General features: G+C 39.3%; 3 protein-coding genes across 3 annotated transcripts; 1 reads left to right on the plus strand and 2 right to left on the minus strand.

Moving 5' to 3' along the window:
• Positions 1 to 28,722: 28,722 nt before the first annotated feature.
• On the minus strand, positions 28,723 to 32,511 carry LOC113036536 (uncharacterized). Its single transcript, XM_026192944.1, has 9 exons — positions 32,388 to 32,511; positions 31,081 to 31,410; positions 30,807 to 30,905; positions 30,633 to 30,704; positions 29,984 to 30,082; positions 29,680 to 29,865; positions 29,535 to 29,582; positions 29,377 to 29,439; positions 28,723 to 29,266 (listed from the first exon to the last, which is right to left on the minus strand). Exons 1-9 carry the CDS (start codon positions 32,458 to 32,460, stop codon positions 29,226 to 29,228), a joined length of 1,011 nt encoding a protein of 336 aa, XP_026048729.1. The 5' UTR covers positions 32,461 to 32,511; the 3' UTR covers positions 28,723 to 29,225.
• Positions 32,512 to 34,291: 1,780 nt separating this feature from the next.
• On the plus strand, positions 34,292 to 49,394 carry LOC113036389 (nuclear mitotic apparatus protein 1-like). The gene is given in 25 exon segments (XM_026192721.1): positions 34,292 to 34,500; positions 34,761 to 34,843; positions 34,955 to 35,040; positions 35,346 to 35,419; positions 36,053 to 36,141; positions 36,229 to 36,303; positions 36,423 to 36,516; positions 36,633 to 36,792; positions 36,977 to 37,116; positions 37,297 to 37,408; positions 37,934 to 38,051; positions 38,401 to 38,541; positions 38,823 to 38,936; positions 39,958 to 41,307; positions 41,310 to 44,357; positions 44,554 to 44,763; positions 44,897 to 45,087; positions 45,720 to 45,857; positions 46,236 to 46,335; positions 46,764 to 46,962; positions 47,482 to 47,618; positions 48,061 to 48,354; positions 48,496 to 48,597; positions 48,682 to 48,999; positions 49,191 to 49,394. Coding segments are annotated over 24 exon segments (7,353 nt in total). The 5' UTR covers positions 34,292 to 34,500; positions 34,761 to 34,804; the 3' UTR covers positions 49,215 to 49,394.
• A 6,788-nt stretch (positions 49,395 to 56,182) lies between these two features.
• On the minus strand, positions 56,183 to 60,721 carry LOC113036902 (uncharacterized). Its single transcript, XM_026193490.1, has 10 exons — positions 60,657 to 60,721; positions 58,093 to 58,419; positions 57,814 to 57,918; positions 57,692 to 57,742; positions 57,224 to 57,322; positions 56,916 to 57,107; positions 56,780 to 56,827; positions 56,629 to 56,691; positions 56,512 to 56,541; positions 56,183 to 56,433 (listed from the first exon to the last, which is right to left on the minus strand). The coding sequence occupies exons 1-10, from the start codon at positions 60,715 to 60,717 to the stop codon at positions 56,375 to 56,377; spliced, it is 1,035 nt and encodes a 344-aa protein (XP_026049275.1). The 5' UTR covers positions 60,718 to 60,721; the 3' UTR covers positions 56,183 to 56,374.
• Between the last annotated feature and the right edge of the window lie 2,970 nt (positions 60,722 to 63,691).

Below are 63,691 nucleotides of genomic sequence, written 5' to 3' on the forward strand. Positions count from 1 at the left end.
AGGAGGGAGAGTTGGAGGTTTGGACGGAGAAATCCGGGGTCTTGGGTGGTCTGACGGGCAGACATGAATTCCAGTGGTCTAAGTGAGTGGGCATAAGCCGGCTTATCCAAAAGGTAAGGCACTACCTGTTGAATTATTTCCAAAGTGTGCCAAATTGGAAATGATAAAATTTAAGTCTACTCACTGAAGTTACTGGTGGATGTCTGTTTTGATTTTGATGAGAATCTCATGACAGTACTGAGGATTTAAAGCAGTTGGACTGCTGGAAATGATTTTAGTAGGTTAGGGAATTTGGTTATTTTTTGGTTATAAGGTTGGACCTGCTTCAGTCTTACACTTTGTTGGGTGTTTTATTGTTGTTTCAAAGTATTATAAATTATTCTAGAACGCCAGTTGGACTGGTAGGAAGCGCAGTGCTCAGAGGTAACGCTTGCCAATGTCAAGGACGCTTAGACATTGTCCTCGAAGAGGGATAGTCAGTTGGTCACTGTGGAGCTTGGGGCACTCCAGAATAACTAGGAGTTAGAATCTCCTTACCGTTTGGAACGGTATCTGCGCTTTTTTGGGCAGCAAAGGTTGGACCTTGGGTGTTGGACACTTTTAAATTGAGTTAGGGACTTTAGAGATGAGGCCAGAAACTGTTGGACAGATACTGGTTAATTGATTACAAAAAAGTTGGACTTTTATCGGTTAGACCGTTAACTTAAATTTTTCGAAATTCGGTAGGTGTTAAAAGGCATAAAATCTGTGCAGTTGTAAATATAAGACGTCTTTGTAATAAGAGATCTCTGTGTGAAAGGAGTCTGAGGCAATGCTGCTGCTATTTTTAGACGGTGTGTGTGAGTGAAAATGCAAATGAGTAAGCAGTGAACTGTTTAAGCCACAGTTGGTTTTACAAATACTGCTGCAAACAGTGTTGAGTGTGTGTTTAAAATGCCATTTATGTTTAGTAAAGGACTATAAATAAAGTTTTGAGTTGCCGTAGGGGATGCATAGTAACTGACTGAGTTTGGATGTAGATATATAAATATATTGAGTGCACTGTATATACTTAAGACTAACACATCACTTTCAGTAGTAACTTTTCTCCAGCATTAGTTGCTGGTGGGTTTTATTTTTTCAATTTCTTGTGTGTGCGGTGAGAATTAATGGAGGTTTCAATTTTTTGTTTGTTTGTTTTTTACTTGCTTTTTTGATTATGACAAGCATGTCTAAAATACTCTTAGGAAATTGTGTTTTGAGTTATATTCTTCAACTCTAGTCACAGTTTAAGTGTGAATGCGGTGACTAGAAGGTTTTGAATGATGAATGAAGGTGTGAGAGGTATTTCTCTGGTGATGTAAAGTAGGAGGTTTTAAAGTTTGAAAGTGTTTTTAATTTAAGAGATGCATGAGTGATGTTATGAGAGTTTGAGTTTCTTTTTCTTTCAGTTTAAAACACATAAGTACATACACTTGGTACACCTGTTTACTCTTTGACTTTATTAAAACAGATGGTGTATTTGAGTTTGAATTTCAGTAATTGTATGTTGATATGGTAATTTAGTTTTATGTTAGGTGAAGGAGATGTCCATCTCTGCGTCTTGCAGGATCGAAAGTGAAAGTTGAAGGTTGTGATGTGAATGCTGTGAGTACTCGATTTGAATGATTCTGTGTGAGGTGTACAAAATACTAAATAATAATAACACTATGAAAGTTGATAGTAGAGTGAGTGCAAGGTGATGTGTGAACAGAGGAAGTCTGAGAGAGAAGTGTGTGCGTAGGCAAAATGCAGAGTGTGTGCGTGAAATAAGGGAGTATTGTTTTTTACATCAAGGTTTAGTAGAACTAAAGTAGAACGTTACAAACAAACAGATAAATAAAGTAAAATGAAGAGAGAAAATAACTGACAATTACATTAATGAATAGAAAACACACATACACAAAGTGCCATATGTGAAATTATTCTAGGAAGGAGTCAGAATTGAGATAGCTTATTATAGAGATAGTTTAACATAAGATGCAATGAAGGAAGCAGCTTACATTCCTTTAATTCCCAGAGCCAGTGTGTTCCCTCCCCTGCCCACTTGGGCCCCGTATCAGGCGAGTATGGAAGGCTGGATAGCCCATGACGGGTAAGATCCCACCTCGAAACCCTGGGACAACCTAAGGCAGGCACAGTCACGAATACTCTCGGACCTGACGGGTAAGACCGCTGGGCTAGGGTGGAGGTGGAAAGTGGCAAGTGGAGCCCTACCTTCTGGCTGAGGACAAGGAATGCTGCTATTTAAGGTAGGAAATCAGAATTTGGGTTAGTAAAGTTGGGGAGGAGAAAATTGACTGTTTAAAGGCAAAATTATGAAGGAGTCTGACACACTGTAAAAGCACCATATGCAAATTCACACACACAAACAGGAAATGCATTAAACTTATAAAGACAAGACAAGCTCATGGAGTTTAATGCATAGACACTGATTAAACCTGGCTAAGAACACAAACATAGGCAATGAAGAACAGCTTGCTATTTTGTATGAATGATACAAGGGTGTGAATGCTTAATAAAATACATTTGAGTTTGTAATTGAGGAATAGAATAAGCCATATGACAAAGGGAGTTATGAAAACGAAAAAGGGATTAAAGTAGTTTTAAAAAAAAGAGTGACTTAGGAGTGCTCTCGTACTGAGTGATCAACACTAGTGATCACTGTTGGAAGAAATAAAATGATTTAATGAGTTGGGAATGTTTAAACATATGTTTCTGTTGTTACAGCTTCTTGAGAGATGATTCAGTATGCAAATTAGCTGGAGTGTGTGGTGACGAAAGAACTTCCTGAGTGTGTGTGTGACTGTGACTTTCAGGAAGAGGAAGCATAGCAGAGACGAGAAGTGCAGATTGGGGTAGGAAATTTATAGTTTAGTGATTATATGATGTCGTAAGGGGTCTTATGCTGAATTTAAGAGTATAAGGGGGTGATTTTTGTGTGCAAATTGAGTGGGTTTAATGGGACTTTTGGTGTATTGAGGAGGTGAAATTATGTGGTGGCAAGATTTGTGTGTTTAAGGTTGTTGTGGTGATGGGTTGATTCTGTCAGGTAGGTTGTTGTTGGTGTTTTTGTTTTAAATAGAGGGAGTTTTAGGAAACATGGACATGTCTAAAATTGGGCCCATTATTTTGTAACAGTGCACTTAAAGAAAACCTGTCAGGTGATTTTGTTTTGTTTTTATGAGCTAACAATCAGCTCTATTTTTTTTTTTTTTTTCATTTCTGTTTTAAGCAGGCCTGCAACAGTGAATAACGGCGCTGAAAGTTCTCGGGAAGAGCAAATATAAGGCGGCTTTCCAGATTACAATTGGCTGAGGAGAGCTACCTGGGGACAATTCAGGTCGTAAGTCCCTGTAAAAAGGATTTTATGCGAGTCAATCCAGTCCAAAAGCATAAAGAAATATTTTCCTATGGAAAATAAAAAATGACGGAGCTCATTTTGCTGAGGGTGGAGTATCTGATCATGCGGGAGGCTCCACTATCAGCAAATACATGGTGTGACTGCATGTGAGTGAATGTGTGACTGGATGAAGGTGAGGATGAATAAATGTGGATAAACAATTTGCTTTTACCAGAAAAATTTTTGTTTTGTTGACTGGGGTTAGATTATGGGATTATAGTATATTGTTGGGAGAATGCCAAATGCTAAAGGGGAAATATTTTTTGATGTAACTCAGTTATCATTGTTTGAAGAAGCACATGACTGATAACTGTTCTGTTTTAAGTTTATTTTTATGACATAGATTGGATCATGAGTGGGGAAACTGAGCATTTTTAAGTTTTGTATAGTATCTTGACACATGAAATGTATCAAGATAAAGGGGGGTTTAGGGTTTAATAATTTAATTGTTTAATAATTTAGGATCATTTTAGGACCTTTTGGGTTTTTGATCATTTGGATATGGTAAAACTGAAACTGTTATTTTTAAGTTAAGGTTAAAGGATTAAAAGTGAACTTGTCACGGTTTGCGAGGCAAGCCGTGTGGAGTTGTAGAAAAGGACCCAAAAGGCGGCAGCTCTGGTGCAGGTGAATATTTATTTACAACGGTGGGCACAAAACAGCACTGGTGGAAAAACAAGAAACCGGAAAACTGGGTAAGCTAATAACACAAACCAGAAACGAGGATGCAGGGAGGTCCGGGGAAATACACACAGAGAACACAGGGAGATTACACACAGGTGGGGAACACAGGTGACACTGATAAACATAACGAGACAGGGCAGGAGTGAACACAACATTACGCATACTGACGAGAGACTGTCAAAGTAAAACAGGAAGTACACAGAGGTTCAGACAGGAGGAGAAAAAGTACGGGGAGAACACAGACATAACAGGCTGGGGGAAACATGGAATAAACACAAAGAGAGACGAGAGCTCATAAATACACAGAGGGGCAAAAGGGGGTAAGAGTCACAAAGGAAAAACACTTAGGGAACACCACAATAGGACACCTCAGAAAACCTGGCCTAAATAAGGAGCGAAAATACAAGGAACCAAGAATACTGGGCCAACATGGCCCAGGACCATGACAGAACTGAATCCTGTTTAGAAGGTACAATGCCGGTTTTTCAAAGCTGTGAATAAATCTTAGAGGGAAAATTAGTGAGGGTTGAAGGGGTAGAACAGCTTTGATTTCTTTTTGATTTCTAGAAGTAGTGGTTATAATGTAGGCTTACACATACAGATATTACATAGGAGGTATTTTTAGGATAAAGGGGGAGCTTATAAATAGAAATGATTTTTATACATATTGCATTTTGTGCTTTTAAAGGAGTTGTGGCTCAAATTTGTCTCTGGAGGGTCACGAGCCTTTGGCTAGCGCTATGATTAGCCAATCTACTGTGAGGATAATATGAGTTCATGAAGGATTGCACACGCTTACAGACACAGAGTTAAGAAACACACATGACAGTATTGATTCCAGGCAAAAGGCCTTAAATTCATTTAGCTTTTAACTGAACTTAAAGAAGGACCAAAGAGGAAGGAAAGCATATATTTTGGTTAAGTCTGATAAACTAGAATTAGGAGGTATTGTTACATTAAAGGGAGCAAAATGAAATAAAAAGGCTATACCTAAAACAGGTGATAACATAGGAAATGTGAGGTTTTAAAATGAAGTTAGTGTTAACACATAGGAGTTGTTTCAAGGCAGCATTTAGCTATGATGAAATGTATACAGGAGTAATTGCTTATATGCTTGAACTTAATTGATTAAAGTGGTTGTTTTCTTTTGGAGTAGATTAACTTGCAGCAGCGACAACTTGTGCACAGGATGTTGATGATCAGATAAGGGAAAATAGAGCGAGCAACCGGACGTGAAACCAGCGCTTAAAAGAATTTTAAAGTGATGAGTAACGTTGAAGAGTATACATAAATACAAGTCAATAAGTTAAGAAGATAATTAGGATCAGGCTTTTGATTAAAGAGTCCCAGATAGGATAAGTTAGGGAGATGCAGGAAAGGTGTTTTGTTTCCTTTGCAGAAGATCTCGGCGACCACAGGAGGGGCGAGGATCCTGGAGATCTCGAGGTTCGAGACCACCAGAGAAGGGTCTGCGTGAGGACACAATGTATTGTGACCTCTGGTGTTCCAGAGGTCAAAAGGGGGAGTGTCGAGGAGGGAAATTATTTTACTGCTATTGTTAAATAATTGTCATTGCATTAATAATATAATCTGCAGCATGGATATTGCATTCCAAGGTTTAAACAGTGTCTCTTTCAGAAAGACTGAGTTGCAGGCTGACAGGAAGTTGTATGCAGAAAGAAGCAGGAAGTTATTTTGAGCCGCAGGCTAAGACGAGGCTTTAACAATGTAACAGATAGCTTTATCATTTTATATTAAGGTTTTAGTAGAGGTTCTTGATTAAAACATTTATTTAGTAGAAGACATACACATAGTCTCAGTGAGCTTCTGGTCTGGTAAAAGGTCAGAAGTGCAACAGGTGAATTGAGAAAGAGCATTTGAGGACGAGACACAGACAGTAGGTGAAGAGGTGACACAAAGAGCATGTGAGGTCAACACACACACACACACACACGTTAAATTAGATTTATTTAGAGGAGAGGTTAGTTATGTTTGGCTGTAACTGCAAAATTGTCTTGGTAAAAGAGGAACCGTTTCTTGTTGTCTCGACAAGAAAGAGGAACAATTCATTTTAAGATAAGAACGGAAAGTACCAAGCCATGAAAATAGGAGATGATTTTCTGGGTGAAAAGTCATGATGATGTTGATCTGATCTATGTATAAAATGTGTCTGTGACGTATGAAGGGGCGTCAGTAAACAAACCCTGATGCTATAAAATATCTGTTCATGCTTTGATTAAATCGAAGACTACTTCCTGTCTGCGTACAGAGTTCTCTTCCCACGCGTGTATTCATTAAAATCATCGTTTGACTTCACCCGGCCGGATCGGTGTGGTTATTCTTCGATCACCTCTTGTACCCTTCCTCAATATTGAATCTTAACACTGGCAAGAAAGGGTATAAAAGAAGAAAAACTAATGACATGGCCTCCTTGTTCACCTGATCTGAACCCCATTGAGAACCTGTGGTCCATCATCAAATGGGAGATTTACAAGGAGGGAAAACAGTACACCTCTCTGTACAGTGTCTGGGAGGCTGTGGTTGCTGCTGCACGCAATGTTGATGGTGAACAGATCAAAACACTGACAGAATCCATGGATGGCAGGCTTTTGAGTGTCCTTGCAAAGAAAGGTGGCTATATTGGTCGCTGATTTGTTTTTGTTTTGTTTTTGAATGTCAGAAATGTATATTTGTGAATGTGGAGATGTTATATTGGTTTCACTGGTAAAAATAAATAATTGAAATGGGTATATATTTGTTTTTGTTAAGTTGTCTAATAATTATGCACAGTAATAGTCACCTGCACACACAGATATCCCCCTAAAATAGCTAAAACTAAAAACAAACTAAAAACTACTTCCAAAAACATTCAGCTTTGATATTAATGAGTTTTTTGGGTTCATTGAGAACATGGTTGTTGTTCAATAATAAAATTATTCCTCAAAAATACAACTTGCCTAATAATTCTGCACTCCCTGTATGCCTGTGCAAATTTACGCTGATTTGTTTTCTATTTCTTTTATAAACATAACGACGTTTGCTGATGACACCACCATCATAGGACTGATCGACAACAACGATGATTCAACCTACAGAGCGGAGGTTCAGCATCTGAAGCAATAGTGTGACAACAACAGTCAAGACCAAGGAAATGGTAATCGACTTCAGGAGAACAAGGCGATCTGAGCACTCTAGCCTCTACATTAATGGTGAGGAGGTAGAAAGCTTTAAGTTTCTCGGAGTCCACATCTCGGCCAACCTTACCTGGTCCACAAACATTTCCCACTAGGTAGGGAAAGCACAATAAAGGCTGTACTTTCTGAGGAAGTTTTGTCAGGCCCAATTACCCCAGAGACTGCTAGTAAACCTCTACCGCTCCACCATCGAGAGCCTTCTGACCTACTGCTGCACACTCTGGTTCAACCGCTGCACTGTAGAAGACAAGATGAAACTGCAGCAGGTGGTGAGGGCAGCAGAGCGAGCAATTAGCACTTCACTAACCCCCCTCAGAGACATTTGGCAGACTTCAGTGGAAAGCCAGTATCATCATCAAGGACCCCTTGCACCCTGGACACTCACTTTCCCCCCCCTTCTCTCAGGCAAAGGCTTCAGGTCCATCAGGTCAAAGACACCTTTGAGACTTTTTACTCTTCAAAAAACAGCAGTTTGAATCATCCACAGTGCAGGTTATAGGGATCATACAAACTCACTATTTTTGCAGTCTGAAGTATTGAAATTTGCTGATCTAGTGAAATTCCAAACAGCACAAATTCTATTCAAAGCAAAAAAGCAAAAAAAAAAAAAAAAAAAAAAAGGAACTGCCAGGTAATATTCAGAGTATGTTTTTTTTTTAAAGAAGTTATAATGTAAGGGGTTTTTGTAATTTCAAAATAGGGAAGGTACGTACTACAAGAAAAAGCTTTTGTGTTTCTGTGCATGGAGTGAAACTGGAACAATTTGAATATGGAATCGAAGCAATGTTGAAACAGTTCAAAGAGAGTTAAAAAGATATGATCTTCTTGAACCTATAAAGAAAGAGAAAATGTTGAAATTAAGTAAATGTCTCTATCTAGAAAATTTCATGATGTGATGTTATAGTATATATTATAACAAAAATCTGTTCGGTATTTTTATTACAGATTATATCAGTAAGGAAGCTGACTAAATATTGACTGATAACTTATGGCAAAGAGGTCAGATTATATATGTGTGTACTTCTTCCCACTTCCTTTCGACATGTAACTGAATCAGAAGCAATATTGAAATATATTAATATTATTCTGTATAGTATTTTTTTCTCTCTTGTTTTATTTGCTATGCACCTGTATATTGTTTAAATGATCGAAATAAATGAACAAACAAACGAACAGACTCAACAGAAGCTTCTACTCGCAGGCTGTCAAACATGCACCACCTCCACCCTGATTGGAGGATAACTGCACTGCCAACACTCATGGACATTACACTTTATTTATGAACTATAATCTTTAAACTGTATTTATTATAACCGTACTTATAGTATCCCCCCCCCCCCCCCCCACACACACACACACACTCAATGTGCAATCTCACTGATCATACTGCACCTGCTCCTCACATGGCATTTATGTGTAAGCATGTATGTGGAAATATATGCGTATATATATGTGCGTGTGTATTTATATATACATGATTTTTTTATTTTTAGATGTGAATAATTTATTTATTTGTAGAATTTATTCATTATTATTTCTTTGCTAGTTCTTTTTAGGCTTTTTTGCTCCTCTTTTACATTTTTTTAAGTTTTTGTTTGTTTCCCCCCCTCTGCTGAAGAACATGAGTGAAATTCCGTGGCACTTTACTGTTTTGTTCCTGTACACAGTCAAAGAACAGAGTTTATTTTACACTTCCCAAACAAAATCATTATCATTATGTTTCTGCCTGAGTCACACAGATTATTTAAAATACACATAAAAATATTGACAGTCACATCATTATATCCAGGAAGCTTACAATGTTGCTTTATAATCAACGTTGTAGGTAACTTTGACCCACTTTGCAATTCAACCACCCAGATTCTTTTACCATGAATGAGAATGTCAGACATGTCAGGTTCTCACCTATGCATTTCTTGCAGGTGTAGCCGCCAACACACAGCAGAAGGAGAGCAACCACACAAGTAACAATAGAAATCAGTGGCTGGAAGCCTTTGCTTGAACCTGCATGATGAATTGTGGTTTAATAAAATGTCTTCAACAGGCCCCGGCTGTTGCTTCATGTTGAATAAAGTTAAAAACAAAAACAAAAAACAAACAGACACCAACTTACTTAGGCCTGTTTCTGGCAATTGCACGTGTAGAAAGTGCCGCCCACAGCGGTAACATCCTAGGTCTGATATTTCAAGCTCATCAATTCTGATGGAGTAGTTCCCGTCTGAATGCTGGTTTGGAAAGACTTTGACTCGGCCATTTCTGGGATCCAGGAACTTAACATGCCCTTCAGATGAAAACTGGACCATCTCTGCCTGCCCTGTGGTTGCGTGGCTCCATGTCACCCAATTGGAGCCAGTTGGTTGAAGATGACACAGTAGGAGCACAGACGAGCCAAGTGAAACGCTCAAACTGAGCTTCTCACAGAAGTCTTCTGTATCCCCACAACATTTTTCATCTTAAAGAGAAAAATGAAATACAGTCAAGTTTTGGTCATTTCATATTAAAATGACCAAAAAGCCATGACTAGATCCTCTTTTTCATCCCCACAGCAGGTATTCACAACTCTTATGTTTTCAAATAAACTTTAAAAGAGTACATTTTTAAAATGTAATTTAATTATTATGACTGAATTCAACAGGTGAGCTAAAATAAAATGTTTCAATGATAAAGCTGATTTAGGTCATTTATATGACCTGCCTACATAACAACAAAAAAAAGCCCTGTGATACTATATTAAAAAAAATGCATTTTTTGTTCGTTAATTTTTTTTATTGAGGAAAAATGTTGAAATATGTATACAGTTTAAAATATTTTCTAATAATTTCTGCACACCTCAGAGCTCACACGAATAAAGACAGCCGTTGCACCGAATAAAGAATTTTTAATCACTTATTTACACAAATGACTTTAAGTTTAATTTCAGACTAATTGTAAATGCTGGTCTCGCTACATATTTATTCTTCCTATAAAGTTTAGACAATTTTGAAATTATATCAACTGGGAATACAAGATGAAGGTGAAGATCAGATTAAAAACCAGACAAAGCAGATGCGGTTCTCTTTTTTGCTATTGCTTTGAACTACAATTTGAACGGATTTTGTTTGTCTTCAGGAATTTTGACAACATATATTCAAATTCTAAATATATGTTAGACATGTTAGACAATGCTATGAAGCTCGTGAAAAATATAACCAAAAATATGCAATCAAAAGAATAATGTGCAATATATATTTTTTAAAAAGGTAATGTTGTTGTTGTTGCTGGTGTTGTAGTATGTTTTTTCCTTTTCATTTTTGAGCAAAACTGATTTTTGTGACATGAATGTTTATTAGCATGTATTCACACTTTTTAAAGGCTTTGAAAAAAGCACTTACTATTTGGAGACACACAGATGAAACACAGGGCAAAAACAAAACTCCACTCGGCAGCGTGCATCTTCATCAGCTTCTCTAACAATGTAAGCTGCTACCTGCAATGCTTTAGTAAACCCTTTAAGCTTCACAGAAGAAAACCACAAAACCAACAGTTTCATGCATTTAACAGAATGCTTTGCTCTATTAAGCTTCACACAACAGCTACCAAATGTCTAAGTAAGTTCAGGCAGTACTTTTTAAAAAAAAGTTTTTACAACACGTACAGAGAGAAAATAAAAAATAAAATAGCTTTTGATTGGTTCTATCATTGATGTTTGGACTGTGTTTGCCTGCCAAAACCCCATTTTAATCTTTGAATAAAGAAAAACCTGAAGCCAGTCCAAAGTGACAGACTAGAAAGTAGAGTGGGATCTCAAAATGCTGTGTAACAAAAGAGGTGTGTTGTTGTTGTTGTTGTTGTGTGTCCCATTAACTAGTGAGTACAGGTGATATATGGAAATAATTCTGATGCATGTTTTGTTCAACAGCGTGTCCTCATTCACTTTCCTCCTGAGCTCGAGGGTGTCAAAGTCACGGTCCTGGGTCGGGTCGACCCAGCATTTTGAGTTTCTTATGTCTTGGTTTATTTTTGCATTATGGATTGGTTATTCTCTGGTGATACTGTTTTGATTACAATTATATTCTGATTCTTTAGTTATCTGATGATGATGTTGATGACGATGATGATTATGTCTGGTTTAGGTTGCCTGTGCTTGGTCTTCTCTGCCCGTATGTCCCTCTGTTTGTCCATGACGTCATTATGCCTGTTTACGAGTCTGTCTCTGTCTGGCGTGTGCTTCCTGTCTTATTTTGTAGGTCTGTGTCCTTTGTCAGTGCGTTCAGCTTTGTGCTCTCCCTGTCTCGTCAGTGTAATCAACGTCAGCCGTGTCTCCCAGCTGTTTCCTCTTTGCTCCGTTCACCTCTTGTATTTAGTGTCTGTGTCTTCCCCTACTCGGTGTCGCGTCGTACCCTCAACTAGCTGTGTGTTCTGCTTCTATGTTCCTAGTGTTTGGTAGTGATGGGCAGATGAAGCCCCATGAAGCACTGAAGCTTTTCATCCAATTGGTTCACCCCAACGCGAAGCTTCATGAAGCTTCATTTGCTCTAGCAGGACACCTACTGGACGTAAAAATAATAGCTGGCATGAATTTGAAGAGTGTGGCATTTTGCACACAGCCTGTAAATGTCAACAACAAAAGGAGTGTGTAAAACATGTATATTGTAGTGATGGCAGTATACTGTGTATATTTATAGTGGCAGTATGGGAAATGATTATTTGGAAATGCTTAAAATGGAAATGATCATTTACTGTGAGGTGAGGTGTGGTTGGGGTGTGGACAGTGATTGTGCTTTTGTAACGTTGAGGTATGGACAGCTACACACTGAGGCTTTGAGCCTCAGTCCTGCCTGTTCACATTTTATTCTGTAAAAACTAAATTTTCACTGCTTTTATGACCTTTTTAGTGGGGAGAACATAGCTAGGATTTAATGATTTAACAAATCTTTTGAATCCTTTGTCCTCCACAATGCTAAATAGCTGGGAGTCCTCAATCACCATGCTGACCAGGTCTTCATCTATTTGAGATTGTTCTCCTGAGGAAAGACAATAAAGATAAAGCACAAATATAAATATCACATACGTAACTTATAACAGTTGTATAATATTGTTATATCATTTAGTAACATTACTGCATGCTATATTATCATGGCATTTGATGGCTCACCTGGTCTTGCTCCACAATCGGTGTCCCCCTTATTCTCATGCAAAGCTCTGTAGTGCCTAAGCATGGATGAGGTGTTGTTGTTATATCCCAGCTCCCTGGCACATAGAAAACACTTCACCTTGTACAAAAGTCAAGACAGCTCAACATAAATTGTATTGCACCATCAGTATTATGAAAATACATCTTCTGTAGAAATTTACATACCTTGTTGGGAGGAATAAGATCAAAATGTTCCCACACAGGGGAGGACATCCTCCTCTTCTTAGCTGGCTCCATTCTCTCCTGACTTTCCTCACTCTCATAAACCTCCAAACGGTCTCCAAACTCTCACTAACCGCAACTCTCCATCAAACACCCACATTTTTGAATGAAGTCTGAGGGGTTTATATCGCTGTCATATCTCGCGGCAAAGTTCGAACCACTTCATGAACCAGTCACGTGGTACAGCCGGGCAGCGAGGCTTCGGACGTCATCATTTTCAGCTCCTCCCATAAATGAAGCAAGCCTCGATACGCGCTTCGCGGAAACGCCCCCTCCATTACTCGACACACGCTCCGAAGCCTCGATACAGAACGTCCCATCACTAGTGTTTGGTCTCCTGCTCCAGTTTAGTGTTTCTTTCCAGTGTTTCAGTCCTTGGTTCCTCTGTTCTGACTTTTGGTTTTCTTTTGGTGAGTTTAGTTTGTACGAGGTTTTTCCCAGCAATAAAGCTGCGCGTGTCTGAGTTCTGCATTTTGGGTCCACCACTCCTGCTTGCCTGCCACACAGCGATTCATGACAGTCAAAGCTACACTGTAGGCTATATACAAATATGATTAAAGTTTAATAGATGTTGCAACTTCATTGATCATCATCCTGCAAATTTCTTCTTTGATTTATTTGATAGTACAAAACAGTTCAGTGAACATAATAATGATACAACCAGAACGTAAGGCACAATGATGGTACACAGACTGATTCAATTATTTCTTTTTGATTTTTCTTCATAAACACAGTTCACCAAGAAACTTTCAAGGACAAAACAACCACAAAAAATTAAATTAAGTTGGATCATTTACAAAACTAAAAAGTAACAAGGCAGAATTAACAATGATTTTTTTATTTTTAGATGTGAATAATTTATTTATTTGTAGAATTTATTCATTATTATTTCTTTGCTAGTTCTTTTTAGGCTTTTTTGCTCCTCTTTTACATTTTTTTAAGTTTTTGTTTGTTTGTTTCCCCTCTGCTGAAGATGAACATGACGAAGAGAAAAATTCTGTGGTCCATTACCTTTTAGTTCCTGTAGTGTACACAAACAAAGAACAGATTTTATTTTACACTTCCCAAGAAAAATCATTATCATTATGTTTCTGCCTGACACACAGATTATTTAAAATACACATAAAAATATTGACAGTCACATCATTATATCCAGGAAGCTTACAATATTGCTTTATAATCAATGTTGTAAGGTAACTTTGACCCACTTAGCAATTCAACCACCCAGATTCTTTTACCATCTCTACTGAATGAGAATGTCAGACATGTCAGGTTCTCACCTATGCATTTCTTGCAGGTGTAGCCGCCAACACACAGCAGAAGGAGAGCAACCACACTAACACAGATGTAAATCATCTGCATGTCCCTCCTTGTACCTGCACGTGATTCCACAACATATTAATAATAGGAAACAGTAGCTTATTCATTTGTCTTTTTGTGTATGTTGAGCCTGAGGTTTGTGACCATAAAAAGGAAGAAACTGCAGGGTGCTGCTCAACTTAACTTAAACAAATAAAAATCCACTTACCTACTTCAACCATCACCACTTGAAAACAGTGATGGATGTTATCCTGTATACAGGAGTAACATCCAAGGTCTGTTAACTCAAGATCATCAATTCTGATGGAGTAGTTTCCCTCCAAGCCCTGAAATGGAAAGGTTTTAACTCTGCCATTTCTGGGGTCCTGGTACTTAACATGTCCTAAAGGTGACAGGTTGACCACCTCCCCTTTGGGAATGTGGCTCCATGTCACCCAGTTGGAACTGGCTGGCCGAGCAGTGCACGGTAGGAACACAGATGAGCCAAGTGAAATGCTCAGTCTGCTCATGCTGCAAAATTCTCCTAAATCTTCACATGATTCTTCATCTGAAAGGGAAAATTAAATATGAGAATAAGTTCAGATTACCCGTTTCATATTCATATGAATAAAGAGCAAGCAGAAGAACCTATTTCCCCTCCTTACAGTAGATCTCCAGACTTTATTTCTTCAAGTAAGCATTAAAGGATGTGAATCTATTAAATATAAATCTTATTTCTCTGTATTGCTCAATATTAAAAAATAATCTTGAAAGATAGTACGGATATTTAAAAATGCAGAGAAAATATTTGTATTATTATTAGTTTGGTATGAGCAGTGATAAAAGTTTCTCCTGTATTTTCTTCAAGCTTCGTGACTAATCTGTAAGATTTCGGTTTGATTCTCCAGGATATCATGACTATAGTCACGATTTTGAGTTCGCTTTCTAAATGCTTCTTCATACTTCAGAGTGCAAACTTCCTCCTACAATAAACAAGATCACACAACATTGGACAAAAAAGTTTCTATTTATTTTGTCTGTTCACATTCTATTCACGTTTAGACATGTTTGAAAGCAAAACTGCGGAAGACGCAAGATAAACAGGTTGCAAAAATCCTGGAAATTCATCCGCTTCGAATGTTATCAGTGACAACATCTGAAGCGGGTGGAAAATTCTCACTGAGTTTATGTTATGTGCTTTATTTCAGTGAAAGCTATGGTCTGAGAGTTCTGCTCTGAGTTTTTTTTTAATCAAATGGTAGAGAATTTAATGCGTTATGAAATGTCTCATGAATGTTAGTTGATAGTTTAACGATGTAAATACATTAAGAGTAACTTTCATCAACAGATTTCTGAATTTAGTCAATCAAAAGAACTTTAAAAAGCGTGTTTTGATCAAAAACTTTTAGTGATTAGACCTTTTTTTTTTTTTTTTTTTTTTTTTTTTACACTTTTCACAGAAGCACTTACCATTTGAAGACACACAGACGACCCACAGGGCGAAAAGAAAGATCCACCTTCCAGCGTGCATCTTCATCTGCGTCTCGTTATATAAAATCATCCCGCTGGTGATGGTACGTCTTTAGATAACAAAGCTACGAAGTTTGGGTTTGGACCGCCTCCTTACTTCAGATTTCTTCTTAAGGCCCTTTCACGTGGGACGCGGCATGCGCAGCGCTGCGCTCCGAAACCCATTCTTTTTTAATGCTTGCGACCAAACGAAGCTTTGAACCGCGCTAAGTTCAACCACACAACGAACAAAAACATTCTGTGCGTACCCGAGGCTTAGAGTGGCATGGGAAACAGATGGGGTGGCAAAATCAGAGGCATTTCTTTACAAATCCAGGTGTTAAGTGTTATGTGATATCGTTAGCTTCATAGCATAATTGCCTAAGTCATTTGACTAAGTCAAATGACTTAGGCAATTATGCTATGAAGCTAACGATATGTATGGTTAAAATACAATAAATGCAGCAAGTAGGCTATACACGTTTCATATATGGAAAGTTTGTAACTTTCTTATTGACTTTAGCTCAAATAATTAAACACTTCAGTTAAAAAATGTGAATGTTGATTCTGTGTACTATATATGTAATAAACAAGCATGTAGCCCAATAAGTATAAAATTCAGAAGGCTACACAACATGAGGTGGATCTGTCAAAAAGTTTCTCTTCTTATGTCATTGTTCTGGGTCAGCTGACCCGGCATTTTGAGTTTATGCTGTTTTGTGATTTCTTTGTGTTAATGTTTTAGTTTTCTGTCATTTAGTATTGAGTTTAGTCCTAGTTTTGCTTCTATGTTTAATTATATTTCTGTTTCCATGTTTTTTTGCATATATGTCACTCCCTGTTTCCTATTTGAGTCTGTCATGTCGCATCATGTCCATGTCGTGTCTCCCATTTCTGTTCCCGTGTTCCCCACGTGATGTGTGTTCTCCCCAACCCATCATGCTGCTCGCTCTCCCTAATTTTTTATTTTTTGACACCTTAACCTTCATTACAAAGAGTATAACAATCAACACCTTGTGAAAAGCTCTTTTCAAAATTATAAGAGCGATATAGATACCCTTTGTCCCTTTGGTAAAATCGTCCCAGAGACTTGCTAGTTTTTGTTTTCATCCTGTACCTTTACACAGACTTTATGTAAATCTGTGTAGGAATTTTTTTTAAAGATGTGCCGATTGCCAAATTGGCCAGCAGGTGTCACTGTGAAGATGTGTTTTACACTGTTTCAAAATCTCTATACAACAGGTGTTGTGCCAGAAAGTGAATTCCAGTATTTAAACTGCTGTAAATGATTTGTTGGCCCATAATATGCGAAACATATGTCAAATGCATGAATGATAACGAGTCATCATGAGCCACAAACAACATTCCTGTGACAAGATGGAAGCTGCAATCAGTTTTTGCCAGAGTGACTTTTGTATAAACTTTATCTATCAAGTTAAAAAGTGTCCCTGACAAATGTGCATTTGAAACTCAAATGCACAGTAATAAAGAGATATTGCGCAAAATAGGAAAGTGGCTATTTGATGTCAAAAACCAGTACAAAGCCTATGATAATCATGATAGTGATAACAATGGATGTTATGATAATAAGGTTGCCAACTATAAATGCGGGTAATGATGATGTTGGACCAAATGACAGCATTTCCATAGTTGTTGTTAAAACATGTTTGTCAGCTTGTCGTTACAGTCTTGGGTTTTCATAAGCATGCCTTTGCCTATACAGCCAAATGTTGATCAAAGCAATTTTAATGAATGAAATGATTGCAAAGACAGGGCGAGGTCGTTACCCCCCCACCGGCCGTACGACTGCGCCATTGAATTGCTTCCTGGGGCTCCGTTACCTACGAGCCGCTTGTACAGCATCTCGCGGCCTGAGCGGGAAGCAATGGAGACTTACATCTCAGAATCCTTGGCTGCTGGCATAATACGCCCTTCCTCGTCCCCGGTAGGGGCTGGTTTTTTCTTTGTTGAGAAGAAGGACAAATCGCTACGTCCTTGCATTGATTACCGAGGGCTGAACAAAATTACAGTCAGGAATAAATATCCTCTCCCGCTTCTCTCATCTGCATTCGAACTCCTTCACGGGGCCACCATGTTCAGCAAACTGGACCTCCGAAATGCATATCACCTGGTCAGACTCCGAGACGGCGATGAGTGGAAAACCGCTTTTAACACACACCTCGGTCATTTCGAGTACCTGGTGATGCCTTTCGGGCTAACCAACGCCCCAGCCATCTTCCAAGCGTTGGTTAACGACGTGCTCCGTGATTTCCTAGATCAGTTCGTTTTCGTCTATCTGGACGACATCCTGATTTTCTCTAAGACTGAAACCGAACATGTAACCCATGTAAAACAGGTCCTGCAGCGGCTGCTGGAGAACAGACTCTTTGTAAAGGGGGAGAAATGTGAATTCCACGTTCAAACAGTGGCGTTCCTGGGTTACATAATTGACCAGGGTAACCTCAAACCGGATCCGGCCAAGATCAAAGCTGTTGTGGAATGGCCGGAACCAACTGATCGCCGTCAGCTTCAGCAGTTCCTCGGCTTTGCCAACTTTTATCGCCGGTTCATTAGGGACTTCAGTAAAATCGGTCTGCCTTTGACCCGCTTAACCTCTCCTAAGTTCTCTTTTCAGTGGGATCAGGCGGCCCAAAAGGCCTTCACACAGCTCAAGGACCGATTCACCACCGCACCCATCCTGGCTCAGCCTGACTTGCGACTCCAATTCATTGTGGAGGTGGATGCCTCCGACTCGGGGGTCGGCGCGGTGCTCTCACAACAGCGAGAGGGTAAGCTACGGCCCTGTGCCTTCTTCTCTCGCCGCCTCTCCCCAGCCGAACGCAACTATGATGTGGGAGACCGGGAGCTCTTGGCTATAAAACTGGCCTTGGAGGAATGGAGGCACTGGTTGGAGGGCACGGCTCAGCCATTCATTGTATGGACGGACCACAAAAACCTGGCTTACCTGCAAACAGCAAAACGTCTCAACGCTCGACAGGCCAGGTGGGCTCTTTTTTTCACCCGTTTCAACTTTTCAATCTCTTACAGACCGGGCTCGCGGAATGTGAAGCCGGATGCCCTATCATGGCAGTTCTCGGTGCCTGAGGAGAGGCAGGACCCTGAGCCCATCCTGCCAGCGACTTGTGCCGTTGGTACAATAACATGGGAAATCGAGTCGGCCATTCATGAGGCTCAGCGGGCTGAACCAGATCCAGGAGGAGGACCAGCGGGGCGGCTCTTTGTTCCATCGGCCACTCGGTCTCAGGTACTGCATTGGGCTCACACTGCCCGCTTCACATGTCACCCAGGAGTACACAGAATGATCACCTTCCTTCAGCGCTACTTCTGGTGGCCCACATTATCACGAGACGTTCGGGAGTACGTCTCTGCCTGTTCAACCTGCGCCTGCAACAAGCTGGGACATCAACCTCCGGCCGGCTTGCTGCTACCTTTACCCACACCGTCTCGGCCGTGGTCCCATATCGCGGTGGATTTTGTTACCGGCCTCCCACAGTCAGCAGGTAACACCACTATAATGACTATTGTTGACCGCTTTCAAAGGCTGCGCATTTTGTTGCACTCCCCAAGCTCCCGACGGCCCTGGAGACGGCTCGGCATCTCACGCATCATGTGTTCCGCCTCCATGGCATCCCGGAGGACGTGATCTCGGATCGTGGGCCGCAATTCACCTCTCGTGTGTGGAAGGAGTTCTGCTCGGCGCTAGGAGCCAAGGTCAGTCTCTCCTCTGGTTACCACCCACAGAGCAACGGACAAACTGAGCGCACTAACCAGGAGCTGGAGACTGCTCTGCGCTGCATAGTTGCTTCCAACCAAACCATCTGGAGCGACCAACTGCCCTGGGTGGAATATGCCCACAACAGCCTGACATCTTCAGCTACAGGGCAATCTCCGTTTGAGGCCTCCCTGGGGTATCAGCCTCCTCTGTTCCCTGCTCTGGAAGGTGAGCACTTTGTCCCTTCGGTCCAGTTTCACCTTCGTAGGTGTCGCCGAGTTTGGAGGGCCACCCGTGCGGCCTTGCTGCGCACGAAAGAACGCTACAAACGTCTGGCTGACCGGCGCCGCACTCACGCTCCTGAGTACACCATCGGTCAAAAGGTTTGGTTGTCCACACGCTTCGTTCCTGTTCATGCCGAATCGAAGAAGCTCACCTCAACCTTCATCGGGCCTTTTGAAATTGCTGCTTTGATAAACCCTGTTTCTGTTCGCCTTAAGTTGCCGCGCAACATGAAGATACACAATCTCCATGTCTCAGATTAACTGCTCTCAGTCCTCCCCTTCGGTCATTGTGCCTCCCTTAAGATCTCCCGCATCATGGACTTTCGCCTGCTGCTGTCTTACTATCTGTTGTTATCTTATCGTGCTGCCCGACTGTGTGATCCCGGGATGGTTATTTACGCTTCACTAAACTGGTGGTCCCCAGGCTGAGAGGGGTACTGTCACGGTCCCCGTGTCTCTCTGGTTGGCCCACGCTGGCTACAGGTTTTGTTGTTGTTAGTTTTAGTTTTTTGTCTCTCCTCCTCCTCTCTGCCTGGGTGGAGCTCATTACGGGCTCTCACTCTTGGCCCACGCACCCCTGTGGATGGTGTCCACCTGCGGCTGATCTGGCTGATTTCCCCAGCTGCTATTTAAGGCAGTGGCACAGAGCAGCTCACCGCTGGAACGTCGAACCACCTGAGTTCGTGCTCGCGGCATATTCAAAGAAGAATCGCTTACACGTGTTTTATGTTGTGGAACTAACCTTGACCTTCTGTCTGTAGATTCTGGACCGAATCACCGGACCTGTCCAAGTGGGGCAGTGTGTGGAGTGTTGGGGCGAGTGCGGCTGAAGAGGAGTGCGTGTGTGCGGAGGAGCGGTGGCGGTGACTGAGTGGAAGAGGAAGCGTGTGTGTGGATTCCCCCCCCCTTCTCTCCCTGGAGCCCTGGACCCCCTCCCAACTCACTGTACATATATTTTGCACTAAGGTGATCCCTATTGTAAATAAATCCCCTTTTTGTTTCCTTGAAAGAACTGTCTGCGCGTGGGTCCGTTCAGTAGCCATGACACATACCATCTAGTATAAGTCAATATACTTATACGGGCTACAAGTCAGCTTCTGGGCCACTGCCCACTGGCCCTACAAGCACTATTGGTTCATTTTCATTACTGACAATGGATTGCCCAATCTAATCTCTTAAAACAATCAGCACTTCCCCTTCCCTGCATGTCTGTGCACACTGGGAAGGTAGTGGTTGATAAAAATGGACCAACAAAAGCAAAACAAGAGAGACCTAAAAAGCTGACAGAGAAAAAGAAATAATAAATAGTAATCAAGGCAAAATGTGTCAAATTAAGTCACATGTTAGCAGCTCCACCTTTAACAGAGAGTTTTTTTTACAGCAACAGCTAGTAAGAAGCCCTCTCGGTCGCAGACGGTGGTTGTTGCTAGCACTAATGCCTCAGGGCCAAGAGAATGGAAACCACTGTCCTCATTATGGTAAAAAACAGTGTATAAATAAAAACTGGTGGTTTGCACGAAGCTGCTGAAACACACACAGAAACATCACCTGTAACTTTAATGTACCCAGCTGACTTATACAGTTCTCACTTTTTTCTAAATATTTCATAGTAATAGGAGAGCAATGAGAAAAAGGAGCGAGAAATATGGTAATTCAACACGGTTAAAAGCAGCAGCTAAGGAATGTCTCAGATTAAACTCTTCTGGTATATGTCAGCTTCCCCTACAAAACTGATAGATGGTTTGCAAATATGTGTGTACAAAACTTATTTTTCCTTTTTTGAAGGATCTTGACAGAACCCAGTAAACTTTGTTCTGGATAATCTGTTGTAAAAAACAAAACAAAACAAAAAACATGCATATTGAGTGTATAATCATGTGTCAAATAAAGTTAATATGTTTGAAATATATATAACTTGCAAATTTCTTTTCTTTGCTTGCTTTATTTGGTGGTTGCTGTCACTTTCTATATTTTAGTAAACAACAGATAAGCAAACCTTCTCTTTTAGAAGCCAATGCAATTTACACGTGGATGCACACACTGCATAAATGTCAGGTTTCTGTAAGAGTTAAAATTAGAACCATAAGCCACAGTGGGTTGTGTCAAAAAAAAAAATAAAATAAAAAATAAATCAGCATATATACATCCAGTGCTGTGAAGAAGTGTTTTTCCCTCTTCTTGATTTCTTTTTCTTTTTGAATGTTTGTCAAACTGTTTCAGATCAAACACTTCAATATCACACAAAGGTAGCCTGAGTAAGTATAAAATGTAGTCGTTAAATGATGATTTCATTTATTAAAGGAAAAAAATGATCCAAACCTAACTGGCCCTGTGTGAAAAAAGTAATTGCTTCCTAAACCTAATAACTGGTTGTGCGGCAGCAGCAAAACTTTCAAACAGTTGTGATAAGGAGCAAAATCTCTTATTATTGAATCATGACCTCTGACATTAACTGAGACAAGTGAGGCCTGCAGTTCATGAGATGATGTTCTGTTTTCTTTTTCACTTCCTAGATGAGGTCAATGTGATCTTGGAGTCTTCTTGTTAGGTGGTCACTCCTGGGAAGGCTCACCACTTTTCCAAGTTTTCTCCGTCTGTGGATAATGGCTTTCACTGTGGTTCTCTGAAATCCTGAAGCTTTAGAAATGGCTTTGCAACCTTAGATGTCGTTAATTGCAGTTAGTTCATGAATAATTTTATTTATAGAATTTTGTAATTTAGTAACTTTTCAGTATTTTCATTTTTGCTCTTCTTTTTCTCTTTTCCCTCTTCTGAGGATTAATTATAGAAGGAAGATTCTGTGGCCTCTCACCTGTTTTCTCCTGTACGAAAACAAACAATACATTTTATTTTAGATTTCACATTTGTTATTCCAGTAGTCTGACATTTATTGTTTTATTTGTTTGTGTTAAAAGTGCTCTTAGCATTATGCTGTCCGACAACAGATTATTTATTTTGGAATCCTTAGCTAATTTATTACGGTTTGAAACAACTTTTTTTTTTTTTTAACTAAAAATAGGTTAATTTAAAAAAAATAAATTTTTTCTCTGTGATACAAATTCTACAGGACTATAAACATGGGATATCTTGCAGTTTGGCAGTTTAATTCTTTTTTGTCTGGTACAATGGTTCTGTGACCAATCCACCCTCCAAAACAATCACTTGACAATCCAGTCAGACACAGCAAGTTCTCACCTTTGCATTTTTGGTAGCCATAGTGGCCACCAACACCCAACACAAATAGAGCAGTCACACCAGCGGAGATGTAAATCACCAGCCACGGGATTCTTTGTGTACCTGCATGAAGAGCAGCTGTTTTACTAGATATGTATCAGAGTACATCATTGTAATAGATTATTGATTTGTCCTTTTGCCTGTCAGGCTTTGAGATTTGTTATTCAAAATGAAGAAACTCTACAGCTCAAAATTAAATTAATTTAAAATCTACAAATAAAAATCCACTTACCTATTTCATCCAGCACCACTCGAACACATTTTCCCTCCTGTATACAGTGGTAAAATCCTATGTCAGCCTTTTCAAGATCATCAATTCTGATAGAGTAGTTCCCCTCTGAGCCCTGGTTTGGAAAGGCTTTCACTCGGCCATTTCTGGGGTCAAAAAATGTAACGTGCCCTTTTGATGAGAGATTGAGCAATTGCCCTGAGCCACTGTAGTTCCACGTCACCCATTTGAACTTGCTTGTTTGAATGTTGCATGGTAGAAGCACAGATGAACCAAATGGAGCCTTCAGTCTGTGCTCTTCACCGATTTCTCCTAAATGTTCACAGGAGTCTTCATCATAAAGGGAAAAATGAAACAAAATAGAAAGTTTAGTTTACTCATCTCGTGGTCAGATGATCAAAGAGCCAACAGAACAACCTCTTACCCCTCCATACTGCAGGTATTCAGAGCTCATGACGTGTTCATTTCTTCAATAAAAGTGAATAATTATGACAGGGAAGAAGAAGCAGAAGTGTTTGGTTCATGTTCTGTTTTCCGGCCTCAATAAAAAGCGCAACTTTTGTTATAATCCAATTTCATTTCCACGTTTTGTTAATCTGCATTTGGGTCCATTACTTTCCACTCATCATGGTCTGCCTGCACAGACCTTGACACTAACAATCTTTACAACCCAGCTACACAGTGATAAAAATAAAGTTTTAAACATATTTAAACAGTATAACAATCATATCTAGGTAATTAAAGACCTAAAGTGCAATTAAACATATGTCTGTTTCAGTGCATTAAACAAGAAAGTGTCAAAGGAAGTAGTAGGTATTTTAAAGGTATTTTAAAGATACAAACATTGTATTTTACAAGAAAGATCTCTGGTTACGTTTCAGTAAAACATATCACAGAAGTTTCCTTTGTATTTCCTTTAGGTTTCGTGACTGTTGGATTTAGGTTTGATTGCCTTTTATCAGTTGGATGGTAAACTGTGAGTTAGACTTGCTTTCTAAATACTTTTGCATATGAAATTCACATTTCCTTTAATAAATGCAATTATAAATAATAAATGCAAAAAAAATCAACCTCATGAATTTTAGTTGATTAGTTTAATTAATATATCTTAAATCTGATTAAAAATATTTTTCTGAAACCATCCACTGGGTCAGAAGTCCAAATATTCAGCCAAAATATTTCAATCCGCATTTTGTTTTTATTTTTTTTAATTGATTTAGAGTAGTTTAATACTTTTTAGACTTCCACCGAGTCACTTACCAATTGAAGACGCACAGTTGAAGCACAGACAGAAAACAAAAGTCCACCCAGCTGCGTGCATCTTCCTCAGCATGTAGTACAATGTGAGCAGCACCCTGGTGATGATGTATTAACCTGTTTGAGCATCAGGGTACACGCAAGACCACAGGTTCTATTTAAAGGGTCCATCCGGAAGTATATTTGGCACTGACAAAAAAAAAAACGGGTGGGTGGGCCTAATTCAAAACACTTCAAATAAGTCAGGTGCAGTCGACAGAGAAACACAGAGACTACTTGTTGTCGTGACCTTTGTGGACGATTTTACTCTTTTTTAAACTTACTTTGCTTGTTGTTCTGTTAGATTCATATGCATATATCAAGGCTGCTTGCAAACAAAAGCAGAAGAAACACATTAATCAGTAATTACTTTGCTATATTTTGTTCAGTGTGCGATGTGTGGTGTTAAATTTAAGGTGAGGGAGCTCTTAACAATTAGTGTTATCATAAGTAATCTAAACAGCCAGTGGTCCTGCATTAATGGACGGGGGCTCCAGGGGGTCCAGGCTGTTCCAAGAAACGGGTCACTTTTTCCCGCATCAGCCTGAATTCCTTAAACTGACCTACTTTGACAGTTATAAGTAAAATTGAGTAGATTTGGTAATAAAATGTGTTTTTATTTATGCATTTTTTAGGTGTGCTGAATCTAATTTCCCCTGTTCAAGCAAGTTACCCATCCAGTCCATCTGCTCTGGCGCTGACCATGCACAATACAATTAAAACTATTGTTTAAAATAACACATCATCATTCTGCATGATATGGCTGATTAATGAGTCTGTATCAATGGTGTCAAACCAACATAACTTTTTAAAGTTTTTTCGAAGTTGTTTTTTTTCCCCGTTTTTTTTTTTATGTTGGTTTTGCGCTTCATTTTTTTTTTTTTTTTTTTTTTTTGTGCTATGCGAGGTATGTAGTTTGGACTCTTGCTTTATTTGTGTTCTGGTTACCATTTGTTGTTTAGGGATTTTGAATGCTTGTGAATACGATTAAGTGTCTCATCTTAAACCCTTAAATTCTAAATTTGAAGCTCTTGAGTGGGATCCATGTTTATGATTTTTGAGGTCGATTCCTGTTGTACTTTGAAAGATGTTATCTCTGGTATCTTGCTGTGACTTTTACTTCCTGCCCACCTCCCTCACTCACTCTCTCTCTCTCCATGAGCAGCACTTGATCCATTATAAAAAAAAAACATGCTTGTTTGTTTAAACCCATGCACAAATGTGAAGATTTGCAATTTTAATTGAATTTGAATGGATATTTTCAAATTGTACTTTTTCATTTGCTTCCACATGACGTCAGCTGTTAGCGAATGTAGTTCATTAGAGATCGATTCTAGTACAATTTGAATGAGTCAAACAGATTTACAGAACAAAAGCTGACACTGTTTTGTAGTTGCATAAACAGCCATTTGTTTGCAGTAGATCTATATTTATATCAGATCTATATCCGACACTGAAAAATGTTAATGTGCTAGCTGACATAGGGCGACATCTACTGGTCTTTTATCATAACTACTCGTAACAACAACACTGCTGTTCACACAACATCTGCATCTGCTCCTTGCGTGCATCTGAACAGACAACCTGTTGACCACAGCTGGACTGACCATGGGGCATACAGGGCATATATCGGTTTGGATATCTGGTGAGAGGGAAATATGAAGATGAAAACGGGAGATGTCCTTACTGAATGAGAGCTGAACAGGTGATGGAGAAACAGGTTTACCTTTTAGGTGACGAATGAGTTGAAGGGAAGTTACGAACCGTTTCTGACAGTTGCTGACAGCTGGTAACTGTACTGGGACGGGTCTAAAGGTTTGCCTTGGGTCAGGTAGGGCATTAACAGGGAAAGGGGGGCACAAAGAAATAGTTCTTTCTTATTCTCATTTAGAATGTCTAGCTTTTAATAAATAATTATCAGAATCTTACAATCAAAGTGGTCATCTGATGCAAAATATATAGAAATCATACATATATACCAACAGGACAGTGTACACCACTGTCACAAAAGCGTTTTTGTTCATTTAAAGGCTTTATGGCTTTTCCTATATTACCTAGTACGCTGGTTTTTAGTCAAAATGCCCAGGCTGATTTTTTGTCGCAGTCCAGCCCTGCTGCTGACACAAACAACCCAAAGTGACAATAAAGCTGTGCAGTGACTGGAGGATTATAGAATTAAATATGTGATCAAATATTATAAGGAAAACGTCTTTTGGGAGCCAAGGTACAATTTAATATCCATTACAAATTGTACAGTTCTTGGTTGATTTGATTGTCATATAGTGATCCAGGAGGTCTTCCTGATTTATGCACTCCCCCAAAACAAAGAAAAACAATCTTTTGTTCACAGTGTTACATGTTAATGTGTGGGATCAGTGTTATTTTTAGATTTATAAGACAAAAGATGAACAGTTTAAAAGTCGATTTCCCACTACTGCAAGGCTGCAGGCTCCCTGGCCCCTTAGAGATCTCTACATTTCAGTAGAAATGCACCTGTAGGAGAAAAGGTACTGTAGCAAAGCTCAGCGATAAAATGATACAAATTCTCTACAAATTCTCTTTAACATACCAGGTTTTCAGCTGTTGGGGATTTCACAAAAGAGAAAAGTCTAACCACAAACCACTTGTGAATGGAGGATTATCCTAGTTCTGTATTGGAAACTTGCAGCATAACTGTTTTGTGGCTGTCACTAGCAGCAGTTTCCATCTTTGTTGGCCATCTGAGTCCTCAGTCGGTGTAGCCCAGCTGTCCTCCGGCAGCAGAACAAAGTCCCTGTCCTCACGTTTGACTACAAACAGCTCCACATACACGGGCTGGCCACGCTCAGCTACTATTGGATGGTAAAAATGGGAATAGAAAGACCTATATGAGAAATCTGCAGATAAACATGTCTGAGTAAGACCCACCACATTTTAATCATATTAACAAATACAAAAAATATTTTTTAAAACAAAAATAGGAATGAAACTTTGACTTTTGGCAATTCTCAGTTCAGTTCTTGTTCCTTTGCTCCTCAGTTTAAGTGGGCGCTCTGACTTTTTTTTTGCTGAACCCTGATGCCTAGTTGAGTCATTTGAGTTAGTGCAAAGCTGCACTGCACAGTGAGACAAAAGGAAAAGGAAACTAGAATGAGTGACAACTATCTTTAAAAAAAAGTGTGAAGTGTGTCATCGTCCACTGTGCAGTACTTAATTTACATGCAATAACTCACACTGTAAATATATAACATTATTTATATTCTAAAGGCTGATGGTTACCATAGACTGAGTGCCACAGTCACTGAACAGAAAGATGAAAGTGATGGCATCAGCTCATCTTTTCTTGGGTTTACAGTTGGGATTTTGGCCAGAATGAATCCAGACTGTATCCAGATTCAGAGGGAGCATTCTTGCATGCTTGTGTATGGTAATGTTGAAGCCATCTTTGCTGCAGAGAAACTGCTTTGATGACACTTCTGTGGAAAACATGCTTGAATTATTTGATAAACAGAAACTAAAATATATTGTGATATATCTGTGCATTACCTTTCATCTTCCTTTCACAGATTAGAGGCAAAGACTCAACACTTTTCTGACTCAACTCTGCCACTGCTGGCACGTGCTTCAATGAAAATGGTTATATTTGTGTTATATTTGTGTTCAGTTAAAGAAAAGTTTTGAAAATAAAAGTCCTTTTAGAAGAATACACAATGGGTTTATCTTACTTTTCTTTCTCACAAAACATCCCCAGGATGCAACTGTTAAGATAACCAAGCTGTTACTTTCTTGCAGGAAGTAGTGGCGCTGCTTTGCTATAGCAGTGACTTGGTAATATCCGCTGTGGTCATCTGAGTGTGAATCAATAGAAATAGAAGCACAGACACAACAAACATTTCAAAGCTCCACGCACTTTGAAAGCTACATACCTGTACATATATTGACAGCGCATGACTTACCGTAAACGTAAATGGCCATTAAAAAGATCTGTGAATTTAATCTTTGATATATAGAGAGACATGAGCTCCTCACAGCAAATCAAAGTGGCCTTTTTGATTTTCACAGTGTTTCGAAATAGTTTGAAACAGCCAGGGTTTCACATTTCAGAATAGGCAGTGAAAAGAAAGTAAATGTCACCAGAATAAACTTGGTCTTCACTCGTGGTTGCTGAGTCTGAGTGCGAGGGCGCCGCTGGTTGTTGTTAGCTTTAATTGCCACCTCTCCCACCAGGAGGGTAAAAGCAACCCAGCAGATCAGAAAGTGATCTGCAAACTGATGCAGCCAGTAGACAGTGAGGTGTCTGCCCACACAACATGAGCATCGTGTGGTCACCCTCTGGTGTTATCAGTTTTTCAAGATGGGTTTCTCCCCAACTTGTTAAAGTTACAGTCACTGCGTGCGTGTGTGTGGGGGGGCGGGGGATTTTGTTTCTAAGAAAAAACATCTTGAATTTTTCTCTTTAAAATAATAGAAAGGCAATAAAACAGTTTTTATTTTTTAGAAAGTCTTATTTCAATGTCATACACACAGGCTCAATACAACAATCTGTAAGTTTAAACAGCACACATCTCTACAGTCACACAACTCTGTACATAGTGGTAAACATATCAATAGAAGACATTTTTAGTATATTCATCATGCAATCAGTTTATATGTGAAGACACTGATGAACTTTATTCTAACAGCATTCAAGAGAATAGTGGAATGCAGCGCACTTACAGTACAAACAAATACAAAAGACATGGATCACCTTAAAGGAGTAAAATAGAAAAGAATTCGTAGCCCTCATTCTCAAATGAGATTTAAACTCCTTCATTCGTGCCCTTCATTCTCTACAGCTGGCTGAGCTGTTCGGTGCTCATGTTGTAAATCGGGTTTTTGTATTCACAGTCTGAGAGGGAAAGAGTGGAAAATCGGGAGAGCAGTTCAGTGCACAGTATTATTCCATCTCTAACATGCCCACAGATGAAGTCAGCACTCACTGTCTTTGTTTTTCTTCTTCTCGCGGCCTGCTGGTAAAGAAACAGGTGAGGAAAGAACAGAAGTCAGTGTTTTGTGCTTATTCTCCAACAGTGACAAATAATTCTGATCATTTGGAGAAAACTCAGCGAACACTAACTACCTCTCTTTTGATTCTCCGCCTGCTTCGACTTGACGTGTTGCTTGCGGAGATCATGTTGGTTTACTGTGAAATAAAATGGATGAGTCAAAATCAGACAGAACTGAAATGATGATAGCATCATTATAAAAATAAAAGATGACTAGAATTGCTCATTCTACCGTAATAATGCTGACTGAAACTTGGTGGCCGTAATCTGCTGAAAAGCTCTAATGGGGTAAGAGAAGATGGTTACTTCACACTGTTACAATTTAGAAGTCACCAACAATGCAAACTGCAGTAAGCATATTGACTTTTTCTAAGCACCTAAATGAAATCTATGTTTGGTTCTCTGACTTTCCACCCTTTCAAAGCGAAACTGATCCAAATTTGGATAAATTCCACCGCTGCTTTGACCAGACTGTTGAGGCTGGGTCCTGTCCAGATACTGCACAGCTCCGTGTGGATTACTTCTGGTGGGGTCAGCACTGGTTGGGAACTGGTCATCATTTTCTATTGTTTGAGAACATTATATACTGAACTTTTTTTTTTCATTTTTCAGTTGATATACAATGACTTCAAAATGTTTGTTTAATAGTGAGGAAGAGAAGAAAAAGATGAGTAAACTCACCATAAACAAGATCATGAGTGTAGGGTCTTACTGCCTGTGGTACATGTACATGCACACCTACTGGTATGTTGATTGTTGTCACGGGTGGGGCACTGGGACCTGCAGTGAAACATTAGCAGAGTAACTGAAAGAGCTCTTCTGTTTGGTTCTGCTAAACATGAAGACAGCTTCACAAACAAAAAAGGGATGAATTAAATATGCAATTAACTGTCAAAGAGTGAATAAATGGTTGAAATAGCACCTTTAAAGTACGTTGGTTAACAATTGACCTAACAGTTACTTAATGATATTGATTAAAAACATCAAATTATTTTGTAAAAGTATAAATGAACAGCTGAAAGGTAGTACACAGTCTATGATTTGATAGATAAAGACATGTTTTGTAGTTTTACCTCTGTATAGTGTGTTATGTATATTGTTGATATTATAATGCAAATTCACATGAACATTAAACATAATGGATAGCCATGAAAGTGATACTTGTATATGTATTTTATGCATCTGTCATACAATTTTAAACAGTAAGAAAGTAGTTAAATGATTTTAAAGCAAACGTTATTCTCTGTGAATACAAATTTCAAATGTCTTCTAGTTTACATCGAACAAATGAACATTACTGGAGTGACACAGAGTTGAAATTGTTGCTTACCCGGAGCAGCTGCACTACTGGGAATGACCGTACTCTTCTCTACTTTGCTGTTGCTTTTGTTGTTACAGATATCTACATCAGAATCAAAAAGTGAGTTCAATATACAATGAGCCTCCTAAACAATCACTAAAACACTCAGCTTTGACTTTAAATTTCAGACAGAACAATTCTCACCTTTGCATTTTTTGTAAGTGTAGTAGCCACCAGTACCCAGCAGAAATAGAGCAGTCACACCAGCACAGATGTATATCACCAGCCATGGGATTTTTGTACCTGCATGAAGAGTTGCGGTTTAACAAGATCTATATCACAGGAAACAGAAACTTATTTATTTGTCCTTTTCGTGTGTGCTGGGTCTTGACATTTGTCATCCAAGGACAGAAGAAACAGTACAGGCCGCTGCTTAATATTGAATAAACTTAAAATCTACAAGTAAAAATCCACTTACCTATTTCATCCAGCACCACTAGAACACATTTTCCCTCCTCCTGTATACAGTGGTAAAATCCTATGTCAGCCTTTTCAAGATCATCAATTCTGATAGAGTAGTTCCCCTCTGAGCCCTGGTTTGGAAAGACTTTCACTCGGCCATTTCTGGGGTCCAGGAATGTAACGTGCCCTTTTGATGAGAGATTGAGCAATTGCCCTGAGCCACTGTAGTTCCACGTCACCCATTTGAACTTGCTTGTTTGAATGTTGCATGGTAGAAGCACAGATGAACCAAGTGGAACCTTCAGTCTGTGCTCTTCACCGATTTCTCCTAAATGTTCACAGGAGTCTTCATCATAAAGGGAAAAATGAAACAAAATAGAAAGTTTAGGTCACTCCCTTAAAGGATGTGGATTGTGACAAAGACTAATAATGTATAAGTGATAACCTTAATCATGCTTTTTAAAACCATTAACAATCTTATATGGCCCACCCACAAACAGGTAAAAAATGACCCTGTGTTACTATATCAAGGAGAAAAAGATCTTTTATGCAAATGTTAAAATAAAGTTAAAAATCAAGCAGATATACTCTTTAAAATGCAGATAAACAACAGTTTAGTTAAGTTTAAGCCAAAGTTGAACATTTCCTTTGTGTTTTCTTCAGGTGTTATGAGTGATCTTAAGATCACTTCATCTTTAGAAAAGAGGTTGCTGGTAGACTTTAGATCGCTGAAAGTTTACCTTGTTTCGTTTTCAGAATAGTTTTAATAATATTTAATAATATTATTATTTTGTGAATTTGCTCTGCAAATACCTTTGCATGACATAGAGTTCACCTTTTCTGCAATAAACACAAGTTGCCATGTGTCACTGTCAGAAAAAAACACATTGTCCCACCTCCGCACTGAGGTCTGGTTGGAATCCCTCACTGGTCATTCAGACCAAGTTTATTATTTAATTTAACTCTGTAGATGTCTCTTTTTTAAAAAAATCCAATGTCATGTCCCAGTTTTGCAACTGGTTTTAACCAGCTTGCTCTAAGATAGTTTATAGAAGATTTTACCCTAACATGATAGTTAAGTGATAGTATAACGGTCTAAATACATTAAGTGTACTTTTCATTGGCCAGATTCTGAGCTCTTCACTCAGTAGAGTCAAATATTTACAAAAAGAAAAGAAAAAGAAAAAAAAGAGAGAATTGGAAGAAAACCTGACAGACTTATGTAGACATATATTTTCTAAACATTACATTAAAACTGGTTATTATTTTTTTTACATTTTTAACATTATATTTTAAGATTTCTTAAAAAAACAAAAAACTTACCATTTGAAGAAACACAAGTGAAGCACAGGGCAAAAAGGAGAGTCCACCTGGCAACGTGCATCTTCATCACCATCTTGTACAGTGTGAGCAGCACCCTGACGATGATATATTAACCTGTTCAAGCATCACGGAACAAAACCACAAGACCACCAGTTTCACTTCTTTGAAGAAATTCTTTATATTAACTGCAGCCAGATTAACGCAATCATTATTTTAACTGAGCAGCAGTCATGAAAAAAACCCCAAATGAAACCAAATGACTAAAAAAAATATCTTTCAAACAGTGATAATGTACTTTTGACAGACAGCAGAAAGGACCTGATGCAAAAGTCTGCTTCAGACCACTTCCTGTGGAAATGATGTTGATGTTTCCGGAGTACGAGACACAAAGAAAGATAAATATATGAAGTGATCATTGTCATGTGCAATGTCACATGCAGGTTTTCTTTTAATCAACATAAGATCCGAGTGTTGTGTTTTAAGTGAATTGGTTAATCAAAATTTCAGTTACTCAGCAATAGACAAAGACTCTGAGATGGGCCATGCTGTACATCAGATTTAAATTTTCATATAAAAGTTCTAATAGAATTGTTTAAATGTACATTAATACTTGGTGTGGTTTGGTAAACTGTAAGTAAATAAAGGTCACTGCCTCTGTCACTCAAATCCACGCCTCTGCAGTGTTTTGTCATGGTTTAAGGTTTCACAAGGTTGGGAAAGTTTCCAAGTCAGTCAAGGTTCAGTGCCACCTCAATTCTAATTTTGCTGATTCTGTTTTGAGAATTCATGGGTTAGGATTATATTTAAATATGTCTAAGGTGTTTTTCTGTCACTGTGTGGTATGAAATATCAGTCTATATGAATTTAAAGAGCTGGCAAACAACAGATTCACAATTCCAAAATAAAGGGACTTCATCTATCAGGTCATAGGTTAACCAGCTGAAGCCATGTGTGTTTCCTTTAGCTGTCACTGGCAGCTGTCCTTAGTTTTTGACTGAAATAAGTCCCACAGGAGTCCGACCTTAACATAAAAACAGTCACTTTCATCACAGGAAAAGTTGGATTTCAGGCCCTTTTATCAAACATTTGAACTTCTTTGGTACCTCTGGACATCATACCAAAAGATATAAAAATATATAATAGCTAATAGATTAAAAAATAAAATAAAATGTCAAACGGTGTAGTTTAAAACCATAAGTAACTAAATAGTATAGTATATAGCTATAGTGCTGAGAAATGTGTTTTTTCACCTCCCACTGGCTGTTTACTGTAAAAGCTTGTGCCGAATCTCTCATTTAAAGAAAATGTCATGTGAACATTGTCATCATAGTTTAGCCTGCCACCTGCAGGCTCTCAGCTATTCTACAAGTCATAATTTGTCTACAAAATGGAGAATGTAATTAATTCAAGACATAAAAGTTGGGCCAGTACTCCAGTATCTAATTAAATTTCTGCCAGGTAGCATTTAAGTATTTCTGTAGTTCCACCCAGAACTAGCAAAGTGTACCCAATAAAGTGTCCACTGAGTGTATATATTTATTTTCTATTCCATCCATTGTAAGGATCTATGTTTCACTGGGTTTTCCACGTTTAAACAATAGTGACCCAAAACAAAAGTCATCAATTCGTTTTGACAGCTGCGCTTGTAGTCCTTCCTCGGAAGATTGTAGTTTCACCTTGGCAAACGTCATCAACATGAGACGCCGAACGAACGCCGCAGTTCTCTTACGCCCTTACAAATTCTCCTTCGCCGTTTTCCGTAACTCATATCACTTGACATGGAGGTCAAATAAAGTGTTTAAAAATGAGATAGGATGTAATTTATTTATTTAACTTTTCCGCAGTGCCTGTGTTGCCCGGACATGATCGAGCACAACTTCCGCTTTGTAAACCAATCAACTTTGCCTATTTTTCAGACGCGAGTATATGTGTAAACGGATTGGCTGGTTCAATTTTCTTCGTCTCTTTTTGAATTTGGTGGTAGTTCACATGGGACTGTTTATTTTCTACCAGTAACTCTATGTTCTGTAGACAGGCAGGCGTATCTTCAGACACTAATAAGTTACACTATAGACTACTGCTGTACAAGTGGCAAGAATTGCTAACCTTTAAGGTGAGTCACGATTTTTACTACCGTTCGACTTAATAGACGTTACTGAACCCTTTGGCAGCTCTATTTCGCACGCAACAGTAGGTCGGCAGCTGGTGTTTTAAAACATTATGGTCAAAATAACTTTGCTGAAACATAGTGTAGATATTATTGTCAGGTACTTGTTAAGTAGTAGTAGTAGTTAAAAAAAATGTCGTGCAACAATGTTAATCGGTGCTAATTGGATAGCTTGCAAGTATTTAACATAGCTTTTTGTTTTATAGTTTCCTGAGTGCAAATCCCTTTTTTGAATAAAGGGTCAGCCAAGATGGAGATGAACTTGGCTGTAAAGTCTTTACTTTCCTGGGTAAGTTGAGTTATGTTAGTGGACATTACGGTGAAATGATTGCACTAATGTTTAAAGTTTTAATCACCCTTTTTTGTTTTGTTTTTTTCTCTCCAAACTATAATTTTATAGGTGAACAGTTTAAAACTCTGTGACTCAGAGCTGACCATCGATGACTTGCAGGACGGAGTGATCTTACTTAGACTTGTTTATATGCTGTAAGTATGCTGGCAATGCGGTGTAATGTTTAGCCTGTGTAAACAGGGAGTGTCAGCGACTGACAGGGTGTTAAACGTGTTGGTTGTTTGCTTTTTGGAAAATATAGAGCTCCTACTTCCTTGCACCTCTCATCCGAGAAGCTTCCGAGAAGCTTCTCGGATGAGAGGTGAAACGTCTTCAAGTAACTTAAGAAGTCCAGACGCTTTTCTTTGCAAGCTCCTTTGACTACGATGACCTGGATGACTGAGAACCTTCACAGACATTTATTTTATTATATTTTTCTTCTTTTTCTTTGTCATTTTAGGAAAAAGCAGCCCATCCCCTGTCTAAATGATGCAAATGAGGATCGGTTCAGAGTCATTGCAGAGTTTCTAGAAAGTGAGTTTCTTTCTGGAGAGACTTCTTAAAAGAGTGTCTTTTTGTACGAGTGTGATATTAATACAAGATATATGTAATAAAGGCTCCAGCTGGTGAATCACAGCACTTTAGCTTATTGAGGCTTATGTTGTTCCAAACCAATGACTGAAGTACATATGATCAAAGGGGATTTCATGGTCTGATTGGGCTTAAACGGCTTTGTATTTCAGAAAGTGTTAATGTAGGAACTTGGAGCTCATCCTTACTTTAAACACATTGTTTTCTCTCCCTTAAATAACAGATATTTTGCACCTTTGGACACACCCTGCATTCCTGGGTGGGATCCAGATTGTGTCCTGGTAGATGGACTGCTACTTATTTAACACTTTTCTACTGTTACAGGGCGTGTTTTAGCCTACAAGCCAAATTCACTCATTCATATAACACACATTAACTCTAGTGGATAAGTGTTAGTTTGGGGTTTAGTGTCTTGCACAAGGACGCTTCAGTATGTGAGCAACTGACCTTCATGTTTAAAGATCATTGGCTTTTCTTCCTGAGCCTCACTGTAAAACTTCCTCACTGGTACCATTTTTATTATAATGGGAGATAAATATATTACTGACCTGAGCATGTGTGTGTTTTGTTGTTTAGGGGACTGCAGATTTAATGCAAGCAAGAGCTCTTCTCTGCGTTGGGACCACATTAGAGATGGCATCAGCCTAACAGCTGAAATTTCAAAGGTAAAAAACTTCCTCTTTGTTTTTCATTTTTCTTTTCAAAGGCCCAAAGAAAACACTTATCATACTTTTTTATTGCAACATCACTAGGTGCTTTTGTTGCTTGTATACCATGATATGATGAATGACCACTGCACTCTGAACATGTTGGACTGCGATGTGGAGGTAAGCTGGGAGCTGCTGGTGTATTGTGGTCACACTTATACATCTCATCTCATTTCTCATGAGTTGCTTGGTGCTATTATTTTAATTCTGTGTGTATTTATTTATTCCCACTCTGCTAGCGGGAACTAGCACACCTAACTAGTTCCTTTGTGATGGAGAGTGAGGGTTGTGTTTATTTGAGCGAGGAACTTGACGCTCATCTGAGAGGAAAACGTAAGTCGCAAATATGTCACTTTTGTTTTTCCCCTCCGAGGTAGACTGTAATAAGAAGTTTTTATCAAAACAAACTAACTAATTGGTTTGACTCTATTGTGCAATATTTGTCTCAGATTTGACTTTCTCTCAAGAAATATTTGAGCAATCAGCAGCCACCTCTGGTACCAACATGTCAAGCATCTCTTCCTTCTTGGGTGATGAGTCTCCTTTCTTCCACCGAACCAGTAGAATTAAATTTGTGGACATAGAAACTGTGGCTTCTTCTTCAGTCAGGTACCAGATATGACTTAAATATTTTCAGGTTATGTTGCAATATTCATTTTTATTCAGTTTTATGGATTATGTTAATCCAATCTTCCTTGTATTACATTATCTTATAATATACATGATGAAAATCCACAGGTTGTCATCATTTCGTTGAAAATCTTTACCTTTCTGATCTGCTTAATTCACACAGCAGTTCTCCTCTGGAGGATGTAATGAACACACCGAAATTTCAGCTGAGGAAAATGCAGCGACAGATGATCAAGGAGCGAGACTACCGAGATAGTTTGGAGAGGGAGCTGGCCAGCAAGATTGCGCTCATTGAACAAAGAGGTACTATCTGTTGAATGTATGGTTTGCATTTTGATAGACTTGAGAAATGGCAAAATTCTTGTTAAAGCACCACTCATATTTGTCTAAGATTGTCTGCATTTTCATTTAAGCTTTTTATACTTGTCATGTTTTCAGTAGACTTTGCTTCGTGCTTTGGTTTTCTTTCTCTCTCTTTCCCAGAGTCTCGCATTAACCAGTTGCAGTACCGCCTGGATAAACTAAAGGAAGAACAAGGTGATCAGGAGCATGTTACCAAAGAACAAATTAATGAGCTTGAGATCAAGAACGATGAGTAAGTACCCAAGAACAGTGATTTATGAACCTATAACTAGGGATGGGAATTGATGAGATTTTCACAATTCCGATTCCTTTTTCGGTTCTGTTTAACAACTTGATTCTTTATCGATTCTTGTTTTTAAAAAAGAAGAACACACAGGTCGATTAGCTTATAACTTTGTTTTATATCTTCTCTTTGAACAAGATAGAAATTTAGGAGTAACATGGCCTTACAAACCCAACAGTGAGATCTTAAGAGATTCACAGCCTAGGCTTCCAGTTAATTGAAACAGTGGGAACTGGTTCTCAACAAGAACCGGGTTTCGATTCCCATCCCTACCTATAAAATCATCATTTTAATATCACAACCATAACATCTCATTTCTATCCACAAAAGTTACACAATATTTTGTCATCATGTTGCCTAGCAACCCCCTAACAACAGACTAAATTCTGTACAACAGACTAATAGTCTGTACTTCAAGACCTTTGTACAGAAGTGTTTTAAAGTAAATTTTTTATTTATTTATTTATTTTCCAGCTTACAAAAGCGTCTTAATGAGATGCTGAAGCAAAATAAAGACCTCAAGACAAACACTTCACTCATGGAGCGCAAAGTGGATGAGCTTGCAGATGAAAATGGTGTGCTTTCTTCTCAGGTAATAACATGCAAAATATTCTGGGTTTTTTTTTTTTTTTTTTTTTTGTTTGTTTGTTTTTAAGTTGTTGGTTGTTTTTGTTTTTTTTTGTTTTTTCTTGAGGGTCTCTTAATTACACTAAAGATCTAATGAACGTGTCTGCTGTTACGGCTTCCAAACCTTTTGAGGCAAATCTGTGATAGTGAATTCTCACTCATGACAGGATTCAGTAAAGGTCATGTGCATTTCATGTTTCTGGAGAGTGTTTCACTAGTAGAAACCTTTTAAAGTATTGAGGAGTTTTTTGTGTCAGTTTTGAGATCAAAACATGGATTTGAAAAACCTTTTTAATTTTTAAAAATTTTCTCAGGTGAGAGCTGTGTGCTCACAGCTTGCCGCCTTTGAGACAGAAGTTGGTAGACTGACGGAAAGTCAAGCGTCCGCTCAGGAGGAGTGGAGAAACAAAAGAAACAATCTACAGTCTGAGCTCAACCAAGCAACTGCTCAAAAGGTATAGATTCACAAGAGATATTGTTTAACATGCATTCCTGTGTCATTCAGAGAAATCTGAATGCAAAAAGGACAATGAATAGGAAACATCATGTCTGTTGAAGACTCAGAAGAAAAGCACATTTAAATGCTCATGTCTGCCTATTTTATTATAAATAAAGAAGAGTAGTTATATTAGTTTTGTGTTGACTGTAAGTAATCTTATTTCTCCATTGCTCTCATTAAATGTTGGGTTTTATACAAATTAATTTACTGTAAGCTGCTCCCTTTCTCATTTCTCAGGAACTCCTTACAGAACAAATTCAAATCCTTCAAGGAAAGATTTCCTGTTTGGAGGATGAAATAAGCAAGGCCAGTAAGGATGAAGTTGGGGAAAATATGGGACCCATAGTAGAGGTAATTATATGTAAAAGCTAACAATTTTAAAAGCAAACTTAATTGAAAATATAAAAAATTTTATAAAATATTATGGTAAGCGATAAACATCTTGAATTGTTTATTTTCAGTTAGGGCTGCTCGATTATGGCAAAAATGATAATCACGATTATTTTCACTGAAATTGAGATCTCGATTATTTGACGATATTTTTTTAACAATAACAATGTGTTGAATAATGACTTTAAAGATTGTCAAAAAATAATATAAAATAGTGGTCAAAATACTGATAACAGTGCAAATGTTTGCAATATAAAAAATAAATGAAAAATGTAAACCTCTATGTTTAGTGAACTTTGCAGTGTTGCTCTGTGGTGCAGCTACGACACTGTAGCAAAGTTTACACACTGTGTCTACTTGATCCACGTCTGACTCCGCCAATCCATAATGTTTCCACACCACTGAAGTTTTTTACCTCTCTTTTCAACCAACGGCAGTCACTCTCCTCTCCAAATAACTTCTGCTGAGCTTTCCGAGCATCCCTCGGGTCCTCTTAATCAGCGGTCCCTGAACCGGTACCGGTCCGAGTCGTTTGGTACCGGGCCGCGAGAGTTGAGGCTCAGGTGTGAAATGTATAGTTTTCAGGGTTTTTATCGTTTTTCAGCATTATTTTGTTATCATTTTTATCATTTACTCGGTTTTCCTTGGTCTTTTCACGTGTGGTATGAATAAATTTTCTTTTTTTCGGTACTGGTACTAGTTTTATTTTGTTGTATTTATACGCGACACCTTAAAGGCCGGTCCATGAAAATATTGTCGGGCATAAACCGGTCCGTGGCGCAAAAAAGGTTGTGGACCGCTGCTCTGACACGTGTTCGAAATGCAGAGAGGTGTGCTCAGTCATTTTTAATGATCGTTGAAAGCCCAGATCGTAATCGTGATTAAAATTCGATTAATTGAGCAGCCCTATTTTCAGTTTAAGTTTGGAAATTTTATTTTCTACTTCATTGATTATAATTGTTGGTTCTTCTTAAATTGCCAGAGAGAAATGTTGGAGACTGAAATCAGGGGTTTGAAGAATGAGCTAGAGACTACACATTTCTCCCTGAAAAAGGCTGAGCTGGAGATTCATGCTAAAACTCAGCAACTGGAGGAATGCCACCAAGAAATTAAGGAGATACATGAGCAGAGGGGAGTTCTTCAAGAAGAGATCAGAGTCCTTAAGCTTCAGCTTGAGCAGGTTGAGGAGCAAAAAAATGAGCAGACAGACAGGCTACAACAGCATATTGCTGCTTGTGAACAAGAAATTAAAAAACTACAGGAAATTAAGCAAGCAAAGGAAGATCTTCTTCATCAGACTGAAGAAAAGGTGAACGATCTTGAGACAAAGTTAGCTGCTGCTACTTCTCTGTTGGCTGTTAAAGAGCAACAAATTAACAGTCTCAAAGATGAAGTTGACATTCTTACACATGAAACTAACAAAAACAAAGATGAAATTCAAGCCAAAGAAGAAGAGCTTGCCAAGTTACTTCTTGAGAAGTCTAATGTGCAAGAAACTCTCAGTGACAAAATCCAGATCTTAACAGCTCAAGTGGAAGACCTTAGTTCATCTCTCAAACAGGCGGAGCAGGAAATTCACATGAAGCAAGACTTGCTAGATAAAACCACACAAGAGAATGTCCAACAAATAGAGCTACTTCAACAACAAAGTGCTGAACATATGGAAGCACTCGAGAAGCAGAAGACAGCATCTCGAGAAGAAATCAAGAGGCTAAATGCAGATATTCATGCTAAGGAAGAACAGATGGCTCTGCTAGAGACTGAGGCCTCTACATGCTCTGAATTGTTGCAGCAAGAGCTTGATGATCTGAACAACCAAATAAAGAGCATGACCCATTCTCTTGAGATGGCCAAGGAGCACGCTCAAGCCAGAGAAGCTGTAATGGCCAAACAGCAAGAGGAAAGCACTTTGCAGATTGAAGAGCTTAGGAAGCAAATTTCAGTTCTTGAAGCAGAAGTGAATCGACTGAAGCAGGAAATCCAGACTAAAGAGGCTGAGGTAGATGAGATGAAGACCAACAACTACATGGAGTCAGAGGCTCTACAGAATGAGATCCAAAGTCTTCAGGGTCAAGTGCAGTGTTTGAATGAATCACTGAAGACTGCAACAGAGCAGGCTCAGGTTAAAGAAAACCTGCTGAAACAGAAGGAATTTGAGTTTTCTCAGAAAAAGGACTCTCTACAAAACATGATGATGACCTCAGAAGAAGAGGTAAAGCGGCTGAGAGAGCAGGTCGAGGCCAAAGAAGAACAACTGGTCACACTTAGAAAAGAGGGCTCAATCCACTCTGACATGCTAGAACAAGAGATCGAAACTCTGAAAATCCAACGTGAATGACTATGAGAGAGTCTCTCACAAAGGCAGAGGACGAGTTTCAAAAGCAGCTAGTTGCACTTGAAAAACAGGAGCAGGAGAGCGTCGTCCAGAAAGAGCTGTTGCAGCGACAACTGTTTGCCTCTGAGGAAGAGATGAAGCGAATGAAAAATGAGGTCCAGGCAAAAGAGGAACAGATGGCTCAGCTAGAGACTGAGGCCTCTACACGCTCTGAATTGTTGCAGCAAGAGCTTGATGATCTGAACAACCAAATAAAGAGCATGACCCATTCTCTTGAGATGGCCAAGGAGCACGCTCAAGCCAGAGAAGCTGTAATGGCCAAACAGCAAGAGGAAAGCACTTTGCAGATTGAAGAGCTTAGGAAGCAAATTTCAGTTCTTGAAGCAGAAGTGAATCGACTGAAGCAGGAAATCCAGACTAAAGAGGCTGAGGTAGATGAGATGAAGACCAACAACTACATGGAGTCAGAGGCTCTACAGAATGAGATCCAAAGTCTTCAGGGTCAAGTGCAGTGTTTGAATGAATCACTGAAGACTGCAACAGAGCAGGCTCAGGTTAAAGAAAACCTGCTGAAACAGAAGGAATTTGAGTTTTCTCAGAAAAAGGACTCTCTACAAAATATGGTGATTACCTCAGAAGATGAGGTAAAGCGGCTGAGAGAGCAGGTCGAGGCCAAAGAAGAACAACTGGTCACACTTAGAAAAGAGGGCTCAATCCACTCTGACATGCTAGAACAAGAGATCGAAACTCTGAAAAACCAAGTATGTGACACGAGAGAGTCTCTCACAAAGGCAGAGGAGAAGTTTCAAGAGCAGCTAGTTGTGCTTGAAAAACAGGAGCAGGAGAGCGTCGTCCAGAAAGAGCTGTTGCAGCGACAACTGTTTGCCTCTGAGGAAGAGATGAAGCGAATGAAAAATGAGGTCCAGGCAAAAGAGGAACAGATGGCTCTGCTAGAGACTGAGGCCTCTACACGCTCTGAATTGTTGCAGCAAGAGCTTGATGATCTGAACAACCAAATAAAGAGCATGACCCATTCTCTTGAGATGGCCAAGGAGCACGCTCAAGCCAGAGAAGCTGTAATGGCCAAACAGCAAGAGGAAAGCACTTTGCAGAGTGAAGAGCTTGGGAAACACATTTCAGTTCTTGAGGCAGAAGTAAATAGAATGAAGCAGGAAATCCAGACTAAAGAGGCTGAGGTAGATGAGATGAAGACCAACAACTACATGGAGTCAGAGGCTCTACAGAATGAGATCCAAAGTCTTCAGGGTCAAGTGCAGTGTTTGAATGAATCACTGAAGACTGCAACAGAGCAGGCTCAGGTTAAAGAAAACCTGCTGAAACAGAAGGAATTTGAGTTTTCTCAGAAAAAGGACTCTCTACAAAATATGGTGATTACCTCAGAAGATGAGGTAAAGCGGCTGAGAGAGCAGGTCGAGGCCAAAGAAGAACAACTGGTCACACTTAGAAAAGAGGGCTCAATCCACTCTGACATGCTAGAACAAGAGATCGAAACTCTAAAATCCAACGTGAATACTATGAGAGAGTCTCTCACAAAGGCAGAGGACGAGTTTCAAAAGCAGCTAGTTGCACTTGAAAAACAGGAGCAGGAGAGCGTCGTCCAGAAAGAGCTGTTGCAGCGACAACTGTTTGCCTCTGAGGAAGAGATGAAGCGAATGAAAAATGAGGTCCAGGCAAAAGAGGAACAGATGGCTCTGCTAGAGACTGAGGCCTCTACACGCTCTGAATTGTTACAGCAAGAGCTTGATGATCTGAACAACCAAATAAAGAGCATGACCCATTCTCTTGAGATGGCCAAGGAGCACGCTCAAGCCAGAGAAGCTGTAATGGCCAAACAGCAAGAGGAAAGCACTTTGCAGATTGAAGAGCTTAGGAAGCAAATTTCAGTTCTTGAAGCAGAAGTGAATCGACTGAAGCAGGAAATCCAGACTAAAGAGGCTGAGGTAGATGAGATGAAGACCAACAACTACATGGAGTCAGAGGCTCTACAGAATGAGATCCAAAGTCTTCAGGGTCAAGTGCAGTGTTTGAATGAATCACTGAAGACTGCAACAGAGCAGGCTCAGGTTAAAGAAAACCTGCTGAAACAGAAGGAATTTGAGTTTTCTCAGGAAAAGGACTCTCTACAAAATATGGTGATGACCTCAGAAGATGAGGTAAAGCGGCTGAGAGAGCAGGTCGAGGCCAAAGAAGAACAACTGGTCACACTTAGAAAAGAGGGCTCAATCCACTCTGACATGCTAGAACAAGAGATCGAAACTCTGAAAAACCAAGTATGTGACATGAGAGAGTCTCTCACAAAGGCAGAGGAGAAGGTTAAAGTCCTTCAGGCAGAGTTGTCAGTTGTCAAGACACTTGGAGCTGATAAAGACCAAAGTATAAACACACTCAGAGAGGAGGTCACTGCTCAAGCTAACGTGATACAAAAAACAAAAGCTGAAGCTGAAGCTAGTGAGAAACTTGTGGCTGAGATACAACAGGAGAGCTCCAAACAGACCTATGTTCTCCAAAATGAGATCCAGGATTTGAAGGAGGAGGTGGAAAGGCTTCTGGCCAAAGAGCAGAAATTAGTTGAAACTCAGCAAGAGTCTGCTCAGCAAATAAACCTCCTTCAGCAACAGCTTGCATCCGCAGCTGCAGAGTTGACACAACATGAAGCAACACAAGTTACTAACATCAGGTTGAAAGAGACTGTGCAGGAGATGCAGGTTACCACACTCAAAGAGAAGGATACTCTTGTCCAAGAAAAACAGGTGCTTTTGGTTAGAATACTCCAGGCAGAAAAAGATCACGAAGCCATAGTTTTTGAGAAGGAAAGACTTCTCCAAGCCAACCTGGCCCTAAAGAGGGAGAATGTAGCCTCACGGAAGCTTGAGTCTGTACTGCAGCAAGAGCTGGAAATACTGAAAATGGAGAATGAGAAATTGCTGAAAGAGCAAGAGAAAGCAGAAGAAATTGAGCTAATCAAGAGAGATCTGCAGGAACAGCTTGCCACTAAATCAGAGGCTGCTGAACACTACAAGGCTCAGGTTGGTGTGACCAGAAACTGTTACAAAATATATTTTACTGCTTGTGACTGAACATCTGTTTGGATTTGTTTGAGAATGTAATCATTTTTATTTCTGCTTATCTCTTAATATAATTGTTTTGTTCATGAGAATTTTTTTGTGTGTGAGATAAATGATCTGGACTAGAAAATTAAGATACGTGTTTTGAATACCACAGATGGAGAAGGCTGCAAATCATTACAACAGCAAGAAGCAGCTTCTCCAGAAAAGCCAAGAAGAAGTGGATGCTCTCAAGCTTTCTCTTGAAGCTAAAGAGCATGAAATGCACACTATGATAATGGAAAAGAAAGTACTTCAGCTTGATTTGGACAAGGCTCAAGCCAATGAGAAGACACTTTCACACAGGGTGGCCAGCTTGGAGGCACAGGTTAGTATTGCAGTTTAAAGCATGACGATTGAACACAATAAGCAGAAACATAGAAGAAATTAAAACCACACCTGAATTTTATTTTATTTTTTTAGCATTTTAACCCGTTCTGTCACAATTTCTTTACTTTCAGCTTGCCTGTGCTGACCAGAATTTAAGAGTACAGAATAAGATTCATGCCAATGGAGGCAGTGCAACAAGCTCGTGTTTCTTTGAGGTGCCTTACTCAAACTCGGGGGTTTGCACTAGAGCACAGGTGAAGAGAGCTATGAGCTCAGATAGCCTGGACCAGAGCAGTATGGAAGACTCTCTAAACTCCACAAGGTTAGTGTTGGGTTAAGGTTTCTCAGAATCTTTTTATAGGACTTGTTCACCAAACAGACGGGAAAATAAATTAAACGCACAGAACAAAGTTAAAAGATTGGTGTTCTAAAGAAGAGGAGATGCAAAATCTTTTAAAAGCTGTGACTTGAGTAACAGATAACTGAAGCCCACCTTGTACAGGATGGCTCCAGCTGAAGTCAGTGTGTTCTTGGACTAAAATGCATTACATGACTCACACGATGATGCAGTAATGCATTACAAATGGAAAACAATCCAAATGGGATGACAAATTGATATTCATGTTTCAGGGGCTGTGGCCCATAAATTCTGACATGCCTCCACTCTGTGTTCCTACACGCATCCTCAAACTTCATTTCAATCCCAACGACACACCTGTGATGTTTCATGACTACTGTAGTACTGACAAAACACAATATGTCCCACTAGACACACAAACACCTGCCAGAATTCTGAATATCACCTTTGTGGTAGTTCTCCCAAAAACAACTGTATACATGCAGACACTCACTGTGTGGAAGGTGAAAGTGTTATATTGGATTTGGAAAGATTTAGTGGGGGTAGTGATTAATGCACATTGTTTTCTTTCTTTTTTTTAAAACAAACTTTTTCAGAAAACTCTCAGCGCCCGATGAATCCAGCACACCACTTGTTCGCAGTTCAGAACGCTTGGCAGCCAAACGCCGGGGTCTAAAGGCCGAGTCACTGGAAACTTTGTACTTTACTCCTATAAACACCAGACAAGTCAAGAGGTGCTTTTGTGGTCATACTCCTTACGCATTTTTAGCTCTAGATTGGTTGTGATCTTACCAAGACGTGTTTTATTATCAAGACAAAATTTAAAAATTAGCAGTGATTATATCTTGTCCCCTAATATTGTGCGATTACGAAACACTTTGCAACTCTTTACTCCTTTAAGGAGTGAGTACTTTATTTCCTGGTTACTGTAGTAAAATAATTTATTATTCAGACCCTTTAACATTTGTTCTTAAATGTAATTTTAATGTATAAAACTGAATAGGACACAATTGTACAGATAATTGTGTCTAAATTGTATTTCATGTATTAGAAACAATACTGATTTAATTGCTTTCAAAATCTTTCATTTTCAAATTCCTTTTCTTTCTCAGGACCGGTGCAGAGGAAATTATGGATTCAACCCAAAAAAATCCAACTTCATCAGTCAAACGCCGCAGAACCACACAGGTTATAAACATCACTATGACCAAGGTGGAGGAAACTCACACACGCTTACTGCATGTTCACAATAATACACACTGATAAAATTGGTTCATTTTTAATATTCTCTGTATTTTTTTTAAATTACAGGTGTTTCAACTTCACTATTTATGTAATTTAGTCACTATGCTGATGAAGGTTTACTAGTATTATTGTTATTGTTTCATTTAACCAGTTTCTAAAATTTCTCTGATGCCTTTCTCTAACAAGGAATCACTGTCTCAAGTTTTAACTATCATACTAAAAGATTAGTTGACTAATAGATCTTTGTGTACATCACTTGCTTGTTGGCAGCACATAATAATTCACCGCAGCACCTTAACAATACATTTAAGTGGTCCAACGTTTCCCCTTCTAAATATCCCAAAACTTCCATCCGAGTATTACTGTAGTTGTGACTGTTGATTTCTGATCTGTAGAAGACCCCGGGCTGCGGTGAAGCTGATGAGACCTCCTACAGCCTGGCTTCAGCTCGCTCCCAGCCAAACCTCGCTAATGCAAACTCTGCCCGGCCCGTGTCTATGGAGCTGTTTGACACTCCCGCCAGAAGGACCAGCTCTGCCAGCGACCAACTCATTGGGCTTCCAGGGTACAGACGGAGCACCATCCATGTACAGCGTGAGTAAAAGGATCAGTTTTCCCTCCTGAAAGGAAAGAGCTGCAGAATCGTGATGGAACTTCATTTAAGTTTTAAATCGTAATTCTAATAAGCTTTCAGAGAGAAACAGCATTATTTATAATGCAGTTATAACATTATTAAATTACTGTATAGTTGGAGCAACTCAGGCTGCTTGATTATGGAAGAAATATAATTGCAGTTATTACAATTGTAAAGATTATTTAATTAAAATTATTTCAACTAACCACCTCCCTTTACTAGTTATAATTCACTTTTTATATAACTAAATTTATATAAGTATGTAACTTGTATTTGTGAGTGATTTCAAGCTAAATTTCTGTTACTGATGTGGCCCACCTGCAGTACCTTTGTGGCCCATAAGGGGACGCTGGCCCACACTTTGGGAATCACTGTTTTTGATGGAAGCTGAAATTGGAGCTGCACGTTCATAGTAACAACTGTAAAACCTGAGATTTGTGTGTATGTGTAACTGTTTTGCGTCATCTGTTTCTTTTCAGCCACCAGTACCTTCTGCGTTGGAGCAGAAAACGAGCCTGATGGTGGACCTGAAGACTGGCAGAGGATTGCGGAGCTCCAGTCCAGGAACAAGGCCTGTCTGCCTCACCTAAAAAGCAGCTACCCTGTTGAGTCTGAGGTGATAAGAAAAGAACTTGGATGCCAAATTTCTCAAATAGTGTGTTGGGTGGCTGTAGCTCAGGTGGCAGAGCAGGTCAGCTACTAATCAGAGGGTCGGTGGTTCGATCCCAGGCTGCCTCCTGGCTGCATGGCTGCATCCAAATATCCTTGGGCAAGATACTAACTCCATGTTTGCCTACTGGTGGTGGTCAGAGGGCCCGGTGGCGCCAGTGTCTGGCAGCCTCGCCTCTGTCAGTGCGTCCCAGGGCAGCTGTGGCTACAACGTAGCTTGCCATCGCCAGTGTGTGAATGTGTGTGTGTGGGTGAATGACTGAATGTAGTGTAAAGCACTTTGGGGTCCTTAGGGACTGAGTAAAGCACTATACAAATGCAGGCCATTTACCATTTGTTCCTAATTAAACGTCTGTATACTGAATGCACTAAAATCTTTCTTCTTCTAGACTGGAAGGAGCGGTCCATTGGTTTTTACAGACGAAGAGCTGCGTACAGGTGACCCGTCAGACACAATCCGCCGAGCATCCATGGTTCCAAGCCAGCTGCGGGATTCCCTCATCTCACATCGACAGTCACTCATGTTGGGGCAGGTGGGTGCTGCTGCCGGCACTCGCTCCGACCGTCTGTCCTTGATGCCAGGCCAGCTACCCTCAAGGACCGCCAGCTCCTATCAGCTGAGGAGCCCAAAAGGCACAAAGCAGCCTTCATCCACATTGTCCCTACACCAAACTTCACCTGAGGTTGGTTGAACCATGAACAGGAAACTGTGGTATACTATTACTGGTGGATAGTATATTGTATAGTTATTGAATAGTCATCCAAAATAAGTAGAAAAATGTTTAAATTGTAACTTTATGTTTGCTTTTTATCTCAACCTGAAGAAAAAGATGAAAGCCAGCTGCTTCCCTCGTCCACTCACCCCGAAAAACAGGAGCGTGAGCAGTGGTCCTTCGAGCTCTACTCTTCGTGCTGCCCTCAGCCCAGTGAGTGTAATTTTAGCTCACACAAAATTGTGACAAAACTTTGTTTTTGAGCGCTTTGCTAAGTTTCACTTGCATTACTCTCAGGCTGAGCGGAGGCAGTCAATGATGTTTACCATCGAAAACACCCCTAAAAGCAATAACTACCTGAAGAAACATCTGAACAAGCTGCGCAGCTCTGCACGTAAATCCCCAGGCGACAGCTTGAAGAAGTCGCCTGCTCAGACGAGCGCACGCAAGCACCAGGAAAAAATGCCATCGGGGAGTTCACGTGGTGGTGTGAGACAAGCTGGGAGAACTGGAAACTTTAAATCACCTCAAGTGGTAACGAAAGGATCGAGGAAATCTCCCCAAGCTGCCAGCAGATCTGCAAAGTCTCCTGGATTGACAGCCAGCGCTCGCAAGGTAAACATCTGACACTTCAGTGGTTTATGAAAGGACAACAGCACAGGGTGTGGTTTTTATTTCTGACATGTGCAACAACATTTTATTGTATTCAGATGTTATTAAATCTTGTTTTGTAGCAGTGTTGCTGAAATGCATTTTCCTGAGTTTTGGTTTAATCTTTGTCTTTTTCTTTTCTTTCAAACTTACAGATGATGCGAAGGATGAAAGTCTGATGACTGGTCAAGCCCCCCACATCCGTTCACCCACAAATAGTTCATCGGGACTTTGTTTTTAACAGTTCATCATTCTTTTTCCATGTTTGTTTTGCTTCTTAATCTTTGTATTATATGCACATGTTTCTCAGTTAATCGATTTTAAATGGTATTTCAGGAAATGGATTTTTTTTTTTTTTTACCTGCAATTGTATTTTGATTTTTTGTAAATAAATTTCTGAATGATTTGAGAGTTCAGGCTCTTCATTTCACTGGTGGTGCCATAAATGGCCAGAACAGAAGCCTAAATTGTTTTGTTTTTTTACTGATTATGGGATTTTACTGAGCCATGTAATGAAAGTAACTTTTCTTTCTACAGATCATATTTTACATGTGAGGGCCGTGATGCCGACAACAGGTTTAGTTTGTTAACCCCAAACACAGGAAGCGTTTCTGTTCCAGAAACAGAGCTAACTTTAACAGTTACTCCGGCAAATAAATCAAATATCACATTTAAATTTAAATGTGGGTTTAAAATCAAAACTATGCTCTCTGTTGACTGTTTGCCTAACTGCAACACAAGTGTACAAACTCAGTAAAAACCAAGCAGAGTATTACTAAAGGAGGGAAGCATTTGTACATTAAAAAAGAAACGTTAAGTGCAGATCCATATATGTCTCAACTGATGTTTTAACAAAACCTTTTGAAGGAAATTTCCATCCCGGGTTTCCTCCGTGGCGTGAGCGATAAGCAGTTTTGTCCTTTCCTTATAAGACTCCTAATTATTCAAAGTAACACTCAAGTATGCCGTTCAGCGGGTTAGTTACAGCGCCGGGAGCAGTTAGGAGAACAAAGTGACACAGACTGTTCAGATTGCTCTCCCACAATCAACTCAAAGGTTTATTAAGTACACAACAGCTTATATAGAGGAAAAAGGTTCGTGTGTCAGCAGGTTCTCAGTTCAAACCGGTACAGACCAAATAAGGAAACGTCTTCCTGCCTTGTGAGCAAAGAAGTATCCTTTGTGTAGTTTATCTCTTCAGTTACAATTTATGATCATCCCAGCAAAATACACTCCTAGACATAGAATACAGAGTTCTTTCATTAGTGAATTCCGAAACAAACCACCTGGCTTTTTAACAAGCTCTTTTCTAAAAGATAAGGAAGGGAGGATGGGAGTAAGGAAGTGGTCTCGTCTCTGTGGTATTTTCGACCTTGGGGTACCAGCCTGTGATTCTTACACATCAATTCTTGGGTCAGAGAGAAAGAGAAAAACAACTATTAAATGGGCCTTATTGAGTAACAGTTTTCCTGTATAATATCACAATAAAACAATATCCTGTAAATGCTACCATGGTATCAAAATATCACAACACCTTTTTAGTACAAATAGCACACAGATTACTGCTGCTGGATCCTAAGAGTCACAGCAACAACAGACTGTAATGTCTGCTGAGGTCTCAGCAACAAGAACTAAACAGCCCTGACTCATGTCTGCACTTTAAGACAAAAACATAGTCTGCAGGTTAGAAATGAATCACAAATCAAACAATTTGGCCCAAGTTCAGACCAAGAAGACACCTTTTGGTACACGACTGTTCATGTTGCACAGCAGCGATCAGAGCTCTGTTGTTGTAAAGGAACCACTTGTGATATTGTAAAAGGCACCGTATGTATATGATGTACTGACTTTATTAAACAGATCAGAGGACAAATCATGGCTTGGCAAACAGTTTTTCATCAAAGATGCTGTGGACAGCACCCTGCAGCACGTCTGTCCTCTGACTTATACTTGCTCTGACTCTGGAGGAGCTGATCAGCACTAACTCATCAGGAAGCTGTATGGATATCCATGGTACTTGGCTCTGAAGATCGACAGCAACCAACTGAAGAACAGCATAACTAGACCGATACCTGCAACACACATAACTTTTTTTTTTTTCTGGAGACATAAATGGTGTTTATTGTGTTTTGTTTTTATAAGGGACAGACATGACTGGGGGATAGGACAGGGAGAAAGAATGAAAGAAAGAGAGGGAGAGAGAAAACCAAAGGGGAGAAGAGACGGTGAGAAGGGGGAGAAGAAAGAAAAAAACAAACAAACAAAAAAACAAAACACCTGGGTCACCTGTATGGAGAAAAAAAACAGAAGAGAAAGCAAACAACAAAGAGCAACATAATAAAAAAAAAAAACAGCACCATCACAATAAACTAGCTAGCAGTAGATATCAGTAGATACTAAATAATAAACGATATTGTGCATCACCCAAGATAGACAGCGCACAATGTGCTTTGAGGCAGCAGCCAAGAAAGCTGTAGTCCGCGTCTGTGAATACCCGTGTGTGCACCTGTGTGCATACCTGTGTGGATCAGCATGCTTGCATTCCAAAGGTTTCTCCATGTAATGATCTGCTAGGGAGTGTGGGGGAGCCACAGCCCCGTCCTCCAGGGTATGAAGCAGGTATGGAGGAGATCAAAACTCCAGACATCCAGAGGCCCCCAGAACACAAGAGACCAAGGAAGACCAACAGAGGGCCAGCCGCGCCACTGTCCCAGTAAGAGCTGAGGAGAGTCCCAGATGAGGGCTCACTCAGCAGCCGCGGAGCAGAAGCCAGGGGGAGTTGCAGAGACGCACCCGTGAGCTCCGCCGGCAGCCAGCTGTGCCTGAGTGACCGAGCCCCAGGCCGAGAGGCCGGGGGCACCCCACCTCCGAAGTGGCCCGAGCGAGCCCCAGGCTCCAGGCCCCGATAAGCGGCCGCCAAGGAGTGAGCCGGTGTGTACCTGGACGCCCACCCCCAGACACAAAGAACCACCAACGCACCGACACCTGAGGGAGTCCGCCACTGGCAGGGGAAGTGGTGGTGGGTGGAGATAGGCCTCCAAACCTTGGAGGGCCTGAGATGTCCCCAGAGAGGTGGCGTCTGATACCCAACCTGACATATAGACACAGACATACAGGCACACACAGATACAAACATCCATTCCCACCCTCATGCTCTCATATGCACTCACTCCACACTCAACCAACGTGGAGACAGACATAAAGAGACGCTGTACACACGATCACACTCCCCAAGCGTACTCTACGAACCGGGTCTAGGTACCCTTGCCCCTGGAGGGGGGAACTGCACCCAGACCCAGGTGGTGTTACCCTTTTCCCTGCGGTGGGGAGAGGCAGACAGCCCCGACTCCGCAGCAGCAGGGAGGCCCCACACTCCAGACCGCAGTCGGACGGCCAACTCCTCCTAGCCCCCCCGCTCCAGCAGGCCGCAGAGAACGGGGGTGAGAGAAGCCTAAATTGTTGAGGCATGTCAGTGTCATTGACTTATTGCATTACTTATATGCACCCAATGCTTATATAATAATAATAATAATAATAATAATAATAATAATAATAATAATAATAATAATAATAATAATAATAAAACTGCTTAATTCACCAAAGATTGTAAGGTTTCTTACATAAAAAGTTATTATTTATGTTTTGAGATTAGCGTCCAGTGACTGCATTCTCTCTTTGATCCTGGAGTAAATGTTGGGAATTAAGATGACTTACTTTAGTACTATTACTGTTTTTAAATGTCATTGAGATCTAATATATTAAAATTTCCTACAGACATTTTATTACTGTTGTTTGTCATAAAATCCAGTATTAGATGTCCAGTAATGGACATCTCTTCATAGGCTGCAAATACTAAAACAGTGCACACTGAATAGTCAAAACAGTTCAGGTACTTAATTTCCATCAGTGTCGCTGGCTGATTGAGTGACACCAGAAACACTTCATTGTAAATGAGCTGCAGAAAGATGGCGCTGATGTCCCTGTAAACTTCATCATGGGACCCTTTTTTTTTCTTTTAAAAGCTGCCTCTAGCAGAATGTTGAACGTTGATGTCAATATATCACATATTATATGACAGTCTAAATCCAATAAATAGATTTTAAAGTGTTTACATGTGCAACTTATGTCTTTTTTTTTTTGTCTTATAAGAGTTTTCATTACATTTACTTCTGTAGATGGAAACACCACTGACGGGGTGCACAAAAATGATTTTAACATAAATATAAATACATTGCATAATCATTGTTAAATTTAGCATTTCAGTTAAAGAGGATAATTAAAGACAAGTCTTACAAAGATGAGGAGGTAATGCAAATGTTAATACTTGCATTTCCATCTTCCTCCAGTGATATCTTGATCCAAAAGACGGTGTATTCTATTGACACTACATAAGAAACATTTAGAGTAGCTAGGACTACTTGGCACTCTGTAACTCTAATTTGGTGTTTTCTGAGCTTACTGGATGATCATGCATGAGCATGAGGTACACCTTGGCCCAGTGAGCTGGTATATCACAGCTCCACCTTTCCTGTAGACTCCCTTCATCTCTCTTTCTGATTGTAACACCAACACTAAAACTCAAAACAAAATTAACACTCATGTTTGAAGGATGCCTGTCCAGCTCTTCTTTATAAAATGCTTACAATTTCATTTATCAGCCACTGCAAATGCAGGTACCGATATATTAGCAGATCATCGGTTGGGCTCTAGTTCTGAGGTAACTGAAGCAGCTGTAGTGAAGAACAGAATGTGATTTGTTCTGCTGCATGTTTGCTCAGTAAGCTCTCTTCTGCGGGGGTTTTTCCTGGTTTTGAGCTAAGGCTTGTACTTGGTTTGTAGAAAATTGCTGTTAGGTGTGAGAGGGAATTCCCTTTTGACTTCATTGCGAGGTCTTGATAGTGTAATGTTAAAAGTGGTTTGAAGGGTTGCCTTGGAGACACATTCAAGGATGCAACAGTTTTTTGCCATTTATATTTTACCAGTTTTGTGGTTTTAAATGCATAAGTACCCAACTTAAGTAGCACCTGAAAACTAAGCGTGAGGGTCAGTTAGATTAGGGTTAGGCAGAGGAACAGGGCTGTGCTGTGGGGAGTTGTTGTTGTATGGGTTATTGAGCTCTGGCTGTTTTGGGCCTGTTTTGTTTTTTGTCATTTTGGGGTTAGTGCTTTTGTTTGCTGGTTATGGCTGCTATTGTTGCATCTGCATCTAGTGAAATTAGGTTAACTTTTGAGCAGTAGAAGGTACTACTGTTGTTGTGGTTGGAAATAAAATTCAACTTGAGATGAGAACGTTAAGTAAGAGCAACACAGATGCTGATGGTCACGTCTCTGTTTCTCCTGGGCCTTTACTTTCTTCTGATTAAGGAGAAATCTTCATCCCAGTTTTGTCATCAGAATCCTTATATGTGAAGCATGAAACAAAAATTAAAGATTGGTTCAGGTGGTTGCACCCACTAAAGTGCTGAGGATGTCCGTTGATCAATCATGGCTCTGTAAGAGTTGCAGCTATATTTAGAAGTATTTTTGACCTCACTTAATTTTAGAACCTCTCATATGTGTCAGGTGTCCGCAAAACCAAACTGGAACATTAAATCATAAGTTACAGAAAGTGCTGAGACCATTTCACAAACTAAGTTCTGCCGTGTTGGGTTGCAAAAACCTTTTTCACACCAAGGCAGATCTGTGAAACTGAGAGCAAGTGTGATCACCCATTCGATCTGTGCTGTTGGTACAAACTATGTGAAATGTATTACCTGCTGGTTTTGTGATCTGGCTTTACTTAATAACATTGTGTTGGGTCATGTAAGGACGCTGCCACTGAATATCCATTACCCCCCAACTAAGAAAGTGCTTACGTGCTTCCTGGGTTTGGAAGAGAAATTCTCTCATGGGCTTTGTAAAAATGTTTTGTCTATGGTTTCTCTAACAGAAATAAAGAAGGTGTGATCAGCTGCCATTCGGTTTTTTCGGCATTCCCCTCTTCTTTTAAGCAGCAGCTAGCTTCATCACATCAACTGTTTTGCGTTGCTCAGATTGTGATGTGTTGGCTTTTGTTTTTGCCATCAAGTCACGTGGATGATGCTTTGCCAAGACCAACTTGCTCATGAATTCATACGCATGGTTTTCTACAATGCTTTTCTTGCTCTCTTGTTTTTGCTCCTGCTCCTCTTAAAGCATTTCTCTATCTGCCGGCATATGAGTGTGGTACGCAGCCTTAATACTGCATATGGCTGCAAACTGAAGTATGTATCTGGGAATAATAATTTACATTTGAAATCAAATGTTTTAGGTTACTGTTGTTTTGATTTGGTGCCATAAGAATAAAATTGAATTGAGCTCGTATATTAACCAGGTGTCAACTATATTAATTCGTTTTTCAACTTAGATGAGTTGTGGCTGTAGGTGTTGTTGTTCAGCTGTGTTACGCTGTATATTATAGCTCTGTTACCTATGGAAATAAGAGTGGGATTTATTCAGTACTAAAGCATGTCATGTTAATGGCATGCTATTTGACATATGACGTTCTAAAGTGTCTTTGCACTGAGCCTGTAAGTTTAACAGGCTGACATCATGGAAAAATGTGGTCCTGGTGACAAAAACTAGCACAAACCTAGTTTTCAGTTTGTGATTGTAATAGCACCGTAACCAGATAAGAGACCTACATCAAACTTCACAAGTGTGCTGTTAAAATTGAAACAAAGGGCATGTCCGGTCACTTGGATGAGAGACATAGAGTAGTACTGTTTCTACTGCTGCGTAATGCTACGTCCTGATGAACAGAATCGGTTTTTGGGAAGATTTAGAGGATCAGGTATTTGGTTGGCACTCAGCAGTAACATTTGTGTGATTGTGTGTGTGTTTGCAAAGAACACTACGATCTGCCACTCTTTTATTTAGTTAGCAATAGTTTTCACAATGATGCAGCAATCCTTGGTGACATAATGAAAAGTTGGGATTCAGATGCAATCTCATTGTTACTATGACAGAAGGTACAAGCGCTGACAGTGAAAGCACCGTAGAACTGCTTTAACATGCAGTGATAAAAGTCAAACCAAATTTAGTACATACAGGTTCTTTTATTAAGTTTAAGTAACACACATCTCTGAATGTGTGTACATTTAGATTGCAAATATATTATATGTGAAGATCCATAAATGATGAACTTTAGTAAAAGAGCATACAAACATCAACAGTTCAGAAACAAGAATAGTACAGGGAGTGAAGTAAGTGCAGTGATACTACAAACAAATACAATAAGACACGAATCACTTCAAAGAAATAAAATAAACAAATCAGTAATCCTCACTGTGGAAGGAGTTTAAATCTCTGTCCTTCATTCTCTACAGCCGGTTGAGCTGGTCTGAGCTTGTGTTGTAAATCGGGTTATTGTATTCACAATCTAAAAAGGAAGAAACAGCAGTTCAGTGTACAGTATTATTTGATTAGTAACATGCCCACAGATGAAGTCAACACTCACTGTCTTTGTTTTTCTTCCTCTCGCGGCCAACTGGAAAAGAAATGTGAGTTAATAAAGGAATCTGTGTTTTGTGTTTATTGTCAGACATTCTCCTCATTTATCATCAACTCAAACTACCTCTCTTTTGATTCACCGCCTGCTTTGATGTGGCGTGTTGCTTGCGGAGATCGCGTTGGTTAACTGTGAAATAAAACGGATGAATCAAAATCGGACAGAACTGAACTCATAATAATGAAATCATTTAAATCTAAATATAATTAAAGATTACCGTAATAATGCCGGCTGAGACTTGCTTGCCGTAACCTGCTGAAAAGCTCTAATGGGGTAAGAGAAGACAGTTACTTCACACTGTTATTTAGAAGTCACCAGTAATGCCGTAAGTAAAGTGACTTTTTTCCAAGCACCTAAATGAAATCTCTGTCTGGTTCTCTGACTTTCCACCCTTTCAAAGTGAAACTGATCCACGTTTGGATAAATCCCACCGCTGCTGTGACCGGGCTGTTGAGGCTGAATGCTGTCCAGATACTGCACAGCTCCACGTGAGTCATAGTGATTTCTGGGGGGTTCTGCACTTGCTGGGTGCAGGTTATCATTTTCTGTTGTTCAAAAAAAGATTTGTTTAAAACGTACTCATCATTATTTCTCAGGTGGAAGACAGTTACTTGATTGTATTTTAGCAAGTAAGGAGGGAAGAAAAGATGAGTAAACTCACCGTAGACGAGATTATTACCGTAGGCTCCTGCTGCCTGTTGTACACGCACATGTACACCCACTGGTACATTGATTGTTGGCATAGGTGGAGCACTGGGATCTGCAGTGGCACATTTGTCAGAGCAAATTAAGGGTCTATTCAGAGATTTTTGGGAAGACAGCTATTCCATGTCTTGGCAAATTTTTACAAATTTTGTCTGCTAAATATGAAGCCAGCAGGTAGTTACTGCAGGTTAGCATGTTAAACACTGAGCTGCATGTAGGAAACAACAAACCGGCCTGCGTCTGTTACCTTTTTCCAGTGAAACAGCAATGATATTTTAGTATATATATTATATATACATATCTTTGTAATCCCAGTTTAAATTCCCTTTTAGTTTTTTAGTGTTCGTAAAATATGGTAACAAGTGAAAAAAATTACAAACAAAGGATGTAACACAGATATGAATATATGGCATAGACTCTGTACCTGCAATGGTGGGAATCTCGGCACTGTCCTGTGTTTTGTTTTTACTGCAAACTGAAACAGAAGCAAACTGTATTACTAAACCACCCAGTTTCAGCTTTGTGTCTGACATGTCAGGTTCTCACCTATGCATTTCCAGTAGATGTAGAAGCTGACAACAACCATCATAAGGAGTGCAGCCACACCAATACAGATGTAAATGACTGGCCACATGTCGGCGGTACTTGCACCTGCATGAAAAGTTGTGGTTTTACAAAATATGTGTCACAGGAAACAGTCGCTTAATCATTTGTCCCTTCTCATGTAATGGGTCTTGAGGTTTGTGACCCTGGAAAGGAAGAAACTCTACAGGCTGCTGTTTAGTATTGAATATTTAACATAGCTTAAAATAAAACTCCACTTACGACTTTCCATGACTTGAACACACTGCCGTCGACAGCGGTAACACCCTAGGTCAGATTTTTCAAGCTCATCAATTCTAATAGAGTAGTTCCCGTCGATTTGCTCGTTTGAAAAGACTTTGACTCGGCCATTTCTGGGGTCCAGGAACTTAACATGCCCTTGAGATGAAAGCTGCACCATCTCTGCCTGCCTTGTGGCAGCGTGGCTCCATGTCACCCAATTGGAGCTGTTTGGTCGAAGGTTACATGGTAGGAGCACAGACGAGCCAAGTGAAACGGTCTTACTGATCTTCTCACAGAAGTTAACTGAATCCTCACAAGATTTTTCATCTTCAAGGAAAAAATGAAATATAATCAAGTTTAGTTATTTCATATTCAAATGACCAAAAAGTCATCACAATAAATACAACTATATTATACAACCCGTACACATTGATTAAAACTGGCCTGTGGTACTACGTTAGTGTAAAAATTTATGATCTATAGTAAAAATGTTAAAATGATTTAAGCAATTTTAAATGTTTCAACAGAGTAACCATATCTTATGCCAATGTACAGTTACACCAAAAGTAGTTAAAAACTGAAGCGGCAAAGGATCTGTTGCTACAAAAACCACAAAGCGTGAAACAAAGTAACATCAAATCAATTATCATCATAATTTTGTGTGCTTGCTGTCTTCTCTGAAAGACTGATATTTGAAAAAAGCTTATATAGGGAATGAGAACAGACATTTTTTAATAGGTCTTACCACAGCAAAATAAAAATTTCAGTTAAAAGCGAACAATGTTTACGATGACGATAAGATTAGCTGAAGAGAGCTGATGACAAAAAAAAATCTAAAAGCTTATAAATATTAAAGAAGATAATATTATATTATAAATATTGTAGAATATTATAGAAGATATGTTATACTTGTACAACAATAAACAAACACATAAAAATAATATAGTGCATGAAGGGGAGGTTTTTCTTATCTGATGGATCATATGTTATATATTGGATAAAGATACTAGAAATGAAAAAAACCGAGTATCAAAATAGGGTAGAAAGGTGATGTAAGTGACTTTGAATGTGACATTGTTGTTGGTGTCAGAGGAGCTGTTCTGAGTATTTCAGAACAAAATGCTGATATATTATGATTTTTCCACACAACCATTTCCTGTGGGCCACACCCCACTGTGGGACACTTTGTCAGCTAAGAATGGGAAACTGAGGCCAAAAGTCACACAGGGTCACCAAAATTGGCCGAAAGCAATTTGGAAAAACGTTTCATAAATCTTGATATCAGCCACAACATTTGGGTGCTAGGGTCAGAATATGGCATAAATGCCTACCTGAGTATTGTTGCTGACCATGTCCACAGTGTGCCTTTATGACCACTATGTACCATCATTTGATGGCTACTTCCAACAGAATCACTGTAGTCAAGTAGTCACCGGATCTTATTCTAGAGCATTTTTGGGATATGGTCGAACAGGAGATTCACATCATGGATGTGATGAATCTGCAGCAACTGTGTGATGCTATCATATCAATACGGATTGAAATATCTGGGAAACTCTTACAGCAACGAGTTGAATCTGTGACACAAAATCATTACAGCGGCTCTGAAGGCAAATCCCGGATTCAACGCAATATAAAAATAATATATCTAAAGAGGTGACCGGTGAGTGAATATGCATTTCTCTGGATTAGACACCAAAACGTGAAAGTATACAGTATTGATTTGAAAAGTGAGACATTAGGTGAGAAAATATTCTATCAAAAGGTAGCTCTCACACCATGGATCATGATCCTGCTGAGAGAATAATTATTCCGTCTTTTAAGCAGTTTATCAGTCTTTTTATTTATCTGATTATTTTTCAATTTCCCTCTGCCTACTTCAGAGCTCACACCTCCATCAATTAGTACAGATTCATTTAGATCACTGTCACCAAAAACGAGGCATAGATGGTTCCCCTCTGTGCTCTTTTGTGCAGCCTGGCTGGAGTTCATCATACAAACATTTTAATCACTGCACGCCTGTAGGCTGAATTCACACCTTCACTCTTCCTAAATAAAGCGCATATAACACGCTTTGAGTGCTCCAGGAGAGTAGCAAAGTGCTACATAAGAATGAGTCCATTTACCATTTAAATCACTTGATTATTATATTTAATTAGAAACATCTTATTCTTACTTACTCTCATTGTGTACATTCATGTCACACAAGTTTAGACTTTTTTGAAAGTATACTGACTGTGAAGACCAGATTAAGATGAAGATAAAAACCAAATGAAGACCACAAAAAAGTGCATGAAGACTGACAGTGCTTCACTTTTTCACTGAACTTGTGTGATCTGTATATGGCATTCAACTAACCTTTCTCGCATCATTTACAGTTTATGTTTCCTTAATATTGACAAAATTATTTTATTAGAAAATATATTCAGTGATATGCCTTTTTCTATCAATATGAGTAAAATCGGAATGTTACAAAATCACTGTCTAAATACATGAAATTTTTCATTAACTTTTCATTAGCCGACTTCTATCTATCTATAGATATATATATTTTTAAAACTTACCATTTGAACACACACACGTGAGGCACAAGGTAAAAAGGAGCGGCCACCTGGCAGCGTGCATCTTCCTCAGCATCTCGTACAATGTGAGCAGCACGATGCTATATTAATCTATTCATTATCACAGAAAGAAACCACAAGACCACGAGTTTCAGTTGTTTAAAGCAATGGTTTGCCATATTTACCTTTATATGGGAGTTATATGTTTAGCACAAAAATCAGTGATCTTAACTGAATGCTAGTAATGCTACATTTTTAACTGAAATGTGTAGATAATTACATTTCAAAGAGTGATATTGTATTTCTGACTGAAAGCAGAAAGCACCTGCTGCGACATTCTGCTTTAGACCACTTCCTGTGGAAGCTTGCTGATATTTCCTGGGCAAGAGGCCCCCTTATGAAAGCCACGCATGAATACATAAAGTGATCATTAGCTACTGTAATCAAAAGACAAGTAATACATTTTACCCACATCAGTCACAATGGCTGTGTTGCTAGGCAAACTGCTGAAGTTTATTGTGGGTGTTGTAGCAAGTTGTTTAATAAAAATCAAAAGGCTTCAATACTTCAATACTATCCAGATTTCACCCATTTATTGAGACTAAATGTTAGTTTTCATCAAAAAAATATATTTCAAGAGTAAACTGAGCATCAAAATGTAAGTCTTAATGTGACAGTGTAATAACGTGACAGTATAATAGTTTGTTTGTTTACACTGTATCAAATGTGGTGATACTTTGTGTGGTTTTGTTACCTTGCAACTTGCAAATATATTAAAGGTCACATACTTCCACCACTCAAAACCATACCTCTGCAGTACTCAGTGATAGCGCATGGTTACTGTTGGGAAATTCTTTATACGGGTCAAGGTGTCACATCCTTTATTTAAGTTGATTGTACAAGTACCCCATAAAAATCTCTACAACGCATGCTTGTAGGAAATGTTTACTGCTGTTTTTAAGACTCCGTGTTTCAGTTAATTTTGAGTATGTTCTATTTTTCTGTCAGCATGTGGTATCAACGATCAATCTCAGTGTTTACTATGATTATATCACTGTTCTTTGCATGTTTTGCTGTTCCTGGCAGCTGTGTTATTATGTTTGCACTGAAATAAATAGTCGATGTGCAAAAGAGCAAAGCTTATGGTTATGGTAGTATGAAAAGTATCTTCCTTGGAAAGTTGGCTTACTGTCACGTTTAGAGTCTTTGATACCTCAGTGGTCCATGTGATTGCATTGATATTACATTTTTTAATATTGGAGCAAAATGATTTGTTATTTAGGTAACACCTTCATTAATAAAAACAGGGATTGAATACTGAAAGACTTTAATAACTATATGTTGAGACCTGTGTGATTGCAGGGTCTTTACCATACATCATTTAACGTTCCTTGAGGTGACTATTACTTAAAAACTATTACAATTAAAAAGGGAATTATGAAAACAACAAAAAAGTCAATGTGTACTTTGTATGAAAAACACATGAGTGAAAAAATTGGACAAAGTCCATCAGTTTAAAAACAGAAATGAGTAATGTAAAAATATTAAAACAAGCAAAGATTTTAATGAGACATTTGATTACAGCTTCTTTCCTGATTGTGCTTCCTTGCTGCTTCATCTTCAGTTTTTGTGTTTGGTTAGTCTTTTATCTTTTATCTGAGACAGTGCTGAGCAGCATCTCAGAGATACAGTTCAATTAAATTCAAATCAATTTTATTTATATAGCGCCAAATCACAACAACAGTCGCCTCAAGGTGCTTTATATTGTAAGGAGGACCGTACAATAATAGTAATATTTAATATAATATAGTGTGCAGTGTGGTGTGGTTTTGCCTCCTGCTGGCTGTTTACTGTAAAAGCTCAAATTCAAGCTTTTCATAAACAAGGTTCCTCTATGAATGCTGACATCTCTGAAGGGCTGCATGATGGAGAGCTCATTATGACTACAAAATGGAAAAATGGCGAAAATACAGTGGACATACAAACAAGCTGCAAATGAGTAGCAGTAATTAAAAAACATATGATATGTCAATTAAACAGGTGATGTGTAGGATAACCATGTTAAACTGTGCTATAGACTCTAGCAGCTGCAATGACCTGTGGTAGCGCTCTTTCCTACACTGTGGGTGTAAAAGTCTCCTGCTGAACGAGCTGCTCAGTGCTCGTGCAGTCTTATAGAAGGGGTGGGAGGTGTTGTGCATGATGGATGTTAGCTTAGACAACATCCTGTCCTCCCAAACCTGCTTGATGTCTTGACCTGCTGCCCGTCTTGACCAGTTTTTTAAGTTTCCCCCTGTCCCTCTCTGCCATTCCACCACTCTAGCAGATCACAGCATTAGAGATAGCAGATGCCACCACAGTGTCGTAGAACATCCTTAAGATGTAGTGATAGTGATATTTCTGTTAGTATTCCTTTGGTGTTCTCTATTACAAAATGTAGAGATGTTACACAGGTTCTGTCATAGTCATGGGAAAGGCGCTACTGACTATCTAGGAGCTCAGTGACAGGGGGACCCTTATATTAGTGTTTTTTGTTTTTGTTTTTTGTTTTTGTTTTTTAACTCCCAGAGCAGTTGAGGTCTGTATGGCTTGAAATAATTGGGCTGAGTGACTAAACTTTGATTCCAAAAAAACCTGAAAAAGTGGAGATTCTCTGATTCCACTTTCAGCTCTTACAAATTATACCAAATTGTTTAGTTCAACCCACCTCAGACTCACCTTTACACCACAACTAATTTATTAGGGGACTGTTAATGTACACTGAGTCCAATCTTTCCCCAGGAAAGTAAAATTGGGGTATCAAATAGAAAAGAAAGAGAAAGCAAACTGAAGGATGTTGACCGTTAGCAGATGACTTCCTTTAGTTTGCTTTCTCTTCCTCTCGTTTAAGTTTTTTCAAAAATAAAATCGTTATTGTACGTTGGACCAGTGTTACTCAACTCATGTCTTTTGAGGCCCAGAAGGCAGTCTGTGGAAGTCAGTGCATTTCAGGCTGATGAAATGGCTTTCAAAAAAAAAAACACAATAAACAACAACAA

This window comes from Astatotilapia calliptera, chromosome 14, assembly GCF_900246225.1.
Source record: "Astatotilapia calliptera chromosome 14, fAstCal1.2, whole genome shotgun sequence".
NCBI classification, from domain to species: Eukaryota; Metazoa; Chordata; class Actinopteri; order Cichliformes; family Cichlidae; genus Astatotilapia; species Astatotilapia calliptera.

What these genes read in the sequence shown, in the direction of transcription:
- LOC113036536 (XM_026192944.1), bottom strand. Translation starts at nt 32,460, where the DNA reads ATGGTGATGAAGATGCACGTTGCCAGGTGGACTCTCCTTTTTGCCCTG. An exon ending in CACTTGTGTTTCTTCAAATG is followed by an intron (nt 31,411 to 32,387) that starts GTAAGTTTTTTG and finishes TTTATGATGAAG; the next exon opens with ACTCCTGTGAACATTTAGGA. An exon ending in CACTCATGATCTTGTTTATG is followed by an intron (nt 29,866 to 29,983) that starts GTGAGTTTACTC and finishes CTCAAACAATAG; the next exon opens with AAAATGATGACCAGTTCCCA.
- LOC113036902 (XM_026193490.1), bottom strand. Translation starts at nt 60,717, where the DNA reads ATGCACGCTGCCAGGTGGCCGCTCCTTTTTACCTTGTGCCTCACGTGT. An exon ending in CACGTGTGTGTGTTCAAATG is followed by an intron (nt 58,420 to 60,656) that starts GTAAGTTTTAAA and finishes TTTTCCTTGAAG; the next exon opens with ATGAAAAATCTTGTGAGGAT. An exon ending in TCTCAGCCGGCATTATTACG is followed by an intron (nt 56,692 to 56,779) that starts GTAATCTTTAAT and finishes TTTATTTCACAG; the next exon opens with TTAACCAACGCGATCTCCGC.